The sequence below is a fragment of the Lipophrys pholis genome, assembly GCF_963383615.2.
Source record: "Lipophrys pholis genome assembly, chromosome: 1".
Classification (NCBI taxonomy): domain Eukaryota; kingdom Metazoa; phylum Chordata; class Actinopteri; order Blenniiformes; family Blenniidae; genus Lipophrys; species Lipophrys pholis.
This window is the reverse complement of record NC_137635.1, coordinates 21,257,300-21,329,388: the sequence shown is the minus strand read 5'-3', so window position 1 is coordinate 21,329,388 and position 72,089 is coordinate 21,257,300. Positions and strand designations below refer to the sequence as shown.

General features: G+C 42.8%; 1 protein-coding gene across 1 annotated transcript; it reads left to right on the top strand.

Annotated features, from left to right (window-relative positions):
- The first annotated feature begins 24,688 nt into the window (after window positions 1-24,688).
- Window positions 24,689-68,108, top strand: capn15 (calpain 15). Its single transcript, XM_080459061.1, has 12 exons — window positions 24,689-24,827; window positions 44,810-46,454; window positions 53,067-53,275; window positions 55,209-55,392; window positions 57,733-57,956; window positions 58,433-58,558; window positions 59,688-59,840; window positions 62,752-62,913; window positions 63,008-63,243; window positions 63,922-64,091; window positions 65,934-66,112; window positions 67,838-68,108. The coding sequence occupies exons 2-12, from the start codon at window positions 44,832-44,834 to the stop codon at window positions 68,013-68,015; spliced, it is 3,444 nt and encodes a 1,147-aa protein (XP_080315187.1). The 5' UTR covers window positions 24,689-24,827; window positions 44,810-44,831; the 3' UTR covers window positions 68,016-68,108.
- Window positions 68,109-72,089: the final 3,981 nt, after the last annotated feature.

Genomic DNA, 72,089 nt, shown 5'->3' with positions numbered 1-72,089 from the left:
GTCCTCAAGGTTCAATCTTGAGAGAGGCACCCGACAGGGGTGTCCACTCTCACCATCTCTCTTTGCAATCTTTATCGAACCACTAGCAGCAGCCATCAGACAGAACAATAACATAAAAGGAATACGAACAGCAAATGTAACACATAAAATATGTCTCTATGCAGATGATGTGCTAATTTTCCTGCAAAACGCACAGACCTCTCTTCCAGAAACAATAGGGTTAATAGATAGATTCTCCTCAATCTCAGAATATTCTATAAATTGGAACAAATCAGTCGTCTTGCCTATCAACTCTACATTTCAGCACACACCGAACACCCCACTAAAACCAGGGAACATCAAATATCTCGGCATTAACGTCTCAGGCAAACTCTCAGACTTGGTACACTTAAACTACACCCCCCTTATTAAAGCAATAGAGGAGGACCTCATTCGATGGAGGACACTCCCAATTTCACTTATGGGGAGAGTAGCAACAATCAAAATGATGGTTTTGCCTAAAATGAACTACATCTTCTCAATGATCCCAGCAAAACCACCAAAAACCTGGTTTAACACTCTTGATTCTCATGTCTCAAAATTCTTATGGAAAAATAAACCTTCACGTATAAGTTTAAAAACACTACAGAACACCAAGGACCAAGGTGGCTTAGAACTCCCAAATTTTTATAATTACTATCTGGCCAATAAACTACTTTATGTTGTAAAATGGATCGATCAGAAACCCTTAGATATAGGCTGGCTAGACGTTGAAAAAACATTCTGTGAAGATCTCCAAGTCAGAGATCTTCCCTTCTTCAGTCCTGTCATTAAAAAGCACAGCTGCTTTAAAAGCATCAATATAAACACATCGCTGACAGCTTGGTGGGAATTCCTTAAAATAAATGGATCTTCACTCATTCTCTGCAAACTCACACCCATCTGGAACAATCCCGACATCCTGCAAAGAAAGAAACCAATAAACTTCCCAAGATGGCAAAATAAAGGAATAAGACACTTAGAACAACTTATCTCCAATAACTCTTTTATTCCATTTAATGAGCTAATAGAAACATATGGTATCAGTCAAAGCAACTATCTGGAATATCTTCAGCTTAAGTCAATAATACAAACTAAGTTCAAACTAGAACAGATTAACCTGAACTTACCTCAGACAGTGACAAATCTCCTGAAGATCTCAGCTCCTAAACCTCTTTCTAAAATTATCTCAATCCTGTCAGGTTCAAATATCTCAATATCCCTTCCCACCTTCAAATGGGAAGAAGATCTCAACATCAACAGAGACCCAACGTTTTGGTCAGAAATCTGTACAAATACATTCAAAATGAGCAAAAACCCCAATATACAGCTCATACAATACAAGGTCCTTCATAGAGTTCATTACACAGGACAAAGGATGTTCAAGATGGGGCTCACTCCCACTAACATATGTTCAAACTGCACAGGTGATCTCCCCGATACCTATTTACACGCACTTTGGGTGTGTACGCCAGTCCAAACGTTCTGGCAAAAGATTTGTGAAGACTTATCGTTATGCCTGGGCTACCCAATTCCGGTCTCACCTTCACTTTGCTTGTTAGGAGATCTCACAGAAATTAAAAGAGAAAAAAATGAGTCCTGCATGCTCCTGGTTTCCCTAAGCGTCGCAAAAAAGGCGATCCTCATGAACTGGAAATCCAAAAGTAATCTGAATATAAAGTTATTTAAAAACTTACTTCTAGACCACATCACATTGGAGAGAATGTCTGCTTGTAGGAAAAATCATTTGACACAATTTGAGTCCACATGGTCCCCAATAATTAAATACACCATGTAGCCCTGTGGGGGGGTGGTGGCTCCACCCCGGGGCTCTGGGGACCGTCGGTGGTTGGGGCGTCGTGGCTTTGGTGGTTGGTGGCTCTGTGGGCTCGGGGGGGTCCTAGCGTCTATGCTGGGGGGCTGCGGCCTGGCCTGGGGAGTCCTGGGCGGGGGTGTGGGGGGGGCTCTGCCCTGGGCCGGGGTTGGGCCCGCTGGGGTGGGGTGGGGGGGCTGGGCGTCGGGCCCCGGCTTGGCTGTCGGCTGGGGGGGGTTGGGGGCGGGTCGTCCGGGCCCTGGGGGTGCGGGGCCTCCCCCTTTCCGGCGGGGGTGCCCGCTGCGGCGCTGGGGGTGGGGTCTGCCTCATTCCTGGATTGGGGGGAGCGGGGGACGGGGGGGCTCCGGGTTCTGGATGGACGGTTGACTGAGAGTGACCTCCAGGGCCTGATGGGTGTGTGTGTGTGTGTGTGTGTGTGTGTGTGTGTGTGTGTGTGTGTGTGTGTGTGTTGGGGGGTGGGGCTGTGTGGGCGAATGAGGGGGGGTGCCCTGACCACTGGCCTCCGGCTGGGCTCGCACTGGGCCCTGCGGGTCTCAGACTCTGCTGTCTGGCCGTTGGGTGGGGTGGGGGCTCCCTGCCCGGGTCCCCTTACGGCGCCTTGTTGGGGGGGGTGTGGCTCCCCGGGTCCTAGGCCGGCCGCTCGGGGGTGGGGTGGGGCAGCGCGGGGGGTCCAGCTGGGCCAAGGTCCTAGCGACGGGGGGACCCCCTCCCTCAGAACCCTCCCTGCCTTACCTCACCTTATATTACTCCACAATAGGGAACAGTGGGGCGGTGCCTAGGTGGGGGGTCCGGGCTACTTAACTGCGGTCTGGGTCCTCCCCCGACTTTGCACCACCCACAATTTTAACCACACTTAGTCACGCAGGGTCTTGAGGGGGTAAGCCGCTTTCGGGGTTCTGCCGCTTGTCAGCGGTAGAACGCCCGGGCCCCGCTACCCCCCAATTTTAAACCGCACCATAGACACACACATTGCATCCACCTCTTCAAAACACAAAGACACACCCTTACATACATCCAACACACATATAGGGCAGGGGAAGGGCGGGAGACGTGGCTCCCCCCAGCACCTCCCGCTGGGGTCCCACCCCGGCCCGGGGTGAGTGCGGCTGGGATGCGGGGGGCGCGCTCCCTCGGGCATGGCGCTCGTGGGGGGGCTGGGGCGCGGTGCTCCTTCTCCATTTGCTGTTGGATTAGTGGAGGTTGGGACACCGCGGTGGCCGGGTGGGGGCCCGGCCGGCGGCCTGGGGGGGCGAGAGTCATCACTCCCCCACCGTCCCGAGTGTGTGTGTGTGTGTGTGTGTGTGTGTGTGTGTGTGCCCGTCTGCGTCTGCGTCTGCGTCTGCGTCAGGGGTGGGTGTCTGTGGGGGGTGGGTCAGGGGTTGGGTATTTCAATTAAAACCGGGGGGGAGGATCATGGGGCGGGTGGGATATGAGGCTCCTGGGGGTGTAGAGTTGACTGTCCTCCGACCGGGGCCTGCGCCGGCCTTCGCTTTCCTGGGTCTGGGGGCGGGGCTGGTCCGGGGCGCGGCGGCTGGGGCCGTCTCTGCCTTGCCGGGTTGGAGGGGGGGTGGTGGGTGGGCCTGTTCCCGGGGGTGCGGCGGGACTCGCCGCCGGGGTTGGGGGGGCTCTCGACCCGCTCGGCCCGGGGGCCCTGCTCCGGCCTTTTCTCGGCTTGGCGGCTTGGGTCGGGGCCTGGGGCCCTGTGCCCTTTATCCTTCTCTTGTGGGCCCCTCTTTCCTGGGGGGGATTCCTCTCTGCATTCTCCGTCGGGTGCTTTTTGGGCGGGGACGTGGCTCTCTGGGGTGGTTCGCTGGGGTCTCCCCGGGCCTGGGGGGCTTCCGTCTGCCGGGGTGGCGGTGTCCGGGCCCGATGGCCTCGGACCCCGGGGTTTTGCCACGGGTCCCCCCACAGCAGTTCCGGTCCCACCCAGTGGACAAACCACACACACACACACACACACACACACACACACACACTTCCACTCCTCACGAAAGGTGCTTCTGAAGTTGCTTGTTCTCTGTCATCATTTGCTCAAACTTTAAAAATCATGTTCCTCTTTTGTTGTCACCTCTTTGTTAATTCATGTTCCTGCTTCACGTTACTGTCTAGATAGAGCTGCTCAGGCTGGTTAATCTAAGAAATCATTTTACTGTCTAGCTAGAGCAGCTCAGGCTGGTTTAATCCAAAAACAGTTGGAAAATATTTGGATCAGTGTGATAACTGCAAATAATATATGTAGCACAACAAGGATATTGTATGTTATCCCCCTACCCCCTCCCCTCTCCTCCCTCCTCCCTCAACCTTTTTCTCTCTTTTCTCTTCTCTCTCTCTTTGAGCGTTCCCCCCCGGTCGTGTACGGCAGCCATGCCATCTTCTGACGGAGAAGGCAACAGGAGGAGACTCCAGGTCTCTCCCTGTTGCAAGACCAAAATCTGTTCTGACTCCGAAGGCTCTCAATCACATCATATTGTTGGCCCAAGCTGCCGAACAGGACAAGGGCAAAAAAAAAAGAAAAAATAAAATAAAATAATAATAATAATAATAATAATAATAATAATAATAATAATAATAATAATAATAATAATAATAATAATAATAATAATAATAATTAATTGTAATACCGTAAAACTCCAAATAATTTGACTTGATGCGTTGAAATAAACCAAATGAGAAATGATTTGTAAAGCAAATGGAGCTTTTTGTGCAGTGGTTATTAAATAGTGAATGTATTTCTAGAATCCCCTTCAGAAGATCAGTTTAACTGATCACACATGGACGGTAAAGGTGTCTGCTCACAAATAGGGCTTTTCCACCAAAAAGAACCAGGAGCTAGTTCGGGGCCGGTGCCAGAGCCAGTTCTTAAATGAGCACCACCAAAGAACCGGTTCTTTTTCCACCGTTACCGGAGCCAAGTGAGAGCCACGTCATTGCGTCACTCCAAAACGTGATACGTCACTGATTTCAACAATTTCGCGCTGACAGCGCTCATCCAGGTACAAGGAGATGGACTGGATTCATCGGTTTAGTCCGGGTCACTCCATCTAGTTTGACCTGAACCTCAGATGCACCAAAGAGAAAGAAAACATTACGTCTCTTCGTATCTCTATTGGTGTTTTCTCGCGTCCGTCTTATTTTAGTCCAAAGCTCCGAAGTGGACATAGGCTCTCGAGAGCCGCGGTTCAGCGAACGCGAATTAAATAATCCCATTCCCTCGTATTATTAACTTCAGGGAATGACTTATTATATCATTCCCACGCGTATTTTTTATTTTTTTCTCTATAACCACTCTGGGGCTCCGTGTTCGCTGTAGTTTTCAGAAATCCGGTTCAGCTTTGCTTCCGCCTTTTAGGTAGCTATAACTCCAGAGATAACTCTGCCCCCAGCCAATAACGCGTCGGGTCCCAGTCTTGCTCCTCTTTGGCCCAGCAACGAAGTGGGGCCAGCGGAGCACCAGTTTAGTCCCTGTTTGGCCGGGGCTTTGGTGGTGGAAAGACAAAGAACTGGTGCTAAGTCTGGCCCTGGCTCCGAACTAGCACCTGGTTCTTTCCGGTGGAAAAGTCCCCAGAGAGCTGCAGACAGAACCTGGGGGTTCCAGTGGGCTTTTTCCCAAGCATCATATTATTCTATTTCAGAATAAAAGTACAGTTTAAAACTATTAATCTTGGTGTAACAGATTTTATTCCTGAACCTCTCAGCGTCATTGAAATGAATTATTGAAAAATGAAGTTTTGCTGCTCAACCACAAGTGGACCAGTTACATACAATAAAGACCTAAATGCAGAATTTCTTTTCTATGAATCCCAACAGTTTTTACTTTTTTTAATCTTCTGATCTAAAAGATATTGTGTCTGATCACATCCAGCCCTCAGCCCAAAATGACTGTTGGGCTTGAGACAAAAGCTTTGTAATGGAAGGTTTCATCCTCCGACAATGAAGGTTGTATTACTGACATTTCTCACAGATGTCCTACTGGAAGGAAATCCTGGTCAAAATGAAAGGCCACAATAAGTCCCTCTACTTGTGTGTCATGGTTCTCAGAAGATGAAAGCTTTGAACTGGACTTGTTCTCAATGACAAGTCTTCCATCCCGTCCAGCCAAACTGGCCCAGATGCAAACTTTTCATTTCAACAGGAGAACTTGGTATATGTAGAAACGGCTGAAGAGACCTGCTGGTATTCTCCTGAGGATCAGAAGTCACGGAGCCAAACCTTCTGCATGCTGCTCCCAGCGGGGTCAACATTCTAACAGATACAAACACACCATCATGCTCCTTTAGTGGATTTAAACAGGTGTGTAACAATGTGATAATGGACAATAATCTCATGTTTTGTGGCCTTTTGGAATGTACTCAAGCCCATTATGGAATACCAATGTGCCAAGAAACTAAGTTAATATTTTAATATTTACAATGTCAGTCCAAAACCACATTTCCTAAAAATGACCTTCTTTTGCAAGTTTTGTTCACTTTGGTTATTAAAAATATGATGAATGGTCACAATTATTACATTGATTGTTGCAAGCTGCACTTTATTGAAGCCTTTATCAATCTGATAATGATTTCTGTACCTTTGTTCTACATTCTATTGCTTAATATCAGACAGTCTGTGCTTGGAAAAACATATTTATCAGCCAACTCTAAATGTGGTCTTATATTTGATGTCTTGCAGTATTTTAATAGGACGGATCAGAGATCAAACTGTTAAATTAAATGTTTGTAATTAAAGATGTTAGAGTCCCTTTCTCCACAAATACTGCCATTCCCCACAAATACACTTGCACACAATCCTCGCGCGGATCAAAGGCGTCTTTGTAAATATTCTCAATTTATTTCATTCAATCTGACATTTTGCTCTCCAGCCATCATGGTGTAATCCCAAAACCTACCACGAGATGGCGATGAAGTAAGACTGGTCTGGTGCCTGGTGATCGATGCAATATCTGCACAATGTCTCACTTAAAACACACACACACACACACACACACACACACACACACACACACACACACACACACACACACACACACACACACACACACACACACACACACACACACACACACACACACACAGATCATTCTCCTGACTTCAGCTTCCCACTGAGCAAAAAGTGGTCCAAAACACCTGTAAAAGACATCGTCTCTATACATCCAGAAGACATCCTCAGACGAGCCAGAATGAAGGTTTTTTAGACGTCTTTCTTGGACGTTATATTAACATCTTGTCTGGACGTCATATGGACGTCAATGAAAATACGTTTCAAAGGAAAATGGACAGGTCATCAGTCTTACACAGGACACACACAGACAGTCAATTTAGCATTACCAATTAGATGCATTTATTTGGAATGTGGGAGGAAACAGATAGTTTAACTCCACAAACACTTCCAGCTGGGTTTCAACCCATGACCTTTTCTTTGTGGGGCAGTAGCACTGACCACTGCACCAATGAGACACACAACTCGTCACTATCAAAGTGACGAGATTCTCTTTGGAGGATGAAAAAGTTCAATACCTTGTGACCAAAACAATAAATGGTCATAACTCAGACATTGTTCATTAAATGTCGCATGCTGTCTCCTCTTGCCCATCATGATCTACTTCCCTCAATATTTTAATGACAAATCAATAATTATGGGGCTGTTGGACTTAACAGACAGGTCACAAACTGATTCTGGCTGTCTCAGATGTCCATCAATTTTATGTGACATTTGTCAACTAGTTCTGGTTGTCAAATAGAGGTCCAGACTTACGGCCTGGACGGACGGACATGTCTTGGACGTCTATGGATGTTACTTGCTCAGTGGGTTCATACTTTGACTCACCAAACGTTTCTTCCTGGTATTTCTTGTCGTACAATAAAACAACCACGTTTCCTGCAGGACAAATCACATTGTGTCTCCTGCCCTGCAGCTCTCATGTCTCTCGCTCGCTCCACTTCCACCTGTTACATTTCTTAAAAGGAAACACGCTCCCCTCTCTCTCTCTTCCTGTCGTTTTCCTTCAAGGGAAGGGAAGTTTAATTCAGAGCCAAAGTTTTATCTACAAGATGGACCAGTCACTAAAACCTTGGAGAAATTTGGGCTATTGGGGCGTCGACACATACGCCTTTAAAAGAGAAATGATTTTTTGGGCTCTTGAATGTTATTCTAACCTATTTAATTCCTCACATCAGTGGTTGCAGCAGCAGGAAAAATGTAACTCCAGTGGCTGCAACTACACATCAATTTCTTAATTCAGACATTTATATAGTCACCAACTAAATTGGCAGAGTTGTAGAATCACACAAGTTATTTGAAGCAGTTAACTTCAACATATTATAATGTCCATCCACACTGAAGAGCCCTGCTTCACACGATATGTAAACTTGCCAAAGGAGCGCTTTGGGTGTGAACACATGAATAACAGTGAAATTCTGAGAATATGAAAGTGTTGGAGTGTCATTATTAAGATAAGATAAGATAAGATATCCTTTATTTATCTCACATGTGGAGAAATTTGCAGTGGTACAACAGGCAGGATTTATTGCACATAATAAATAAGTTTTTATAGATTATTATTGTTATTGCACCACTTCTTGTCCAGCTGGAGTGGAGTGATATTGTCCGGTTGTGGTGTGCAGTGGTCTACTGGGAGCAGGCTTGGTTGAAGAGTCTGACTGCAGCAGGGAGGAAGGACCGGCGGTATCTCTCCTTCAGACACCGCGGGTGGAGAAGCCTGTCACTGAAGGAGCTGCCCAGTGATGTGACGGTACCATGTAGGGGGTGGGAGACGGTCTCCATCAGGGATGAAAGCTTCTTCAACATCCTCCTGTCTCCCACCACCTCCACAGGGTCCAGGGGGCAGCCCAGGACAGAGCTGGCCTTCCTCACCAGTTGGTTCAGTTGGTTCCTGTCTGCAGCCGTAGTGCTGCTGCTCCAGCAGACCACTCCATAGAAGATGGCTGATGCCACCACTGAGTCATAAAAGGTATGTATAAATTCATTAATAATCAACAAGAAACTTTCATTAATTGCGATGTCACACTTCCAACATAAACTTTTCCTCCTGCACTTGTTGCTCCTTGATCTATTTTTTTTTTATTGATGAAATGTTTATTGATGGGGAGGATTTCATATGAGTCGTTTTGGCTTCTTTTCTCATCCACACAGTTAAGTTTTATATCTTGCAATACTGGGCAATATTTCTGTTTTGTACAAATAAAAGGAAAAAAACAAAAAAACAAAACTTAGCACATAACTTGAGAAAATTTGTGCCTGGCAAATTATTTCTTTGTTGTACAAATTATGCTTGGTAATGAATCCTATGCCACTGAGGATCCTTTTAAATTGTGTCATATAAGGGACATGCATTTGTGGGACGAGTAGCAGAAAAAAATGGTTAAATATTCTTTACCAATGCCAAACTTTTTTCATTGCTTTGACTCTTTTTTTGAATTTGTGGCATCCACAGAGCAGAGTTAAAAAAACCAAATAAGAAATCGAGAGGCGAACATCATGAGGAGGAGGTGTCATACATTGTTAAATTGCTAGTGTGTCTTCTCTCCTCAAACTTCCCTCTTCCAATCTACCAAACAACAGTCAACAGCAAATAAAAGGTGTCTTGTATTGACATGGGGGATTTAGAAACATTCTTCTTACAAACCAATTAAATCAGAAATGAAAAAGGTTTTCGAAGTGTTTGAGATTCATTACCGAAAAGAAGGCATAATGTACCAAACACAATTTTTCTTACTTTAGAAAATAGTTATTTTTTCTTAGATATGCTTCAAAAAAACAAAAGCACCGTTCGTAAAAGTGTATCGTTACAAATGGTGTGAGTGTGGTTTCTATACCTGAAGAAGAAATAAGCTCAGGCTCTATCTATCTTAAACTTTTTAATGACGGCTTCACCAAAAGACAAAGAACATTCTCTGGGATGATTTATCTCTCCTTTTAGGAAAAATGCCCAGAGAGAAAGGAGGCAAACATAATTTAAAATGTAAGAGCTTCTGAAGGTTACTCACTGAAGCTTCTCATCTCTCGAGCAGGACTTTAAGGCACATCTTTCTACCATGGGGTCTCCTTTGTAGTCATGTATTTCTGCTCTATTATTCAATATTAAAAAGGTGTACTTATCCTGCTGCTAAAGTGGGGGTTTGACAATTCACAGCAACCACAACAGTACCAGAATAATATCTAATATATGTTTTTATGAAACTAAAAATAACAGTAAATTTGATATGATAAGTGTGCACTAAAACAAGCAGAGCAACTTATTGCTCCTTGAAGCATTTGGGCTGTCCTTCTCCAGTAATGGGTTATTCTGAATAAACATTGAAAAAACAATAATAATAATAATAATAATCATCTGCAGTGTCTCAACTGTGTTTATGAGTGAAGGATGTCTGAGCTGCGCATTTAGCTGCAGAACCAGCGCTCTATATGTGCTCTGAGGTGTTCAAGGACACTGGGAAATAAAAGCTTTCCGGTGGTGATTTATTCTGTCAACAGCAGAGGAATTAAGTTAAATTTGAAGTTGTTATCCTGAAAAGCTTGCTGTCATTCTGGGGAACTCCCCTTTTTTTTTTTTTTTTTGGAATGTCCAGGTTTTTGAGCGCAAGCTTGGAGAAAATATGGGATATTGCCATTTTGAATTGCTGAAATTTGACACATAAGAAAGCAAAAATTTAAGATGAATAGAATCTACTTTATAGAAAAGCAAAACATGTTTATCTTGCCTTTTTTTTAGGCAATATTTGATTGGGGAAAAAAAATGTATCATTCCATATGTTTCTCTAAAGCGGTTCGTAATAATGTGTTACATTGAGGTCTACACAATATCAATCCAGCTATATGTATCTGTTTTCTACTATTTCTATTCTTATGCTCATTGAGACGCAACAGGTTTAAGTCACTGTGAAGTTGCTTCCTTTGAACAAACACTGGATTTCATACAGGTCGGATCCTCTATCCACCAATAATCAAATTGATTCATGTTACAAATTTTGTTACATTTATTCAACTTCTGTCCTGTTTTATCTGGACCTGAACCCATTCGACTGCGTTTATTGAAAAAGTCCCCATAATGTGACTGCGCGCTCAGATGTACATACATTTACCCACATGCACACATCATATCCTTTTTTGGTTCACGCTGACCATCGTTTCCGTTCTGGGTTGTGTGTGACGTAGTGCTGACCGCCCACCATGATTCATTATGTAACAGTTTGTTAAGATCCGAACTTTGCGGGGTGCCATTCATCATTGTCGTCATTGTCCTGGGAAGTGATTAGACGGCTGCTGTTGTATCTATAGTCACGCATGTGTGTTTAAGTGGAGGGTTCAGCTGGAGATGAGGGCTCCTCTTGGGATAGCCATAACACAATCGCACAGTCAGAATTACTTGTGTAAGAGCTGTGCTGCAGCACGCCGGTGCTTGTTACACGCCTGCACGCAACAAAAGACGTGAGAACAAGAAAGGCATGACAGAAAAAGAGAAATGCCAATAACAGAGATCAAGGTTCCATCTGTGAGACTGCGCGTATGCGAGTGTTGGCGCAAGCGTTTGACAGCGTGTCGAGATCGTGTCTATCTGAAGACACAGACGTGAGACCTTCCAGCTATGTTGTTCGCACGGCCTCGGAGATTCAGCCGCTGTCACTCACTCAGGAAAGGGACGGTGCGCAAACACATTCCCTAAGAGGCAGTGATAATCTGGCTTCCCGCCCTAAATGCATGCAACACACTTCCAGTCGGCATGAAGACACGGTGAGGAGCTGCAAGAAACACGCACCTCGAGGACCCAGTCCTTTCGCAACATAAAATGCAACTTATGCACAAAGAAAAGCACAGTCGATTAAATGTTGTGACAAACACGGGCTGCAAAAATGCAGCGTCCTCAATCAGAGGTCAAGCTTACATTGTTTTAAGGGTTACATTTTTCCCCGACCAGGATATCTTGTTGATGGTGCAAATAGTTTAAAAATTGGAATGGCCCCTTTTGATTGAATGCAAATAAAAACTTCTGAACTTAAATATGTTTTTTTTTTTTTTTTTTTCAACACTACAACACTTGTCAACAACAAGTTGACATTTTCAAAGAAAAGCAAGAGTGATTCAGCATTATGTGGTTTTTTTTGTTGCTTGTTTGTTTTTAAGAAAGCCCACTGGAATGAAAAGCAGTGAAATGTCTTAAAAACATGACCTGCATTTCTGGCTCATATTTTCTCTTTGAAAAATGCAACATATGACTCGAATGCATCTGAATGAATGAATCTGAATCCCTACCCGCTGAAGTCTTTAATCTGCAGCCTAATATTGGCGAAAGTCCGTCATGTCTCATGGCGCATGACTTCTACGGGCTTCAATGTGCGTATTTTCACATAGTTGGATTCTAATGTATATTCTCTATCGCTACATTTGAGTTAATGTTTTCTCTGTAATTTTTGCACACTAATAAATCATCTCATGGGATGACTTATTCCAACCTGTTGTGCACAGATTGGAATAAGCCCCCTCTGAGGGGCCAACTTTGACCCTCAAATATGTTTCCTGTGTTCCTTCCCTGGTTCAGAGAAATGAGTCCCATGTGACACGTCTCTATTATTAATAGATAATACTGGATAACGGCACCAAGTCCATTAATAGACTGAAAATGGCCCATTCAAAAAGCTCAGACTTAAAATACTCTGATTCCTTATCAGATTGCTGGCAACTTCACTCTCAATGGGAGTAATTTATTCCATGTGAAAAGGAGGCGGTTATGAGCTATTAAACAATTCAAAACAAACCGATGCACCATCTGCAACGTAATTATTTGCTTTCCAAGACACAAGCTACATTTACACTTTAAATTAGATGAAGCTTCTAAAACAGACAGAAGGCCAGATTTCTACACAGTCGATGGGCATTTTCAAACAGTTGAATATTGAAAAACTATTTTCTATGACACTTTATAAAATACAAAACACACTGTTCATCTGTTTGAAAGGTCTTTATATAAAGTGGTAATATGAGTGGTTTAATATGTGTTGTGCTTAAAGCCTTAGGGGGTCTAATCTATCATCTCTCTCTCTCTCGTGTGTGCATGTTGTTGTGGTTAAGATGTGTAAAAATTACACACATGATTAGGCACACATGATAATGTAATCAAGCTGAGAAAAGAAGTAGGACTACATAAGTATATGGATTCTACCTTCTTTCTAACAAAATGTGTCTACTATCTCTCTATATATGTGTACATGTACTATTGCTTATCATATTACTGTATTTGCTGTGTTTTCATTTGTTATATTATCATTAGTAGTATTATTATTATCAAAATAAACCTAAGTCAAAAGACATAATCCAACAAAAGTCTGACAACTATAACTTAATATTTGATTTGGCCAAAAAGCAGGATTTCCAACATGTTTCCAGCCTGAATTGAAAGCCTGAGCATGAATGTTTGAGAGGATTCCCACCGGGTTCACTGTTACAGCACCTGCTTTAAGTGTCAGTGCCGGACAGGTTGTCCATGGGAGATGAAACATAATCCAACACTCAGGCAGATTTCCCTTCAGGAAAGTGATCGCATAGACATAAGTCTTCAGCTTTTTGTTAGAAGGTATATCCCCCATCAGTAAATGAGCCTCTTGGGAGTTGCATGGAATAAAAGATTCAGACGTTCAGAAGTCTTTTTAAAAGGAAATATATATAGCAGCAGTCAGGTAACACATATTATTACCTAAAAAGTATCAGTGTGAAAACTGATGCTGCTGAAATAGTCAAACTCATGAAACATTCATATAATTTGTGAACTGAACGCTTCCTCTTAGATTTACATGGTTGTGCTGCCCTCTATTGGCAGAGGACCTCAATCCACTTCACCACAAAATATTACAAGCCTTAATTATTATTCTTGGTCCTATCTTATCCAGACTGAGTCAACAGAAGAGTAATTGGAATGCACTGAGTGTCAAACAATTACTGATGCTGTGCGTTTTGAGCTTTATCTAAAAATGACAAACACTATTACAACTGTGAGGATTATTCTAAATAATTGTCTATGTGCATGGGTGACTGCAAGTGTGTGTATGTGTGTCCATTGTGTGCGATGGATATGTGACCTTGCTCTACAATAGCAGGGAGAAGAAACGAATTGCCTCCACGAGGTTGAGATTCATCACATTTTGAGGAGACAACAAGCTGCACGGTCAAATTCTGGTTGGAATACAATTAAGGTTAGGGCAAGGGTGTGTGTGTGTGTGTGTGAAAGAATTTACATGAGGAGTGATAACACCTAGACAAGATAAGACTGTAAACCTTCAAGCGCCTTATTAACCTGGAGGTTTTGTGTTGTAAATAGTCTGTATTTTAGTCAGCAGGCTCTTCCTGCTACCCTCGATTTGACATCTCAAATCCCTCTGGAATGTTTTGACCATAGACATGCCCTTTTCAAACTAAAATATGCTACCGACCCAGATTAAGTCATCATTTAATGAAGTCTTGTTGTATAAACAGCTGAAAAGCCTCCCCCAGTTTCAGTGCCACGTGCAGCTGAAGCGTGGTCAACAACAGTTCCAGGAAGCCCCCAAAATAGAGGCAGGATATGCATTGAGTAAACAAAATACAACACATTAACCTACCATGAAAAACCAAATGTCAAAGAAGTGATTCTGTGATTTATGGCAAAAAAAAAGAGCAAGGCTGCCTCTGTTGCTTTGGACTTTTCTGTACAGGTTGCTTGTGCAGATTCCATTCCATCTCTTCAAACATCTGAAGCAGAGACTCATTTCAGTTTGGGGGGGGGGGGGGGGGGGGGGGGTCACACAAAGTATATATGGCCCAGACAAGTGTTTGGGCTGAAGATACCATTGAACTCCTCCAAGGATTCTCCCCCGAAGGAGAATCACCCGGGACACATCAAGTCATTGCGCTCTCCCTCTGCGCACCGCCGCACGCCCCTAGTGGTCGTCACAGTCACCGCATTGCCCCGCCGACGTCCACCTCCACCTGGTGGACGTTCGAGGTCATTACACCTCCACCCTCATCTCTCCACACACACACACACACACACACACACACACACACACACACACACACACACACACACACACACACACACACACACACACACACACACACACACACACACTCTTTGTACATAGTGTTTGCTGTTTAATAGATTAGATCTCCATGTTAGATGTCGTTTGCTATTTGAATGTGTTGATTTATGAGATGATTTCCGAATTATTTATTTATTATGTTAGCTGAATTGAACGCTTCTTGGTGATTATTGTGTATTTATTGTTGACAATTCACTGGTTTGTAACAGTCTGTGCTCAGATCTCACACCTTCCAATTTATTTAAGATTGTTATATTTTATGCAGAAATATTAACTAACTTAAATAAACTTTTTACAAACGAGACTGATATTTTGGTATTAGCTATTTCCAGTTTATCTGGTGGTGCCCCGATTCATTATTAATACATAAATAACAAATTTATTCAAATTAATATTATTTTCATTAATAAATTATTTTTGATAATTGATTCATTTTTTTTTGTTTTTAAAGTAATTATTCAATTACTTTAGGAGTTGTTAATGAGTAAATGACCGTTTACTTCCATTAATAATTTAAATTTTTCATAAATTACTTCCAGTGATTTATTACTTTTAGTAATCTATAACTTACAGTAATTATATGCTAATAACCAACCATAAATCCCAACACAAGTAACAATTGGAGCATTATAACGCTTAATATACACATTTTTGGACATCTGCAAATCTCTTTTTTTTTGTTTAAGTGCAATGAAAAGAACCTTAAGTTGAACAATTTATAGAAAAATAAGTGCGACATCAACATGAAGTAATTTTAACTGAACTGAAGCAAAACGCAGTGACAAACTCAAAAATGTCTTTTCCAATTGGTGAATATTCCAGCCATCAGTGTTCATGTTTATCCAATTTCATCCTTGTAGTATTGCTTTGGTGCTGCAGCTGTCCACAACTTACTGATAAAAATGGAATCCCGAGGGAATAAATCGGAAAAAGCAGCTACTTCAATTGAAAAAGTAAAGTGGATGTTTTCTTTAAATTTTAATTGTTTTTGTTTTTTTTACAATTTGTAATGTCATCCTGTGGCCCAGAATGGACTCTCTGGTGAGACCGTTTTGACTCGCAGGCCTTAAGTTGGAAACAACGAATTAGGAGGAGCTCAAGAAGCTATAACTGCAAATAAACATCTTTATCATTTTTTACTGATGAGGAAACCGAGACTCACTACTAGAATATTTGATTGTGCCATATGTTATTCTGCCACTTACGACTTGAGATTTTGCCTGAAAAAAACCAAACCTGTCAATTGTGACATTTGTGTCAAACTTTTTTCTGCATAAAATGGCAGAAGGAATCAATTTCTCTCACTGGAGAAGTTAGAACATCACTTTTAGAAAAGTTAAAATGCAGATTAATTATATCCCAAACAACTTCTAAATCATTCAACATAATTCCTGCAGAGATGTGACATATTATCTTCTACACACACACACACGCACGCACGCACGCACGCACACACACACACACACACACACACACCATCAGCTTAATTCAAACAACAAATAACACTGACCTACATTTCTCACTTATAGAGACACATCTTCAATCTAATTAATGTTATTCATGTTAATGTGGGGTAATTATGCAGAGTGGTAGCACCTGGACAAACTGTGTATTGGTGGTAACACCTCTATTGCTCCGAGCCCGCATGTTAATTAAGAAGAACATCTGGCGGGAAGGAAAACACAGTGTCGAGTCGGACTGACGGGGAGATCTCCCCTGATCCGGAGTGCTGGATGCTTTGGAACAGGAGCTTGACTCAAATTTAGGATGTGCGTTTTCTCCCCCATGCCAAGATCTGCTCCAGTCCTCGCTTTCGCTGAGCTGATCCTGGTGAAGCGCAGACAGCAGATGTTGACGGCAAGTGAACATCATGGTGCTGTCACAAAATACCAACCTCATATGTTTCTATGTCTAGTGTGACGGTCCCCTGGTTCAAAACTTGGGTTTGGAGCAATAGTGTGTAGAATTTGCGTGAGAGGAGTGCCTATGTTTTCCCCAGGTATACTCTACTTTCACTTCCACAGTTCACAAGGTATGAATTTGTGATCCTGAAATTCCTGAAATTGGTCATTGACGCAATAACAAGTGTGTATAAGCATCTGTCTCACTGTTTGCCCCAGGGTGTACCTTATATTTACATATATGGATCCTCAAGTTATAGAAGACATTCAAACCTGCCAAATACTTGATTTTCTTTGTTGTGTGTCTGAAAATTTCGAGTGAAAATTAATTTTTAGGATGATGAGGCTGCAACATGCCATTAATTTACAATATTGCCGGAAGATCTGCTTTGCCTAATATAAAATCTACCAAAACAAAACCAAAGCGTCCAGAAAAATACTTGTAAACCTACAATACACACACAAAGGAATGGAGACATCATGTAATTATAAAAGACCTTGGACTCCTTGAACTCAACTCAATCTTTGTCCGATAAACCATCAGATACAGTTTTTGTAACTTTGTCCCTGAATAGAGTAGTTTGGGCATCAAGCTGGGAACCAGACAATACCAGTTGCTCGCAGCTACAAAAAAGTCCAGCAGTGCAGCAACAGCAGGTACAAGTAAACAACTGCACACATGGGAAAAGTCTTATCACAGCTCTAGTAACAGTATGTTTGTTCAGTGCTTCTATCTCTGTACTTTCAGTCTTCGCAGTCACTTCATTTTAGTGATCATATGATTGGTGGCGCAGAAGAAATCTTTTCTATTTGGAGCGTCTGTTTGTGCTTCTCAGGAGATAAAAGGTTATTAAACAGGTATTTAAGACAAAATGATTAAAAAAAATAAAACATTTTCATGACAGGAAGCAGCAATTCAACACATTTCTTCTGAGTCACTCGTCTTTTCATGTACAGTATCTGTGTTATATCTGCCTTCTTTTCACTCACCAGTCATCCACCTCGTCATGCATACTCATCTGAGCTGGAACTTGGAGCGGTGGCCAGCCGCTGCCTGCCTGTCCCATCAAACATGCATAAGAAACAGATGTATCTTTGATGTAGGCTTGTTCGTGTTGCTCCGTGTGCATGAGCGTGTGTGTGTGTGTGTGTGTGTGTGTGTGTGTGTGTGTGTGTGTGTGTGTGTGTGTGTGTGTGTGTGTGTGTGTGTGTGTGTGTGTGTGTGTGTGTGTGTGTGTGTGTGTGTGTGTGTGTGTGTGTGTGTGTGTTCTCTGCAGGCCCTGCAGGTACAAGCCCAGCTGGAGAAGCGGCTGCATGCCTCGACACACAAGGCGAGCAGGAGGGCTGCCATAGATACTCCAAATGACAAATAATCAATGAGGCAATATGTTGCCACACATTATCTTTTCCTGCACAATTCACATGTCTGGAAGCAAATTTGTGTCTGTGATGTATCACTTCAGCTTCCAATCACACCGCACTGCGCACTTTATTTTCAAGAGTAATTTATTACAGTTGACGTTTCCCAGTCGTCTAAATGTGAGGACATGGATCACTGTGAACATTCCAGCGTTATAACACCTGATTTATGGGCGCAAACATACAATATGAAGCTGCAATGAACATGCTTTTTAAAAAGAGCTATGATTGAATGTGTTTTGAATTTCATGATTCCAATTGACAGCTACTTTCTAAAACAGGTGTCAAAAATAAGGCCTGTGGGCCAAACTGGTGTGTGGGGGTGGGGGTGGGTGTGTGTGTGTGTGTGTGTGTGGGGGGGGGGGGGGGTTGGTATCTCAAGAGTAGCAGACGAACTGAGACCCAAACTGAGAAATCAATCATGCTGCGAGGAAAGCTACAAACTGGCATTAGCCTCAAATCCATGCTGTCAGGCTGAGGTTGTAAAAATATGTATAGTTCAACAGCTATAGGAGAGGTTTTTGGGACATTTCACTGTATTTTGTGCCAGAGGGTATCAATAAAATTGTCTTTATGTTGAGATTTTCAGTCATTTTTGGCAGTTCCAATTTTATTTTGTGAATATATATATACATTTTCATAACCTATATATTTGAATTCAAAGGTTATTATGGCAGTATTTAACCGCCTCGGTCCACCCAAGATGAAATTGGGCTGCATGTGACCCCTGAACTAAAATGTGTTTGACACCCCTGATCTAAAACAATCACTGCGCATTATCAAGCATTGCACGAAAAGACACACTGTCTGCCACTCTGTCACCTACTTTGTCCTTTATTCGTTTATTCTAAGCACCTAATTTTCTAACACATCCCCTTTGTCTTTTATATCAATTGATTTTTTTTTTTGTGCTGCTATTAGATTCATTTTGGTTTAATGTAGTTTAATATGAAATACTATAAATGTCTTGATTTGATGTGAATTATAAATGTGAGAGGAGCTTTCACAGAAACTTTAGTGAAAGTAGGTGATGATCAGATTTAAAATAAATGCAAAGTACTGTATATGGAAAGTCAACGGCTTTGAATGCTCTCATACAACTGAATAAAACAATAAGAAGGTATCAAGATGGACATTTCTAGTAAAACCGAGCCTGGACACTTGGGTAAATAGTGCCGATGTCTTAAAACTACTCAGTCCTCACACCTGCTCAACCGGTTTCAATTGTAGTTAAATTGTAACTCTCTAGTTGTAGCATAGCTTGATCTCTTATCTTTTTGACCATCCCAGGTATTTAAAGGTCTAGTTAAATTGTTATTGGAGAGTTTAATGCTTTTTGTTCTTCAGTCTGATTCAGATGATCCTGTCTGACATAAAACAACAGCAGATCCCAGAATAAAAGGTCTCAGTTCATCAATAATTTTGTAGGTTTTTTATATCAATATTTAAAGAACGAGAGGTTCAAAATACTATTTTGAGTATCAGCAACAACAATCGGTGATTCAATATTTTGCTGACACTGCAATTAATAGTGTGGCACTGTTCCACAAGCCTGTCATCTTTTTTAGCACCTGGAGTTGTGAATACGTCCCTTGCACCAGCCTGTAAACAAGTATAACAATGAGTCATCAGAGGGAAGAGCTTATCCTGCTCTTTGCAGGCTTCATTCATGCCAGCAGCTCCCAATTTGCTCTGTCTCCATGTGTCCACTATATGTGCTAACAAACACCCACAGCAGCGCCACAAAACTAGTGAGAAAGCGGCCTTGTCCTGTCCTCACATACGTCCCTGACCCTGTCATGTGACCCTGATCCCATTTTCCAACCAAGTCAACGCACATGCACAGAGACAGTGACACACTTTTTTTGTCTGTGTACCTCATGGAACTGTCAACCCCCCCACCCACACACACATCTTTTTCCTTTTCCAATAAGACAATTGTGTTGCTCACTCTCTATTGTGGAAGTCGGTCATTTCCACATGTGCATTTGGCCATAAAACAGCAAAGAGCCGACTAAAAGCATCCCTTTCCTGAGTAGCAGGGTCACAATTTAGCTCACATAAACACAGGACACACCTTATGGTCCATTCATCCAGCTGGGAACTTTGAGTATTACTTGATGGTAACGTCCCGTTTCCCAGTTGAGTGGGTTCACATGACAGCAACAAATAGCCAACACGTTTGCCTCATAAAGATCCACACAGAAATGACAATGAGTGTCATCAACACCCGTATCTGACAACACGTGGACGAAATAATAATGTAAAAGCACCAAAATAATTACCATTGCTTCTGCACATGTGAAAATACTGCAGATTCTGGCAGTTAGCAAACTGACACTTTTCATTTCACTTTAATTGTAACACAGTTTGTTTTGCTGTTTTTTGAATAATTTGTATCTTTACAAAATGCAATTTATCATGTAGAGGCACAGATGGTGCATTGAGTGATGTCATATTAAAGTTTGCAAGCCCTAAAAAACGTTCTCAAATAGATTTATTTTTCTTAACAGAGGGAAGTTGGACTTTTCTACTTTACAATTACCTGCAAACACAAACGGTATCATCACCCATGTACAATGACGTGAGTAATTATGCATGCTAAGTCAGTATTATCAAGAAACAACTCAAAGAGATTGATTATTGTTTCTGTAGCTACCTATGTGTGTCTTTCTAATGAAGTATTGATATTTTCACTTTATGTGTACGAAGGATGGTATTTTTTTGTTAAATTATGAGGAAATGCTAAATTTCCCAGTTAAATTAGGTTGGGGACTCTTTTTCCCACTCTGAGGTAGGATATGTCACTTTTCCCAGGTCCCCGTGTACTCCTCATTAGCCTTAACAGTTTCCAAGTCTAATAAAGTGCAGCTATTTTCACTTGAATTGTAGTAAGGTCGGTAAATAATTGAGGATTGCCAAACTTCCAAGTTTAATAGGACATTGCACATTTCCCAGTTCCTCGTGAACAGTTTGAGTGTCTTCACTTACCAGCATGTGTAGTTATTTTAACGTTAACTGTGACCAGATTGGTTTGCCACCTTGTAAATAATTAAGACATAAGGTGAGGTTGAGTTTGTTCACCTTCATTTCCCGGAACACTGTGGAACTTCCCCAGTTTCAGCATAATCAGATATAATTTTCCCACTTTGAAGTTGGACTTTCCCCACTTCCCAGTTACTCCTGAACGCACCATTTCAGTGCTGTAAAACCTTCAAGGGTTACTCAAACATGTAGAAAGGTAAAGGAGGGTTCCAGACGCTGCTCATGTGGTTTGTTAAGAGACTTTTGGGTGAACTTTGCAGTGACGTTTTCTTTTTTGCCTCTTGGAGCAGAGCTGAGGACTGACGCTGGTGTCTTTTGTGTCTCTCAGCGTGCCTCGCGCTGGGTTCCCTGAGCATTGTCATGACAACCGTGTGTACACACCGACACTGGCCTTTGAAAACAATACACCCACCAAAAGTTAACTGGCTGGCAAGTTCCCGAGAAGGTCGAGAGTGAAACACGCGCCGATACAATCACTGAAACTCAAATTACTCGCAAGGAACAAGTGCATAGATCATTTTTGTTTTTAATGGTGTAGCCTACAGAAGCAGATCGCATCCATACCTCATCCACGAGCAAAGTATTTCCCCTCCTTCAAGCGTATTCCGAGTTTGCGCTGCTGAAACTTTCGACGCTGTGAATGTGAAGGGAAAAGTTTGAAAAGCGCGTGTATATATGCACATATCCTGTCGGCTGCGGGAGCCCGATCGGTGCAGAGAAACAGCGTCCAGTGGGAGCTTTTCCTCCGCCCAGACTCTCTCGACCCACCACTGCTTCTATCAGAGGATGTTTGCTCCGCCTCGCTCAGCCCAGAAGATACATCACTGTGATCCAAAGAGGTTTCAAGTTCCTATCGGCTGACACCCTGTCTTTTCACCCTCTCTGTGATTTTCTGGCACGCTGTAATTCCCATGTCAGCACCCAAACACTGGATGTAAAACCCTCTAATTGTAACCTACCTTTAGTTTATTTTCCACAGCCTCGTTGAAGGCAATTGTGATGATTAATTTAGGACACGGCAATTATCTTAATGAGACTGTTATGAGTCTTATACTTGGACATGCAATTTTCATTACAGAACTGAGCTGACATTGGACTAATACTTTGAACTTCCCTAGTTCAAACAACCCGGGTGACATCGGCATTAACGGGGGTAATCCAGACCCACTGAATGTTTCACATGCTTCCCTTTATTCTAAGGAAATTTACATTTCACTGGAGCTGGAAAGAAACAACATACAAAAACAGCTTAATGGCCAAGACAATTATGGGTGGTATACAATAATTATTTGTACAATTGACAAAAGGTCAAATAAAAGAATTCTCAGTCACAAGGTTTGGGAATTAATCTCACACTCTTTATGGCTTGAAAAATAAGATTTACTGTAAGTTCCCTGAAAGTATGTTGCACATGAGATCAATCTGCACAGAGATTTTTATTGAGTGAGGCTGCAGAGTGTGGTATTATAATGAAGGGTTGACTCAGGGGTGGGCTTGGGCTTCTCTGTGAAGTTTGCATGTTTTCCCTTTGCTCCAGTTTCATGCCACAGTCCCCAAAGACATTAAGCTGAGTGTGAGAGTCCGGGTGATTATCCATTTCTCCCCCTGTGTTGGACTGCGGCTGTATTGTGGTGTCAGGTTTACTCAGCATGTTCAGGAATCATTTGATAAAACTCGCAAAACAGTCATAGATAAGCAAGGTCTTACGAAGTTGAATCTCAGGAACAAAACCTCAGACATTTTTGTCACTCTGAAGACTACAATGGAGACAGAGGTCTAATACCAACAGCAGATTACAGTGAAAACTGAACAAATAAATAAACCCTAAGATGTAAGTAAGCAAAAGTAAATAGTGCACATTGGAATAATGTAGTGGTAGTAGTCAACTGTAACTGAATTCCTCAACTTGGAGTTGGATAAAGCGGTATAAAAAAAGGGATGGTGGGACAGAGGCAGATGGATGTACCTTGCATGGCAACCGTCAACAGACTTTAGTGTTTGAATTTGTGTTTTGAGACAACTAAAACATTAAACATGGACGTGCTAGGCAGGTGCACTATATAAACAATTATATGATTCCTTTTGTAATGAGATTGTATTAAGCAAATTGAAAAACCTAATACATGAATATGCCTGTAAAATTCAGAAACACCTAATTAAGTAATAACATATTAACATTTAACAATAAAGTCTACCTTACAATTGACAAATTTTCTCCCGTATATTTGATTTCCCCTGTTCATGTGATGTCTGTGAACAAAATGTCAAGAAACGTGCCGTCTCCTGCTAATACTAATGAGAATTCTGTTTCCAGCTGCAGTCTCTAATACCAGTGTGGCCGGCATAAGCTTGTCAATATTGAATAAATAACATCCAGTCTTAAAATATTCAAATAAAGCTCCAATATTTAATGACTCTAGCAGATGGTATGAGCATTTGACAATAACGATCTTTCATTAGATTCAGGCCACACGGCTCTTTTACCACTAGATGGTAGTAGAGTTTTATTTACTGGTCTGTTTAGAAAACGAAACCTTATCTAAGATTTTCTCAAGTGAATTGTCCGATGTAGACTCTGGAAATACAATAAATTAAAATAAAATAAAGTTGTACCAGGTGATTCTATGTGTGGAAAAGAATCGTATGTCTAATTATAGAGACAAAAATGAACCAATATTTAACATGAAACAAATCGTAATGTGAGACAGAGAATAAAAACAATAGTTTATATACATTAAGTCATTCTTAACAATGCTTCACTGTTTTTAAAATATTAGTTGCTTTCTTTTTTGCTATGTTATGCAAAAGTAATAATGGAATTGATTGATTATTTTGAGTTGAGGGAAACAGATTTCTAAGCAAGCAATAAAGCATGGAGGAAGAAATATCTCAAATCGGTCGATAGTTTAAATACGCTGTCATTAACGTTTGCCAGAGGTTTAGTTAAAATATTTTTGCTGATCTTTGTCAAATGCGTGGTTATTTTTCTGTTTGTTAAATGTTTTCTTTCAATATTTTGTTATTGCTTGATAAATGTTTACTTTAAATATTTGACGGATAATGTATGTTAAATGTGGTGACGTCAAACATACCCGGATATCCTTGTTGAAGGGTCCGCGCGGAATCTGGGAAGTGCAGTCTTCTGTTCTAAGATTCTCCAATGGACTTTACGCAGGTGACGTGCAGTCACAAACAGACGTGAGCCAGTCGCTACGCTTCCATCGTACGCTCGCTCTGTGTTTGCTCCTTGGAGATTCCCCTTCCTTCCTGGGCTTTTTGAGGTAAACCTTCGCGGACGTACCGATACCGTTAATACCTGGCGGAGTGAGAACAAACGATTCATCACCGGCTTCAAAACAAGTGTCTGAAACATGCGACGGCCGCGGACTGCGCCGAGCTGAAGCCTTGGAGACATTAGGATAACCAAAAGTGAAACCCGGGGAGAACTTATCGTTTCCATGGCTGTGAAAAGTTAACCCGAAGCCGACCGAAAAACAGGAATATCTCCTCTCCCTCCGAATTGAGGTATGAATAACGAGTTCACGAGCGCACTTTACTGAGTATCCGGCGGCCGGGCAGGCCGGTGATGTTGAGCGAATGATTGAATGAATGGCTTTGTTTACAAGGCTCCCGGTGTCCTCGTCTCAATGGGATTGTTCGGGGAACTCGTCTGTCCACACTGTAGCTAATGTTCGTGTTGGTGACACGGCTCGCGGGCTTACCGATTGTCCACAAATAGATTGATTATGTGATCTGTGATTTTACATAAGGTTCATTTTCACCCCGCTTCTTTAATGTCAAGACCGGGATAACACAGTTACAACAGGCTGGGGCTTCTCTATTCTTGTCTGTTTATGGGAGCTTGTTGGGGTCAGAGGTCAGGCAGAGCGTTCAGACAATTAACACCAACATCAACTGGGTAAATGATAGGCAACCTCATTTAGTCTGGTTAAATGTTTGATTACATCTCAAAATATAATTCATCCTATGTCTTTATTGGGCTTGTTTCATAGTGATCTTGTAGAAAGCCGTCCAACAGGCATTGTTTTGCTTTGAGTGTGTCCACTGGGAGGGAAGAAATCAGAGAGCATGAGACAGTCAGGACATTTGGGGTGGTGTCGAGATGACAACTTACAATGTACCGTGAAATCAGCTCACATCCCCTCCGTTCCCCCCTCTTCCTCCCAGTTTGTCCCCTGAGAACAGAAATGAAATCCAATCTCTCCCTCTGGCACTGACTGTGTCAGCTGCCGTGTCTCTGGGTGCTGACTTGCAGAGGGACAGGTGGGTCCTGGACAGGTGCACCCTGAACAAAAGGGTGCAGTATCAGGAGAGTGCTTTCTTTTAGCCCTTTTTATTCGCTGTTAGCTGTACACTAGATAAGCTTTTTCTGTCCCCTGGCTAGAATCGGTGCAAGCTATTGCAAAACAATTACGTCTGCCTTTATAATGATAAAGTAATAGTGAGTAATGCCAAATGTTTCATTACACAACTGTTGTCACAGAGATTCAAGGGAAATTTGTAAGTTTTTGCAACTGTTTGGGATTACGTGAGGCTACAAGCGTTTAACAACCATGTCGTAGGCTTTTCTGTTCCTTGGACTTGTTCGTCAAAGATTACCGGAATTACTAGTTTTGATCTTAACCCTTTGTTGGTAACTTCCTTATTGACATTCCTTCCAAACTAACAATAACAGATTCATAGCAATCCTGTCACGAAATAGTTGTGCTGTACACTGGGATAGGATTCTTTTATGTGGGCTTTTGACAAATCATCAGAAGTAGGACAACTGATATCACTTCTGTTTTGAACTTCTCAAAATCACACTATCACTGTTGTGTTTTGCCCCGGTGCTTTGGTTAAGTATATGTGGCTTGTTTTAAAAGTATGTAAAAATGTTTAATACTATCACACAATATTTTTTCAGATGCACTGTAATACTAAAAGTAATTGTATGTGTAGGGTGTCATACTAGGGTTATGACATCCAGCTACCTTTCATTACAATCCAGCCAGAAATGCATCACATGGCATTTGATTTTCCCTGCTGTAAATGATCATGTGTGCTTTGGTCAGAATTGTACACTTTAAAACAGACTTTATGGTACATCTGTGGTATAGAATAACATTTTTCCAAATGGCATTACATTTTATTGAAGTGCGAAACATATAAAGACTCAACAGTAAATATTTTTTTTTAACAACCTGATGGTTTGAGTTTACAGTAAGTGCTCTATGGGTTAACACATTCAAAGGAAGCACACATGAATCTGTGTGTGGAGATCACAGGGCAGCATCTGGTTAAGTACAGGTTTAGGTAGATGACAGGTCACTGGAATTTTAAAGATGACTAATAATCAACCTGCAGCCTGCAGTGCTTCAAATGGATGTATACAAAAACCTGTGGTTTTAGGCTGTTCAAGGTCTGGTTTCATCTATGTATAATAGGCGTGTATATTGTTAGTGAGCACAGAATTCTGAGCTGGAAGAGAAGATTGGGAATGAGGTCAGTAAAGTTACATGAAGTGGAAGAAAGGACAGGGAAAGTTTGAAGGCTTATCTCGGTAATGTGCAGAGACAGTTGAGCAATGATGAGTGTTGCAGTCACCACTGTCTTCCACTTAACCCTTCACTTGCCTCCTCTTATTATAATTACCAATGGAAACCGTGTTTAGATCCTATTTCTGAGACGTGGAATAGAAAACACAAACAAATTGAGCTTTTAAATGTATGGTACGTGTGTTTTGTTTGCATATAATATAGTATACTGGAATTAGAACAGGCGATTGTATACAGAGTGTTTCTAATTTCAATCGCAGGTTTATTTTCTTTTACCCTGTTGACATTAATGAGTGAGACCTCATCAAGCCGGGACTCTATTGGGGTTTATTTAAATCTCTTGAACGCAGCCTTCCAGCTCTCCTCTGCTCGCCAGCCGAGTGCGCATGCGCCCTGCTGACACTCCAGTAATCCGCTGGAGGAGATTGCATCCTCGTCCGCCGCGCGCAGGCTCTCGGTGTGGGAGAATTAAAAGATGGGAAAGAAAAAAACATCTACGCCCGGAGAATCGCGCCAGATAACGAGGCTGTAATAGACCCGGGCGCGCAGGCAGCGTGCGATGGAGGAGGTTTAAGACATCCGGGACGACAGCGGGACCGGGGCGATGGTGTCTCCTCATGTGAAAACAAGGCTGCGCGTCTGCACGCCAAAACGCTGGGAATATGAGATGCACGCAGGCACGACCGGAGCCGGCGGAAGATGGTGAAATGTGCGGCTGACTGATTCACCTCCTCGGCTATTTCCTGCACGGCTCTCCCCCTGGCCTCGGCGTGGACACGGATCAATATTCCTCAAACAAGTCCACGCTTTGCGGTGCTGTTAATTAAAATATAAAAAAGGAAGTCGGAAAGCCCACATGCTCGCTGTTCTCAGTGATTTATGATCATCTCAATCTGGACTCATGTGATCCAGGATCGGCTCAATACCGGAGAGATACCCGAGCAGAACCAGGAAACGTGGGACTTTTTTTTTTTTTTTTGCCTAGCTGGTTTGCAAAGTATCGATACTTGTCGAGATGCATGGGAATGCAGCGTCCCCATGTTGATCAGCGCCGCTGTAATGAGACGCGTTTCCTTCAGCTGCTCCGCCTGCACAGACTTGCTCTGACAGGCTGGCAAGTCCACAGGAATCCCAGCGCAAGTTGAGGAACTCGGTGCTGGGATCAAGACCCAGATGAAGCTGTCCCTCCCAAACAAGCCTCTCCAAACAGAACATTCCTGTTGGATATTTCTCATAAGCTGAAACCTTTTTTTTTTTTTTTTTTTTAACCCCCTAAGTTTAAAGAAACGGCAAAACAAACACCTCTCTGTTCCCAGGTCTTTAAATCTTGAGTTGCTCTTTTTTTTTTTTTTTTTTTTATGTGGGAATCTGTAATTGGCTGAACAACAGAGATGACCTAATGTGTGAATTAGGCTCCAGGGCAAGAAGTTTCACCCAGTGGGACCAATGCAGCTGGGCTGTTTTACTGGTAAACCTCCGCAGCAGCTGTTAAATCGCCTGGATGTCTGAAAGAGGAGACTTGGATATTAGCATAGTTGCATTTTTGCCAACACCCCTCCCTTGAAATCCTCCTGCGCTCATGTTGTAAATAACTCAGTGGACATATTTTCTGTGACTTTTATTCTGGAACAAAAACCCCCCCCAAAAAACCAGTGCCACTATCAATCTGTCTCCAAGGACCATGGGGATTTAGTGACGTCCAGGACGGGTGTTTTTTGAACCTTCTCTTCTCCAAAGCTGGAACCGTTTGGTGGCTGCAATGCTAAAAGACAGTGGTCGGCTTCCCGTACTTGACGTTTCTGTTTTGCTGAGCATGTGCGAAAGAAAGAGGAACCAGGCATGAGACCGCATCGGCTGGGGAGATGTGTCAGAGGGAACTTGCACGAAATCATGAGTGACGCTTCCGGAGACGTGGTGCAGAGTGTTACCAGCTTGAAATTGACAAGGGACAGTATTACAAACGTTTGTTCTGGGAAAATTATATTTTTCCCCTCTCGGCGACCAACTGCTCCACTGGAATCGGCGCTCCATGCCTAAAATTACTGTTTGAATTGAGAACTTCCTGCACACACTCTGTATCCGACCCTCGTCTGCATACTTGGCCACCTGCAAGTCACACTCGTCATTTCAGCGCCATTATCTGTGATTTTCTGTTGCTCTGTGTTTAGTGTTTTTCCTGTTCGCCTTCAGACAATTTCTACTTCAAACTTAAGTCCTTGAAGGTTACAGTGAAGAAGAACTCATGATAAGGCTTCTTGCCGCAGTCCAAACAGCCTCATTGCACTAAAAACAGGATGTCTCGTTGTGACTGACTGTGTGCAACAGTGGATTCCTTGTCATCGTTTGTGCTCGAGGGAAGCGCAACAAGAGAAACTGATCTCCTCGTCGGAGCGAATTCGGAGACTGATTTTGCGATCTGCGTGGTGATGGGGAGCTCAGCCTCATCCCTCACTGCTGAGACCGAGTCGGACCATGGTTTTCGCAGCACCCCCTACCCATCTTCACCCCCTGTGGGCTGGCTTAGGAACAGCCACAGCAGTCCAGTGTGGGGCACCACCTTTATCACACGGCAGCAGCAGCACCCTCTGCCTCACCGCGAGCGCAGGTAAGAGCCAGCGCCGTCTGACCCGCTGGGTGCCAACACATCTAACGGCTGAGTGAACTCGGGGCCAGGCCTGGCCCGGCTCGGGAGGCTTGTGTTACGCATGAGTGCTGTCATTTAGTGGCGCGAGTGTAAGCACACGAGCAAGGCATCGTTTTTGCCTCGTGCTGACACCGTTTCTCCACATTGTTTGTTTCAGAAATTCGCTCCCTCTCCTGCCACAATCTTTTTTGAAACGCTGACTGGGGATTCAGTAACCTCGCAGCTACAGATCAACTCCACTGTTTCATCAAAGCTTATCTAATCAAAGCCTGCATTTTGATGTTTTTCTATGATGCACCCAAAATCTGGCTAAGCCGGATTTGTAAATCAAAATCCCACCTCCTCATAGCTCAACTCTCCCGTGTGTGTGTGCTACAATTTGGACAGCGGTGAGTGGATTGCCTGGACGGATAGACCGTTCTGACCTCTGTGAGCCCAATAAAAACCAGCCCAAGGGTAATTAGAATGTAGGTTTTGCTGTCTCCCTTAGGATTCGGCTTTTGTGAAATCTTCATAACACATCTGAGTACCCAATAATGGTGGTTACATGTGCATACACTCATTAGCCAATTCAGTAGGTGCATTCGCACAATTAATTAAATTGGCAAATACAAAGACGCATTTTAAACTCTTAATTATTCATTCGACGATATGCTCATTTTGGAGGGTGTACTTTTTAAGCAAGACTGACTTTTGGCCGCTCCTGCTGTGTATTGTCTACCAATAGATTTTACATGAGAATTGAATTAGAAAAAGTCTTATTATTAGGAGAATAATAGTCTCACTCACCACAACCAACGTTGGTACTTTTCTTTTGTGTAGTCTAAAATATACACCACATTTATTGTCTTAGATCACATGAGATTGTTAGTGGGGAGTGAGGAGATCTGTAAGTGTTATACACATAATCCAGTCAGCAGTAACCTCCTTTTCACCCCCAAAATAATTCTCACTGTGGTGAGAAGCTTCTTGATGCCTTCATTATGTACACATCCCAGTCCGGAACATTGTTTAGAGTTTTCCCAACACAACATCTTTTATAACGGCTTTTCGAACCACAAACTTTTATATTGAACTGGTCGTAGACTATTCATGGAAGAGCAGTGCTATCCATATTGACTGTGTTTCTCATTATTGACAGTGTGAAAAAACACATATTCAGTTCTGCAGGAAAGACGGCGCCACAATAATCCAGTGTTCCATTTGTTGCCGTCTGAATCGCTGTCGACATAGTGAAAGGCTGTAGTTTGTAAGAAGCTTTGAATGTGCAGCCCATCCAGCAGTTTTGACTGACTTTCTTCCAAAAGATGATCTTCTCAGCCACCCTCACTGAAACTTACTTAGAAGCGTTTCCAGTTTTCCGACAGGTTTTTTTTTTTTTTTTTTTTGAGGGGGGGTCACGTCTCCAGGAACGAAAACAGGCAGTTGATATCGACCGCCTGTCTTGTATTGAAGTTGTTGCTGAGTCACTCAGGGCATCATGGTCTGGTTGTTAGTTATTGATTTTCAGAGAGCCCGATCACATTTCCCCACAATGGATGTCATTATTTATTCAACATCAGTCTCCAGTTGGGCTTTCATCTTTTCTTGAATCCCGCCCGCCGCTCTCAATGCCTTCCTCGCAGTTACTCCACAGTTAACAGTCAAAGCTGTCATGGCTTCCACTGCTTCTTCCTCTAAGACTTTTCTATAGACAGGATGGGCTTTAGCTTATCTCTGAGCACAGTTCCATCGACCAGAGCTTAATTTATGAATGAAACTCAAGCATACCTTTTAGTGTGAGCGCAGTTTTACATCATACAGTCAACTCAAGTGTGATAAGCAATGTCTCCCAGTGTGTTTGTTCATCTCTTTGCCTCTGTATAATCAAACTACACCCTCGGTCAGCTGAGCACACGAATCCAAATGTATGAGACTCTGTGTTTCTGTCGACTGCTGCAAGGCAAAGATGCACACACTCTTACATTCTGTGACAATAGATGTTTCAGAAAGGCTGCACAACACCACTTGGAATATGCCCTCTCATCTACCCCCACTCACCATCTCTTCCCCATTGAAGTCACACTTATAGCATCTTACACACACACACAGACACACACACACACACACACCATTGTATGATACTAACAATGTTAGGCGAGCTTTGCAGATCTGTGACAGAGCATGAAATATACAAACAACAGCATACGGCTCACTATCTTGTCGTCTTATGAAACATTTTCTTTCATTTGCTTTTTGTTTCCCTTACCGTTGTCTTTTTTTGTTTTTTTTTACCTCGGAGAGTGCGTGAACTACCTTGTCCTTGGGTAATTTCAATTTGTTTTCAGCTTGCAGCGACCCATTGACTTTGAGAACTGTTTGTGTTCACTGAATCTGTTCCTTGCCTATGAAAGTTCACTCATCATAACAATCCTCTCCTTAGACAAAACCCTGCAGTAGAAGAGTAGCTATTTGTCCGGGAAAAAAAGACTAAATTGAGATAGTGTTACCATTATTAAGCAAAGTAGCTGATAACAGAATAAGATAATTTTGTTGAATTAAAATGAAAAACCTTGAGAGACTGAAAGAAATAATAGATTCTTTTATACAAAAATCCGTTCCTTAATATAAGTAAGCATGCTTGAATTAAGCAAATCAGCCATCATCTTGATGTATGTCTATCAGTATGTATATCTTACAGCTACGTGTAAGTGGATTTTTCTTGCAACAATACTTGGATTTAATCTTTTTCCTCAACATGAGCAAAGAATGCTTCCAATGACGGTTATGTTATCAAACCTATTTAGTAGACTTTTGTCCCGGAATACCTAGAAGACAACAACCATACCCACCTCCCTCGTAGCAAGGGTCCTGTCAGTAATCAACGGACTAATATTGACAGAGGAATTGAGGATTGAACCAGCAGCCTTACGAGTGAAAGACGACTTGCTCCAGTAGGAAATGTTGGTGGGTTTGATGGAGACGATGTCCTTGTTTTCTGGGGAAAACACTGAACCCCAAGTGGCACACAACATACACGGACGCTGTCGCCATTGTTGTGTGATGGCTTGAGTTATGGCCGATTGTGACTAGTCATGTAAAGTGCATTTAGACTGTTGGAGGTGTAAAAATATACAATTTAAACAAAGTCCATTCCCCACTTCTCGTTGAATGGATAACTTGAAGAACCAAAACAATAAAGAGTCTTTGTTGCAACCCTGACCTCCAGAGACAACTTTGTAAAAGCAGCTTTGTTCATGTCAGTCATGATCAAAAGTGTAAAGGGTCCTAGTTAGTACTGTTTTCATGCATTAACCCTTACAGAAGCAGTAGTGAAATCTTGTTATAACACCTTATGAGGATAATTAGGCCGCAAAAACCTTGAAACTAACATTGAATCTGTCTTATCACGAATGATGTCTTGTTTGAACAAAAACAAGCATGATTTCAGATATTATAGCTCATGAGCTGCAGTTTCAAACCTTTACAATCTCAGTATTCTCTCAGTTTCTATTCACAGCAGCTCATTGCAGTTTCATAACAATAATACGTAACTTTGTTTTCTTCTTTTCACAAACAAATGTGTTCTGCCGCACTTGGCCTTGAGCATGTGTCTGCTCTCTCAGGAGTCGATCCCAGTGTCTCCACTGGCCCAGCATGATGGATGGTGGCGTTTATCGCAGCTCCATTCCACTGGCGCTTCTCCTTTTAATTGGATTAAAACGGGTCCACTTGGGCTCAACAAGCATGGTCACTGGCTGCGTTTATGTCTGAATTACTCCCTCGCTGTTGCCTGTCTGATGAAGACAGGGCCGCGTCAGGACAGTCCACAAGCCTTCCGAATAGATTTGGCTTGCAGGCTTTGTCTCGCAGCGTGGCTTTCTTTGGAGAATAGTGCAATGATGCAGCAAAAAAAACAAACAAAAACAAAATAGTCTGTTGGCACTGCAACTGACATGATTCCAGAATTCCCCCCTCTTGTTGCTATGGAAATCTGTAGCATATGTTCAGTAACCTACTTCCATTGGGCCATAGATAAAACCACACATGGTAACCTGGCAGTCTCATACACAGAAGGAAAGCCGTGTTGGCAGATTACACTACTGGAGAAATACCATCTCAGCTCGTTAATGCTTAGCGATGTCGGATAGATGCTCGGCGAAGAGTGGTTTTTACTGGTCTACCGTCAAGGGTTTATATTAAGCTGTGTCCCAATTCAGAGGCTGCATCCTTTGGAGGGTGTACCCGACAATCGCATGGCCTTTGAAGGCTGCAAAAACCGGGAAAGATGTTCCAAAAACGAGACGCTTCAGTCTACAGAGGATTTTTGCCTTTTCTGTTTCATCATGAAGTCCAGGTTGTCAACTTGGCCTGACAGGTTGCAAGAAATATTGATTGTTCAATTTAGATTTTACATCATTATTATTAGCTGGTCGATGAAGATTAAGAACCTCGCTTATCACTAGAATGCACAATTATTTGCTCTGGATTTCAACTGAAACAATGTGCTTTTTGCACACAAGTATATTGTGAAATCTGTGGGAAATAAAGCAAGAATTATTTATCTGCATTTCAGGGTTGTTGCTTTTAAATGACACAGCTTTTTACAAAGATCTGGATCCTTTGTGATCAAAACAACCCATTTTATCCTAATTCCTATACAGGAGCTATACAGGTGACTTAAGACTGTCCGATTTTTTTGATGTGGCTATGACTGTAGATTTTTCTGCACAATGTCACTTTTCACTGAAACAGAAGGAGCAACTGCTACACCGTACTTGTACTCGTGTACAAAAGGAATACCAGTGTTAGGCAAGGCAAATTTATTTATAGAGCACCTTTCAGACAACAAGCCAATTGACATCATCATTCCTCAAATACCTTTTAAAATATATATGATCAAAACTAAAGAATGATCATTTGTCTCCTAAGTATTTCATTGGAGCACCGCTGGAGTTGCTTTGATAATAATTATGTATGAACCTACTTTTCATGTTGGTCGTTGGGAGCAGCTTTAAAGAGTGAGCAAGTGGTCAATACATTTCTGTCAGAACACTCCCTTCTTGCGCCAGTGCTTGAGTAGACGACAGTTTGAAAACAGCACACTGGCAAGTTGGAGGCATGTCATCTTGCTAATAAACAAGCGTAGTTTGACAGAATGTTCAAGGAAAAAAATTAAAACAAGATAGCATGAAGGCAGTGTCAGAAAATAAATCACTCCATTGGAGCAATGCGCAACCAGATTCAACTCAGACATTTGTATATCCATTTCCACTAAACAAGTGTTGTTTGATTGGTTTCGCTCTGTTCAGGCCACGGCTCTGGAGCCACATGTGTCAAACCTCTGGGATAGGTACCCCCCGCACAGACACACACACACAAAAAAAATAGACGCATAACACGTCAGTATTCAGAGGATCTTTTGAAATGCGACTGCCAAGTCGCACTGCTGCGACACCATTGGTGAGCCTTTTCAGGATGCAGCCGCTGAATTAGGACACACAGCAGCTTTGGCATTATGGTAACAACAAGGAAAACTCCACACTGTGCTGTCTGTCGGAGACGTTCCTCTTTGGCTGAAGGCAGTGCTGCGTCAGCAGAGCTGCTGCCCTCGAGGTTCTGGTGCCCGCTCGAACTTCAGATTAGCACAGTGCTGCGCCCCGGCCGTCTCTTCCCTTTCCTCCTCTCTGCTTCTGGAGCTTCCTGCCAGCTTCCAGCTTGCTCTGACTTCGCTCTGCACTACTGATGTCTGCCGAAACCCAGTCAGACAGTTTCCTCTCTTTAAAGATTCAAATGTCTGAGGCTGTCTCCACCACTGACAGACTGTCCCGTCAAAAATGAGCAGAGGTTGTAAAATATTCACAGAGGGCACAGCTCGAGGTCAGAAGCTGTTGATATTGTTTCTGTTCAGTATTTGCATTTTCAGAAGATCTGGTCTTTTATCTGCTAGCAATGATTCGTAGATCATAACTTTATAATGATAACTATGGCTTATGAGGCCGTGCTCAAATGTCATCCTGTAAAAAGAAAACAGGATTGAATTTTATGTAAGCAGTTGATCTTGTGCACAATATCACTCAGTGTAATTGTTGTGAACATTTACACAACATAATCCATGTTTTTACGCAATCAAAATGTCCTGTTTTCTTAACAGTGAAATATTTATTCTTTTTTTTTTTTTTTTTTTTTTTTTTTTTAAGCTGCTCAAAGTGTACAAGCCCAGTCGTGCTCATTGGAGGGATCTCTCAGCCTAAGGGTGTGCTTTCAAGTTAACTACTGTATGAGAAGAGTTTCGCAACACCAGCAACTCTTTTAATTTGCCGCTGTTTTATTACAAACTTCCCAATTATCTTCTCCCTTGTGACAAAAGTTCCACTGTTACAAACCCTGGTATCACGTCACCAAAGCTCTGGTGTCTGAGGAGAAGCACCTTATCTCTCGCTAAATGCTGGGCCCTTGATACTCGACTCAGATAAAAAAGCAATCAGCTGCATGGCTCCTTGTTTGTTGTAACGAGGAAATTCTGAACCTCTTCCAGTTGAATAAATGACTCATATTCATTCCGGTACATATTACCTGGCAGGTAGAAATAAGCTCCTACGGTTAGTAGTCGAGCTTCATACCCTGACTCATTGGCTTGGTACGGGCACATTTTTATTAAATGCAAATGCAGTTCAGGTCTTGCAAGCACGAAAAGAAAAAAAAAATATCATAATTGAAGTAAAAAACAAATGCATTTGTCTGTAATACTGTCACAGACAGATAGCATTTATCACTGACGGGGTAAAATAAGTTCTCAGCTGGGCTTCTCGGGCGTGTAAAAGTGCTGATCTAATCCCCTTCACTGGAGATTTGTGTGTTCACATACAGCAGAACACTTCAAAAATGATCACCCTTTTTACAGTCTAAGGCCACATTAACTGCTGATACGTCTACTTTATTAACGAAGAGCTTCCTGCTGTTAAACAAGTATGACTATTCGATTGGCATCATATTCCTGTCTGCAGTCGTAGTTGTAAGAAACAAAGGAGACTTGGTCAAAGCAGTGCATAGGAATCTACGAAATGCCGCAGGCCTTTTAAGTTCAGTGGTGAAACTGGCAACAGGACTAAAAAGGAGGAGTTGAGTTATATTAATATGCAAATTAAGTATTTGGGGGTTTTTTTGCTATTGAAAATACATCAATGAAAAAGGTATACCTGATGTGGTGCTTGTGTGTGTCGACTGCAGAAGGCCGTGAGTATTGTGTCTTTTGGCAGCCTTGGGGGGCTGCAGCTGATCCAAGACACACACACACACACACACACACACACACACACACACACACACACACACACACAGGGAGAACATGCTAACGCCACCCAGAAGGGTCTTCAAGCCCAAACCAAGACTCAAACCGGCGACATTCTCACAATGAGGTGAGAGTGCCAACAACTGCACCACTGTGCAGGTCTTCCAAGTATTCTCATTAAAACTAAATTCCTGGAATACCGTGAAGGAATCTCTTGAGAAGAATATACATGTTTACTCTGACTGTGTAAGCTGCTCAGATTTTGTCGACATGACCTCACATTTGTCCAATTTTTGACAGTTATGATATTTTATTGTATTATTTAACTTTAATTGAAGTGATATCACTCAAGTGAACTCTAATCAACTCTGTTGACATTTCAATAAAGTACTAAATCCTGAATTTATACTACATTAAAGCCATAACCTTTTACTATAACCTTTTACTATTGGGTTTCTTTCTATCCAGTCTATTGTGGAGAAGTCCATACAGGAGCTACAATTATAATTCTCCCTGTCAGAGAGATGAGTAAGGCTTACTGACAGGCTTGACCCAGCATGGTATAGATTGATACATTATTAACAAGGAACGCGCACACACACTCTCAACTCGGGCAACTTTATGTAAGCACATCCAGAAAGTGAGCTGTTTAGGAAAGCTTAAAGAAGATGTTTTTACTTGTACAAATCCGCACCTTTTTGTTGTTACTTAGCCTGCAGCTCTTTCATATGTGGCTTTCAGTAGCATGAACCACACACTCCCAATCGTAATGAGTACAGTTGGAGTTTCGGTTCACTCCCAGGTCTGTTTTCATACTAGAAAGATGACTCAGTGTGCTGCTCTCAGATATGCGGAACATGTTTGATTATTGTTACTAGTTGGTGGGCTAACGGGCGACAAAAATATAGAGTAAACAGTTTGTTGGGATCAAGGGTCCGCGTGTAGTTACTCGTGTTTATCCTGCAGACTTTGAGGGACCTTGTGTTTTGCAACTTTCCTAAAGCACAGCTAGTCGCAAGATAAACTGTCAGGGAGATTCTGTGTGACACTCGCTGTACGCTGACTGACGGGCCATCTGTCATATAAAAACTCTGAAGCGCTGACGAACCCTTTTTCATATTTTCGCTCTTTTGAATGTCACAATTCATTCATTAGACAGTGAGATGGATGCTTGAATTGCTAATGGCAAAATTTCAAGTTTGACATTTTGTCATGATTTGATATTTCACCTTGGAATTGAGGCCAGATATGTTTGCTCAGTAGTGAACATCTGATGCAATATTATATGATCAAGCATGAAGTGTTGATCTCAATTCGATTCATTTTGTTTAATATAGTAGTTCCTTAGATAATCATAACATCAAGTTAGTTAATGTTGAAAAACGTGATATAAAAATTATGTAGAGATTATACGAAGATATTATCAAATATTTCACAAGGTCATACATTACTCATTTAATAATGAAGATTATAAAATACCTCAAACATTCTTCCTATCAGAATTTTTTTACTTGTTCACCAATCTTTTTTATCCATTTTACTGTGAAATCAGGCTAGGATGCAAGAGCTGGAGTCCATTCCAGCCGATACAGGGCAGGGCTCATTTAACTCATCAGAACTGTAGGTCAAACCTTAAACTCATGTCCAACAAAAGTATCTAAATCAAAATATATTAATTTATCAACAACCACTCGCGCATTAATAGCGTTCACCTTTGTGTGAATGTTCACCATTGGTTCAAGCAGAACAATTCTGCCCCTACTGACCATGAAAGGTAGCACACGTTCCCTTCAGGCTCCAGGCTCCATGCCAACCTTGGAAAGGGAGTGCTAATGGCTCGCGCACAACGGCCAAATGTCTCACAGTGAGGTAGGGAGAAACTGGCGCCATGGAGCTCAGTGGATCCCTCACTACAGTTTAGTATAAGCAGTTTATGTTGAATGAATTGAAGTGGGCAGCTATAGTTGGCCCACACACTTTCATCAGTGCTATTAAAGTAAGTTTTTAAACCCTGACTGACCCATCATATGTCCAGTTTTGTACTTTCTGTACCTCTCAAATATGCCTGTTGTTTTTCCCGTTTTCTCCAAAGCCCAGAGGCCTCCTTGTAGACATTTAAGTTGTGGAGGTAAATTAACTGTTATCCTCTGATATTTTTGTTTTTTTTCCACTGTTGTTTTTAGACCTTACTCTTTTAGGTGGAGTCTGCTAAAACTGTATGATTGTGTTATACCTTGTGCCCTGTTAAGAAATAGACCAGGGGTAATTGTTGCTCTTCCTGTTGAATGAGAATCTTCGACCAAAAGCTGGTAGTTTAAAAAGCAGCAGATTCTATTGAGCACCTGAAGGCAAAAAGACAGGGTTTCAGGGGTGAGGTGTCTCTTGTACTCTCTCTCGCCCTGTCTCCCTTCACTGGAAGTTACTGGCTATCCGCCCAGGTCTGCGACACTGAGGAACTGAGGAGCTGAAGTGGGCACTTTTAGAGCAGCTCCACTGAACACAAGGCCAAGGACAAAAGGTGTGTGCATGTGTCGAGGTGTGTGTATGTAGGATGTTGTGCACACCCCTGTATGTGTGTGTGTGTGTGTGGTACATGCACACAGAAAACACTCTTTTTATGCTGGGTCGAGAAATCACATAGTATAGTGGCTCATCCTTTGGTGCAGATGTGTACCGTTTATACAAAAGTGTGTGTATGTGTGCAGCCATGAAGCAATTTTCTGTGCCCTCTTAATTTAGAGAGGCAATTGTGACTTTAGTCATTCATCGTGCGTTGCTGACATGTGATAGGTGTATTGCCTGTATAGCTCATAATAAGATAATTACGCTGGATGATAAAAGATTTCTTGAGGCTGTTTGCTTTATTAAAATGCTCCTACTTCTGCTGCAGACAGGAACATACTAAATGTGTAAAGCCTGTGCTCCAGTGAGAACCAGATCAAGTGGTTTGGCAACGTCTCCATGTGGCTGACACCATGACTTTGCACTTGTACTGGAGATAAAAAAAAAAAAACAACAACTGCCTGACAGTTATAAAAAATGGCCACCGGGTAGAACCTGTCATCAAACAGGAGGTGTTGAACCTTGTTGTTCTAGTTGTCATTGCTGTTTGCGACCTCTCAGATAAGCAGGCCTTTGGAGAGCTAAAACATTATGCGAACATGTCAAAGGTAGCATGAGGCCGCTACTTGATTATTTAGCATTTAGCTGAACTGCTGAGCATAGAGGAAGAGTGTTGTAGTCCCAGGTCCTAATAAAGAAAGAAATCTATTTAAATCACTTGAATACTGAGAGAAACAAAATGCCTGTATTTGCCAAATTTTGTGTCATTGAGCTCACATTCAGGTTTAAATGTTTAGAAAAGTCCCCATCTAAAGTAAGGAATAAATTATGAGGAAAAGTCAATAGTATGAGAGTATGCAAATAAGGGAAGTGGGTTTAGAACCATTCACTAACTTCTATTGTCTTTGATGGAAGTTCTTGTTATGTTTAATGTTTGGCAGAATTACGTAAATACATCAAGTTGAGTGAACTAAATAGGCTTGACTTTGTACCATGCATCGTGAAAACAAAGGAAAGAGCATGTCCCAGTGACAATATATGTTCATATGTATTACACATTTTCTGCCTATAATGATATTGAACAGTTAGTAACCTTTTCTTCTACAGTTTCAGGATGTTCACCTAAAAATCAAGTTCATATATTTTTAATTGATTAACTTAATCAGACAAAGTCTGACCTTTTTAAGAGTATCGACTTGGTATTTTTATCTTGCACAAAACAAAGATATTGATGATAAACTCTCACTATGCTTGCGATTGAATGAAAGATTTGACACTGTTGGATATGGTAGAATGTTGTAATGGATCTAAGAAAAGTGTAACGTGGTGCAAAGCATCCGGTTTGCAACATTTATGTATGTTTATAGAAACCGTTTTCTTTCTTGTTCCTCTGATTGGAAGGCTGAGTTTCCTCCTCACTCTGTGGGGCCCTGTTTATGCTAGAGTGCTGACTTCAGCTCAAGAGAATGAATGCAGTGCTAATGGCTCCTGACATAAAGCACTGGGACTTCTGCTTCTATACTTTTGTTGCCCCAGGGCAGAGGACACACACAGACTGCACAAGTGTAGGTAGACAATAAAACAAGCAGATATAGCACTGTAGCCGAGGATAAATATAGTCACATGGGCACACAACCCAGCAGCAAGGACCCACACACTCGACAACAACAAAAGAGGCACACTCGTGCACCTCCCTGCTGTCATTTTCCTCTTTAGAGATGACGAGAGGAAAGGACAGCATGCTGGTGGCGAGAGGTTGCCTGTAAGAGGCTCCCCTGGGTTCTGAGGATTCGCCTGATTTGAAAGGATTTAATGGAGTTGAACTAAGGGCAGTTAGCTGGCCAGGATGCATGGTGCCGCAGAGGGGAAGGGCAGGACCTGGACTCTCAAACCAACAGCCGCTGTATACTTCAACGGCTAGAAATTGTCACATGGACCGTGAGATTGTTTTTCCTGCATGCTCTAATGTGAAAACAACAAAGGATTATCAGAATATGTTTTTCTGAGAAAATAGTCTGTTTCCTGTGGGAGTATATACATTTTACAAAAACCTTCCACGTGAAAGGCTTTGTCAAAGCAGTCTGAGATGTCAGTACAGTCCTCCAACCAAGAAATAAAAGAACAATTATTGAGACCAAATCTGTGAGCTCCAGTCACTTCATAGGAAACATGCCTGCTTCTGAGATCATTGCAAGACACACTGCAGCTTCCTCGCTCTTACCACCTTGCTCTGCACCACACTAAAGTTCCCACATTGCCTTCTCTATGTTGGTGTTCACACATGAGCGGCCTGACTGACAGTGACATTTATGGGCTTGTCCGTACAGGAACCATGTCAGTCCCTCTGGGCTGTGCCTCTCCAAACCCCCGCTGTGCGGTAGGAAGTGCCCAACTGTGCGGCTTTCCACTCGAAAAGCCCTAATATAACCACCATCGATAAGTACGATCGACTGAACTGCAGGCACACACAATGATTTGTACATACAAGTCAATCCACAGTAACAGGCTGCTTTAGGTCTTTATGTGCAGGGAGGGGGAAATCATCAGAGAAGCTTAAAAAGATGGATGCCATTTTTCTCTGTTGTGTTTACACTGTTCCCTCAGAGTCCTGTTAAAGGTGTTGATATTCACAGGGTTTAAATCACCTTAAAACCAAGGGCTCAAATGGTTTACCATTAAAATTTGCCAAAGTTGCGAGTTTTGCCAGCATGAATGCACCCGTCCGTTCGTAATTCGTAATTTGGAAATTAATTTGGGCGTGGGAGGGACATGACCCTAAGTTGCTCCCACCTACCCTGCATTAGTATTCACTGAGAAGCAAGGGCCGCTAATATGAAGTGGAAGAGATCCCGTGTATTTTTGTCCAATCTGATAAGTGTCAGTCTGGAGGACTCTCCTCTCCTCTCCTCTCCTCTCCTCTCCTCTCCTCTCTGTGTGCTGTCTCCCTGGCTCTAATCAGGTGGCCACTGTGTATGGATTTACTGCCCTCAATGCCCCCAGGAGGGAGATTTGATTTTTCCCCCTTTACTGGCTAATCTTTGCCTCTCACACTCAATTTAGGGTTTGAGCCCGAGCAGAGCTGGGCAAGACCCTATTGGAATACAAAAGATTATTATTATTATTATTATTATTATTATTATTATTATTATTATTATTATTATTATTATTGTACTTTAAATTTACACATGTCGGAAGTGGCGAACCATTTAACATTTTATGGTCTTTGCCCATGTGTCCCATAGCGTAGCACCCTCTACATTGTTTTCACATTTGTAACATCTACTACGAGCACACGCTTAACATGTTTCACCCATTTGGTGGACATATGCAGCAGGTCAAGCCTCACAAAAATGTCAGTGACATCCATACTTTAAACTCAACAGGAAGTCCAATATTTTGCGTTATGAGTGAAACACGTGATGGCCTAGAGGCCAGTATATATATTTACACACAACAGGACTTCCTGATGGAAACGTATCAAATCGCAAAGGGCGTGGCCATGGCCCTCCCATGAATATCTTATGATTCGCCATGAAACAGGAAGTGATGTATAACTCTGCTCTACATGCTGCGATCTGCCTGAAACCTCACGTGTCATCACAGTGCTGCCCTGAACACATCCGTATACTAATGTCCATTCACAGTCATAGCACCATTCATCGCTAAGAGGAAGTTTAGGAATTACATTTTCACATACCATGGCCCCAAGTTATGTGATATCATCCTTGAGATTGGTAGGGATATGAAGCACATCAGGACTACGGATGGGTGCTGAATTTGGTACTTTTATAGGTACCAACCAAATTCCGTTGGTACTACCAAGTACCGATTCACGTAAAATCAAACTGTACCATTTTTCGGTACCTAAACGCATTCCTCGTGACTGTGAGGGAGAGGAAGAATTGGCAATTTTCAGAGCCGGACATGAACACAGCATTGCACGCACACAAGCATAATGACGTCAGTATCTGCAGTAGTGAAGAGAGCAAGCGTGGCTGATAGAAAGTGCTCAAAAGTACGGCTCCACGTTTCAAAATGCAATGCAGATTACCTTCGCTGCGATATATTTGACGCAAAGTGCAAGGCCAGCGGTGGGAATATTTCTGATCTGAGGATACACCTGGTTAAACACAAGATTTTTCTCAAGGCTGAAGAGATTGCTCATTTGTTTTAAATGCATTTGCCCTCAATGGACCCTCATCACACAATGTTTGAGAAAGAAATAGGAGTGCGTGGAGCTGGGTTTTAATTTGTGCATTTTTAAGAAAAAACACTATATAGATGTGAAAGGTTTTCATTGTGAACAAATTTGTGAAACAGCTGCTACAATACTAGCAGTTGGATGTTCTTTTGATATATTTGTAAGAGTTTACATATTGAGAAATGAACATGTTAAATTGAAAATGTTTGAGATTTTATAATTAAACAAATTGACATTTATTACCACATAGACACACACAAAAGTACCCAAAATTAGTACCGTTGAGTACCGGTATCGATTCACATGCACCGGGTATCGGTACCGTATCGGTTCAAATGTGAAACGTACCCATCCCTAATCAGCACCCACATAAATGTCATGTCTGTGAAATTCTCATGTTGAACTCCTCCTGCATATTAAGTCAAAGAATCTTAAAATTTGGCCATTGTATACAACAGCCCAGATGAAAAGGATATCAAAATTCTTCCGCAAAATCAAAGGCCGTGGCCTTGATGTGTAATTCTGCTGTATATGTTTCAGGCCCCGTTTACATGACAACGAATTCGAGTGTATCCGCAAAACTTTCTTCACTTTTGGGGGGTCCGTTTACAGGACACCAGTTTGTGGATGCACTGTATCAGCAAAGTTTTTAATCCGGCTCCCAAGGTGGAAAGATTCTTTCACGGCGCAAATGGAGGCTACAGAGCCTGTTACTGCGCATGCTCATCTCTCCCCCGCCCTCCTGCTCATCCAGTTGTAAACAAACATGGCGGCAGCGTAGTGGTACGACCCGCGGTCCATATTCTAGTTTTATCGTCCAGATCAGTAGTTTAATAGTTGAGACTCACCCTGATAGCATCCGATGTGTCATCAGTCAATGCGGATGTCGGATGCTCTCCATTTTCTTCTTTGATTTTAATTTTCTTTTCTAATTCCGACTGTCTCTCGTCCGCCTCCAGTCTCGGTCACGTTTTTGCTGTCCTCTCTTCCTGCAGATAATCAGTTTCCTGGACGCATGCATTCTTTCTATGGTTCTTTCATAATTTCCTATTTTCACTTTGAATGATCCTGTCTTGCTTCTCTCTGTTTTTTCTCTGCTTCACAGACATTTAATTAAAACATGACTCCATATGTTAGTGGCTGAAATAGCTTCAGTGATTCTTTAGTGGTATTAGTGGTAATAGGCATCTATTTTCATCAAGCATTTACAGCTAAACAGCAAGAGCTTTTAGAAACTGACTTTGTTCTGACTCATTGTTTACTGTTTTCCAGCCATTCTCACTCCCCTGGCTCCATGGCAGCAGCAGTGCAAGGCAGTGAGTGGTCATGTGGACGTTGCACCTTCCTAAATGCCGGTGCGGCACCCCGCTGTTCCATCTGTGAAGCACCTCGACAGAAACCGGATCTGAACCAGATCTTGCGACTGAGCAGCACTGAGGAGCATCGCTGGTCCTGTCCCCGCTGTACACTCAACAACCCCCAGGGATCAGGAGCCTGTTCAGTCTGTGGCTTCGGCCCATCCCCTGCCACTCACACACCCCCGACCACCACCATCGCTGCTACTGCCAATGGCCTCGCTCCTCCTTCCACAGAAACCCCAATGCCTACCCTCATCCCGACGGTTCTACTTGAGCCCCACGGACCGCATCCCACGAAAGAGGAAGTTTTACGGCGTTCTGAGAGTAACGGAGAAGTGTGTGGTTTGGACGTGCTGCATTCTGGCTGGGCTTGTCCTCGCTGCACGCTTCACAACACCCCTGTGGCACTCTCATGCTCAGCCTGCGGTGGGCCCAGAAAACTGTCCTTGCCTAAAATCCCCCCTGAGGCCCTGGTTGTGCCTGAGGTCCGTACACCCGTTTTAGGTTTTCCCATTCATACAAGTGGGTCGATCCCACTGCTCATTGACCTAACAGATGACTCTCCTCCAGCCCCTCCCTGTGACCCACAGGAACCTCCTCACGTCCCATCACAGTCCCTCTCCTCCCCCTTCACATCTTTCTCCTCTCTCCAGAACAATCCTGTGCCCCGCAGCAGGAGAGAGGTGCCACCCCCTGGGCGCCCACCAAACCAAGGCACTAACACTCCTAGTCCCACTTCGCCATCAACAGCCAGTGTGCCCCCACAGCCCGGCCCACAGCGGCCAGCCAAACCTAAACATGCCCAACCCCAGGAACCTTCATACAACAGCAAGCGCCTCAGTATCTTGGAGGAAGAAGATCCCCACCCACTGACCCCTCACCTTTCTGTTGCTTCCTCAGCAGCGCCTACCTGGAAGTGCCCTAGCTGCTCATTGCCCAACCAAGGAGGCTCATCAAAGTGTGAGACCTGCCGGTCGTCGCGTGTCGGCGCAGACCTCATTGATCTGGTTGGCTGTGAGACGGTACGATTTACTCCAGCCAGCCCCTCCAGCCCGGACTTCAGCACCTGGGCCTGCTCCAAGTGCACCCTGCGCAACCCCACGGGCGCACCCAAGTGCTCAGCCTGCGGTTCTTCCAAACTGCATGGCTTTCAAGAGCAGCCAGTGCCCTTGCCCCGTCTTTGTACACACTGTGGCCTCCCAGTGGGGCTAGGCCCTGCATCTTGCTCCTGTACACCATCCTCCTCCTCATCTTCCTCAGGTCATAAAACACGGAAGCAGGCCCGGGGCTATCCTCCACCATCTTCTTCTTCTGGAGCTTCATCTTCATCCAGCCTTCAGGAGAAGGTGGGACAGTGGAGCTGCCCTGCATGTACGCTGCTCAATGACATCAAGGCCAAGAACTGTGCAGCATGCCACACACCACAGCAGTACCTCACCCTTCGCAAGGTGGCTAAGCCTCTGAAGAGGAGGGAGAGCATGCATGTAGAGGCACGTCGACGGAACGATGAGGGCGAGGCCAAGGAGCTTTGGGAGAACATTGTCAGCTTCTGCAGAGAGGTAAGTGCTGCACTCATCATATCTGGAAACTTGCAAAGAAGTAGCCACATTTTTAGCTGGTTGTTAGATTATAAGCAACTTTGAGCATGGATTAAGTAAAAGAAGCAAGTTTTCCAACACCGACATGTGACAATAATCATCAGCTACTGTATTTCCATCTTATCCCATGCTTGATGGGTTTTTCCTGAGAAGCCCGCTAATTTTCATGTGCGATGCGTCACAGGGTACACATTCACTTTCAGAGCACAGTTCCCTCATTGTAATTCCTCTTTTTGTTATGGCTCTGGCATTGTTCCCGCTCCCTCAATCTCTCTAATTTCAGAGAAATGCTAATAGGTTTTGTTATTGCCTCTGTTTGCACTTGCTTCGTTAGCTGAGTTTTAAACGACCAGCGGGTAAATGTTGGCCACCTAAATGAGCATACACAGTCTCATTTTCATATCCAGACACCCAGCCCTCTGTAACAGTGCAATCGCTTCAGAAATTCAGTTTCAGGACTTGATCCCTTGCACAAGGAGGCCATAATGAGTTCAGGTTTATTGTTTGTCCTGATTAAACTCTGATTGTTATGTAGAGCTTTTTTTTCCTGAATTTGCACAGCTGGATTGGGTCAGATTCCGTTTTCTGTCCTCGGTTGACACTAAGCATTACTTCTGTATAGGAAGATATCAAACTACTTAATAGAATACATTTCACTGTGTAATAATGGAGCCGCTTGTGAGAGATTAAAACATTTTTCATCAGGCTGGATGTAATCTCTCTTTAAAGCAAACCAGATTGCTTTAATTCTGCCAAGTTATTAAAAGATCTGAAGACAGCAAACACTCTTCTTTTGTATCAATTTAATTGCTAAATGTGCATGTTTGAGTTCACTTTCAGAAATGTCACTTTGCAAAAATATTTTTGGACAGTTTTGTTTCTTAATGGAGAGAATTGGAATCATGTCTCTGTAATTACTCGGGTTTGTTGTCACAACTCCAGCATCTCTGGGTTTTAGGTCAACCAGTTTGCAACAACTGATCATTGTTATGGCGATTTCGTTTCTTGCACTCCTTGCACGTCCCACAGTGCGCCTGGATTATCTTATCGTGGATATGTTACTCAGGACTGTCTGAAGGGTACATTTTCTACCATTTGTTAAGACTGCTTAAGTAAATGAGACTAATCTGACTGGACGAGTTAAACCTCGGTCAAATGTGGGCATTTCTGAATTCAGACTCCATTTTCTGAGTTTGCCTGGGTGTCAGGTGCGTGCCCGTGTACTGGCACCTATCTCACCGTGTTTACAATAGCATGAAGTGAGGTTTGGAATACATTATTAATGGCTTCTTTGAAAGTGGCAGGGCTCACTGCTGGGAGCGTGGGAGGGAAGTTGGCTTGTCGGAAGGAAAGATATAGGAGATCCCTCATCCCCACCTTCACCTCCTCTCTTCCATATTTCAGGCAGTCATTTGAGCTGCTTAAAAAAAAAAAGAAGAAGAAATCATCTCTTTTCTGCTCAAATATTTTAGGTCTTCCTCTCTAACTCTGCTTTTCAAAGTACTTTCCCCTCTTCGGCTTCTTTTTATCCTGACTCCTTCCATCACATCTATCCCCACATGTTCATCCTCTTTTTTTGTAATTTATTTATTTTTTATTCCTCTTTGCTAATACCTCAAAATATACATTCCCCATGCCTCCCACTGCTGCCCCTCCACCCCCGCCACACCCTCTCCACATGATTGCACTCAATTCTCCAGTGTGGCAGTCAACGTGTGCATGTATGTGTGTACGTAAGTGCTGGGGTGAACACAGGGCTGGCCTATTTTTAGTGAAATAGGTGTAGAAGAGAGGAGCAGAAATTATCTGCTTTTCTATAGCAAATGTAATCGCCAACAGCATCAACTGCTGCAACTGGCTTGTAGGGGCCAAAGAGATGAAGGGGGGGTAAATTGGTAAGCAAGAGGTGCTTGGCTCTCTAATCCATCTTTGTCGAGGTAGTAACACTTGGCAAGCACAGAAACGCCAGTGGGGAACATTTAATAATGATAAAAGCTTTCGGTTTACCCTGTAACAAGAGATGTGGGCAGTGCAACCACAACAGTACAGTTCAGTACTGCCTGGCTTTCTTTCTTCACTTGTTAGAAAAAGCAGTTAGTGCTGCTGATGAAATGTATATCAATGTTATCGTGGAGTTAGTCCAGATTGCAGGATTAATGTATCTCAGAACTAAATATTCTCTTTCCACCTGAGTGCCGTTTATTTCTCTCTCCTCTTCACTTTCCGACTCTCCTTGATTGGTTTTGAGAGCGAGCGGTGTGCGCTTGATGCCAATGCCCCAGAGCGTGTCCGCTTACTCGCTGTGCCAAACAAGTAAATGCTACTAACAGCCATCAGTCCGACTTGTGAACTGTTAAACACAGCGGGGTTTGAACCGGTTCCTCTATTCTTTCTCCCTGTTAGCCTCAGAGGGAGCAACAGAAACATGCTACACTGCGACAGGTTGACTCTGATTCTTGTTTTTCCTCTTTGTGTTGTGTTTCATGCTGCCTGTTGCTCGGTGTCTTTTTCCCACAGACACTTGGATTTTGTGTGGGGGTTTTGATTTGCGCATTGGATTGGGAGCTCTGACCCCCCGCGGTGACAGGTTTTCACCGCCTGTGACAGTATTGTACGTGCCAGGCGGTACTTGGAGGCTTTTGTTTTGGGTTTGACGAGTGTAGTGCTCCAAATTTTGGCTCTATAGTCTTTTGTCACTAATTTTTAAGAGACCAGTAGGTTGTCTGGAATATGTAGCTATCTCGCTACAAGCTTACCACTCCCAACAAAAAAACACAACAAAAAACAACAAAAGAAAAAGACCTTGTGTTGCTGCCAGTTCTGAGTAGCCTGAGAGATGGCGGGATGGCGGGAAGGCAGCAGGTTTTCTGAGCTCAGCAGTGCACTGGCTGATTGCAGGCTTCTGTTTGCATGTTGGACTGTGCCCACAGATCCAGTCAGAGACACAAAAACCCTGTAGAATCTCCAACAACAGATCTTGAACATGGTCATTGTTATGTCTGGGGATGGTTTTCACAGTTAAAATTCCATGGTGTGCATTTTCGTGCTAAAGTTATTTCATATTTAAAACAGGGAATCACTGTTAATTATTGGTTCAACTCATTTAATGTTTGCTCATCATTGATTTCATGGGGGGGTGGGTCTGTTCATGCATTTATGCTAATTTAGCTTTCAGATTCTGACCTTTATGATCTTCTGCAGACTCAGGTTATCACCTCACACTCATGTTGCGCTTACACAACCGTAGAAACGCACCGCCGTCATCAGAACATCCTGTACACTCCAGATGTACGGCACACAGGCTAAATGCACTGCTATATTGTGTGGGCAGACTGCAGCAGACCAATTTGCTGATCATCATGTCTTTCAGCTGGCTTAGACTAACACTCTTTGATATGCTCATGATATAATATATGAGCGTAACTGGATACAAAAACCGCAGTGTGTTCTTGAAGTGAACGGATGAGTTCCAGACATGTCGTCGCAGCACCAAGCGTAACATCAGACATTTATTCATTAGCTGAAGTGCCATAATATCCTGCAGATAAGAGAGTGTGAAAATATACTTCGTCCCACTAAAGAGTGGGACAATTCTGGAGATAAATTCATTCTTAAAATACTGAATACCATGAATCTCTGGCAAGAGTATAGACGTATTTTAGAAAATGTGTGAAGAGTAGCATCGTTGCCCATCTCAGGCTGAATTAGGACAAAAATGAATACGTTCAACAATAAAATGCTTGAAGTACACTCAGTGGACGCTTCGCCTGCTGCTCTTGATCCAATGCAACAGCTCTGCCGTAAATTCTGCCCTGACTCTTCAACTTTAGTTGAGACTGTCAGGGCGCTATTCATTCAAGCATACTTTTGAGATTGGAGGTTTCAGCGACTCAACAGCAGTGTAATAAAGGGAAGTGTAGCTTATGTTTTGGCCTCCTTGGTAGTATAAAGGAGAACTACAACAGTTGTGTTTGTTTCAATGCAAACTGAAAAACTTCATGCGAGTAGAGTTCATCCCAGAGCAGTTATAGCGAATCGCATCAAGTACATATTGATCATCGTCACGGTATATACATATCTGTAATGCAATAAATGTGTTTCCAGACACTCTGCGTTCTTGCTTTTGTCAATCAGATTGAGTCGTACTCCACAAGATTGGGTTGACAACTGATCATATTTCACTTCAACATTTCCGCATACCTGAAGGAAAAAAACATGCGTCTGTTTAAAATTAGGCCCAAAAAGAGAAAGAACTCTGTTATTTGTAAGTACATATCTTAAAACAAAAAAGACATTAATAACACATTCCTAAGCGTTTGTTTCTTTATTTTAAGTCATATTGCAATACTCAAATGTTGTATGCTGAGCTCATTGTGCTTTCCTACAATTGTACTAAATGATGTAGCTCGGGAGTGTAGGCTATTTTAGAAGATGTGTTTAGCCTTCTTCTGATAACACCCCATATAACCATTGTTAATAGGACCAGCAATGTCTATTTGGCTGGTTCCTTAATTACAGGGCTCTCTCCACAGCAAATCATTGTGCTTTGCACTGTATTATAGTTGGCTATATTTCACATCAGAAGCTCGTACTGCTGCAACTGAGTTTAGAACCCAGGTCTCCGACACTCAAGGTCAACACCTGTCCCCGAGGGTAGACATTTTTATTACATTTCAAACGTAATGTTAATCCAATTATAATAATAGTTAGGTCACTGTGACCATTTCAATAATAGGTTGGATTTGTATTTCTCATTTATTCAATTTTTACTATGAAAGTCATTTTGTCACAAGTTTGTGTAAATTACAATACTTAAAATTGAATAACCATTCATTAGAATAAACATTCATTACATCCAGTTTTCTACATCTTCAAATTATGTTCATTGTCCATGTCGGTTATCATGGGCAAATGCAGTGATATGATCTGTTTGATTTAATGAGAATTATGATAAATGTAGGCTGGACCATTATAATAACTGCTCATATATGATTGCTATTTGTCATCATATCTATAGTATTAATTTTAACACAGCTTAACACCAGTTGAAGGCACAATTCTAGATAACAGTAGAGAGGAAGAAACCTGCGGAGTAGACCGAGAGGTGGCAGGTATCGGCTTGACCAGTTGGGGGTTAAATATTTTCTTAAATGGCGGAGAACTACGAGCAACTAAGGTAGTGCAGGCCAGAAAATCCAGCAACCACTACTGCATACAGTTTTAATACATGTTAATTCAAATTTAGCAATTATTTATTCATTCGTCCTGCCTCATCAGAGGCTGTACATTTCCCCTAGCAAAAAGCCAGAGTTCAACTCCAGCTGGGGCAGTTTGTGCATAAGGAGGCTGACTCTCTAACCCCTGATCAATGATCATAGTCCTCATTTCTCTCTTGTACTCTGCGAGTTGCAATCATTAGAATTTCAGACTGTCGGTGTAACTGTACCAAAGCTTTGCTCTCTTCCTCTGTGGTAAATTCATATCGACCTCTATGCCCTCCCGATAAAAGCCGGCAGCAGGGGTCACACCTAAGCCAGTGAACTCCAGAATCAGTAATCCTTGTGGAGACCCCAGATGAGCAAGGTGGTGAGGAAGCATTGAAGAGATTCTGTCCGGTTACCCATGCTAAATCAAGACCACAGAATTGAATTGTTGGATGGAAACTAATCAATTCGCTTCACTATAGAGATACCAGTGGGGTTCCCGCAATACATCCTGCCTGCTTCACAACCGGCTCTACCCACAGCAAAGACAACACTGGATAGGGTTTGGCATGCATGGCTATGTGCCCTCTCAGGGTTGTACAGGAGAGTTTTACATGGGCAGATAGTGTGTCGGATTGGGTGTCTTGATCTGTGAATGCATCCTCATAGTGGAGGTTCCATGTACAGTAGACATGCAGCCACATTTTAGAGTGTTGCATTTTAGCAGGTGTCTCTTCTAGGATTCTTCACGAAGGGGGCGTGTCGGTGAAAGTTGGGAGCTTTAAGCGTTACATTTGCATACTCAATAGGTAGAGCAAGTCATCTTACCAAGGTTTACTGTTCGATCTCCTATCTGGGGCTTACCATGTAGAAAAGTGTCTTATGGTGAGAGACTGAACCCCAAGAAGCTCCAAAGAGTGCGCAAGCATGGCAGCCATTGCTGTTGAGTGTCAATAAATGAGCCACTTGACCGTGACGGCTCAAAGTTAGTTTTTATGAAGGAAATGTTCCTGCTACATGAGCAAGCATGCATGACAGTTATTTTTTTCCCCTCTCTATGCCAAGATTCTGGGCTCATGTGTTGGGCTGTAGTGTCCTGTATTGATCAGAAGATCTTGTAAAAACTGCTGGAGAGTTCATCCTCAAAGCTGAAAGGCTTCTTCAGTCTTAAATTAGCCATTTGAAAACTTTTTTTTTTTTTAAGCGCCCTCGGCAACTCCTTTGGGCATCATTAAGTCAGAAGCGTGTGTTTGAATACATTTTGAATCAAAATTTGGGGTGTCGATGTTTGAACAAGTCCTTTAGGCTCCGTATCGCTTCTCCTCTCCAACCTCCTCTGTGTGTCTCTTTCTCTCCCGACCTTGTTTAGAATTCCGTGAACTTTGTGGATGACAGCTTCCCCCCTGGACCTCGCTCTGTGGGCTTCCCCGAGGGCGACAGCGTCCAGCAGCGAATCAAAAAGTGGCTGCGACCCCACGAGATCAACTGCAGCAACTTCAAAGACCGGGGCGTCAAGTGGTCCGTCTTCCGCACACCGCGACCATCCGACATCCTGCAAGGTCTCCTCGGAAACTGCTGGTGAGCTTCCACAATAAAACAAGATGAACCACAGGACACAAATAAGACGAGATAACACAGAGACAATGAAAGAGACAAAAGGAAGACTTTAAAAAGGGCTGAAAAAGCTAGGAAAGTTATACTGGTTGATGCATCGGCTCAGAACAACATAAAAAAAAAGTAGTCAAAGATTGCGAAAGTAAAATAAAACTTTTCATTCTGCTCAGTGTCTGTGAAAGGTCAGAGGAATTTAAAGCAGATAACACTTCAGTCTGTGTTCTTTTTGTATTAGTTTGCCATAGATGAACACTGCAGCCTGAAGCTAGTAGACAGAGATAGATACAGAGGCAGAGGGGCAGTGAAACATTAAGTGAAGAGCGTGAAAGCAAGAAGCTGAAAAATTAGCCTACAGAAAAAAAGAAAGGAGCCAAGCTACGACTTCAAGAAAGAGCACAGAGGAGTCGGACAGATGCACAGATACACCTGACGGGAGGATTATTCACAGGAATGTGCATCCGGACACATGTTTAATCTCCTTGTCCTTGTTCTTGGTATCTTTTGGGTTGCATTGGTGTGTGTGTGTGTGTGTGTGCGTGTGTGCGTGCGTGCGTGCGTGCGTGCTGCCAATCAGCATCTCCAACTGCGCCCACAACAGAGAGCAGCCGCTCACAAAGTCGTCCCGCACAACTTTTCACTTCATCACCAGCGTGCAAAGCTTATCAAAAATAACCCTCCCAGGAGCCATAACCCTCTCATTCGCAACAGGATGTAACCCAAATTCTTTCTTATTGGCTTCATCTCTCTCTCGCTCTCTCTCTCTCTCTCTCTCTCTCTCTCTCTCTCTCTCTCTCTCTCTCTCTCTCTCTCTCTCTCTCTCACATCTGTCCCAATAAACCAGCAAACATGGCAGCTTCTGCCCGCCAGCCAATGACAGCAGAAGAAAATTATGCCAGTCACCTTTGTCCTTGAGTACGGCTGCAACGCCAGCCTACACCGGAGTCACATTATGACCCGGCTAATTGGATTTTCATTGGGTTCTTCTTGCAGATTGGTATTTCTCCAGCGAGTGAATGAGCTGATCAGCTTCACTCAAACAGATGGAATTTACAGCTCCAATTCAAACCCATTTCCAACCCCACGCAAGGCTTGCATTAACACACAATGACGAGTGCACGATTAAAGATATTCCTTTTATCTGTGGAAATTGTGACAGTGGCTAAAGTAGCTTCTCATTTTGGTCATTTTTAGCAATTTCGTTAATAAGCAAATCAAATGGCTGCACCAGAGGTGAATCAGCAGCACACAGAGACGATTATTTTTATCTCGTTGTCGCAAAACCTCCACTTTCTGTAGTCATTCCATTAGTGTTGTATGATCTTCTACTTAGTTTCAGATGAATTAATGTTCACTTTAAAATATAGCCCTTTTAAGTTGGCTCCTGGTGTCCCCAGCTGGATTTCTCTTGTGTAAAGAAATTAGCATTTTTAGATGTATCCGGATTTTTGATTAACTAATTTCTCTTGCAAGCTAATTAGTAAAGCGAGTCAGTTTGTCTCTGCTGCAGGGTGAATGGGGAGGTAACCAAAAGGCATAGAAGCTTGACTCATCAAATGTCATTGATTTTTCAATGAGGGAAAATTATATTTAAAAACAAATCTTTCACAACTGCTTGTGGTATTTCATGAAAAAATATTATTTTTTCTTTCATTCCACAATTACAGCTTAATAACCTTAATGTCTGCCAGTCTTTCCTTTTTCATTCCTCTTTGGTTGCATCCGTTAGGCCCGACTGTCTGCCACTATCAGCTCATCGTTTTCTGTGTTTCCTTCTCCATTTGTCTCGCTGCTCGCGTTACATTTTCTTTGTTTCAACCACATCCTCTCACTCTCGCTCATCCGTCCATCGTGAGACGACGTTTCATTTTCCAGCTCATTGAGTTTGATGTCTCTGCAGGTTCCTGAGTGCGCTGGCAGTGTTGGCAGAGCGTCCAGAGCTGGTGGAGCGGGTGATGATCACCAGGACCATTTGCCAGGAGGGCGCCTATCAGGTTCGGTTATGTAAAGATGGGACATGGACGACGGTGCTTGTGGACGACATGCTGCCCTGCGACGACTACGGCTACCTCCTCTTTTCTCAGGTCAGAGGAAAGCATGTATGGGCGTCCACGGGTTTGCCTTATCGCAGAGGTAACTGGATTTACTTTTAAATTTGAAGACGTTCAACCTGCCAGTTGAAAGCATTCATCAGCTTGATCGGATTCAAATGAGGCACCCATTCGGGAAATCCAGTCGCCTTTGTGATACTTTGAGTGAGACTTCAGATGGAAATGGAGTTTTCTGCCACATTTTGACACAGCACAACTTTTCACTCTTTCACATGCATTTTCCTTTTCATACTGGAAAATCTTCCAAAGCCTGAAAATCTAATTATACCCCTAGGATCTGGGAGAGTTTGACTGCACTTTCACCACTGCAGCAGTCTCAAAGCACTTCACACTATTTTTCCACATTCACCAATTCACACTTACACACCATTGACAACGGTTGCCATACACAGTGCTCGACCGCCATTGGGAGAATTTGGGTTTGAGTTTCTTGCCCTGCACTTCTACACATGGACGGTGTGAGATTAGGGACCGAACCACTAACTTTTGGACTGGAAGATGACCCCGTTCCAGCAGAACCACAAGAGCAAAGTGTCTTTGCAGGATACTTGGTTCAGAGGATCTCCAAAACTGCAGCTCTCAGGCAGGTTTTCATAATGCTGTGGCTTGTCAGTGTGAATTCTGGGACGTCACAGGAAATGTTTGAGTTACACTAACAACAGATAGGCATGGAATATGTTATAACTACTGCACAGATCTTTCTGTAGCTTATCAAACTAATCAGAATTACACATAATATTTCAAGTGTTTGCTACTGGGTTTGACTGAAGGTAAACGCAGATATTTTAACAAAGGTTACTGCAATGTGAATCCTCATGCAGAGTTTCTCGTTGATACCGGTAAATTTCACTGTTAGTACAGATAATTGCGCTTCAGTTTGAATGGACCTGAATTTGTTTTTAGTTTATTTGGGGTTCAGCGCTACTGATGATTCATAAATTACAGCTCTACGGCTGGATTGCTAACATCTGTGGAGCTGCAGAGATCTCATAACAGCAGCTCTGAATCTGAGCCGCTGAATAGTTTTCTTCTGTCAATCTTCAGTTTTCTGATGTCAATCGGCGGCAGAGCTAAAAATAAGGATATTATTATTATTATTATTAGGGGCCTCAACTGATATGAGTGTGGCTTTGGTCTTTCTGTATGAGGTTTGCATGTTCTCTTTGTGCATGTGGAGGTTTTCTTCAGGTACTCCAGTTTCCTCGCACATGTCTCAAAACATTGAGTCTGTTCTTTAAATCTGTGGAGGCCAATAATAAATGGGCTTGCAGACCTTCTGTACACACTTAAATTTGAATAAAAATTTATCAGTTTTACTACAAAAATTTTATTATAATTAGCCTCCAGAATGACACTTTTGGAGACGTGTCAAATGAGGGGATTTTATTTATCTGATTTCTTTGTTGTTGTTGAAAAAGCCAATGATCTAGTCATTAATTTTTGCTATACATCCACAGCCTATTGAAACAGTGAAGGAACTGCATGGCGGGGGGTCACACACTGTTAGCCTCAGAGCACTTTACAACTTGGATTTTATTCACAGATTCACACACCATTTGTGATATAGCTGCTGTGCAAGGTGTTGCAGATTGGGTTCTCAAGGATGCATGAACTCAAGGAGAGGAGGACCACTGTTCAAACCGGTGACTCTGTGGTTAGAGGATGACCAGAGCCACTGACATCCCTTAAAATGCTCAATTCAAAAATAACATTATGACTGTCTTCTTTCATTATTCATGGAAAGAATTGATTAAAATGTTACGTTTAACTTTGTGAACCCTGCAGAAATGTTAAGCAGTAACTTATTAATGAGTTCAAGTGGGTTCATTATGTACCGTTTTATCACAAACACGCCTTAAAGATCCCCATGGACGATGTCTAATTAATCAGCAGTCAACAGTTGTGGAGCAAATGAGGTGTAAATTATGCAACAAAATAAGATGGGAAAAAAAGCAGGCAAATGTACTGTAATGTGCTGGAGAGACACATTTTATATCCCGTGGAGAGTCTGTTTGACCAACAACCTTGTCCTCTCCAGGAAGACTACGGAAAAAGCTCAGCGTGCTGACTGAGCTTGTTGGGGATGCAGGAACAGTAACGCACTTGTAACTCTAAGATAAGACAGAAGAAATGAGATATGCCACCTTTGTTATCAGGCTATCCAGTTCAGAAACCTTAAAACACACGTGCGCCTTGCATATCAGACTGAGCACAGCACACCTTAAAACACACTCTATAACAAAGGTGATATCCTGTTACAGATGGAGCGGTGAGTCATGGCTGAATATTTCCTCCTCTTTCCCGTCATCCCAGGCCCAGAGGAAGCAGCTATGGGTGGCGCTGATTGAGAAGGCCCTGGCCAAACTCCATGGGTCCTACTTTGCCCTGCAGGCAGGGCGTGCCATCGAGGGCCTGGCCACGCTGACGGGGGCTCCCTGCGACTCCCTCATGCTGCAAGTCAGCTCCACCAATCCCAGAGAGGAGCCCATCGACACAGACCTCATCTGGGCCAAGATGCTGAGCTCCAAAGAGGCCGGGTGAGAGGAGGGGGCTAATACATGGTTCTACATGAAGTTGGTGAAATAATAAAATTTTCTCATTAATCAAAACCCAAATTGTGAAATGGCTGCAAAGCTCCTAAGATGCTGAATGCTTATCAGTGGCTCATGTTGGTAATAAAAGCGGTTCGGTAATTGCCCCTTTGATATGTGAGCTTTCAAAGCAACATGAGACTGAAAGGCCAAATCGTCTGTGGCCAAATTGAAGGTCCATCTGCTGGAATCATTGTTTAAAGACTGATTTAATACATCAAAAGAGGGGAACAGCCTGGAAGATCAAGACATCACAGACCGTACTTAACAGAGACGCAGTACATCAGTACAGAAAAGTACAAATGAATGCAATCAATTAACCACAACTAGAAATTTGTCCTGTGGAAAATACTGGAAAAGCCTCTCTGGTTGAAGGATATTGTTCGTGATTGCCTCTGCTGTGTTCAATTCTTGCCTGTTAGGTTTCTGATGGGTGCGTCTTGTGGAGGAGGCAACATGAAAGTAGATGATGTTGTTTATGAGTCTCTGGGCCTGAGGCCTCGCCATGCCTATTCAATCCTGGATGTCCGCGATGTACAGGGTTACAGGTGAGTCCTGAATAACTCTATTAGTGTTCGTTTAATGTCCTCCTTGATCCTTTTTATTATTCAATTTGTTTTATTCTATCTTTTTAATAGTCAGTATAGTGAACACACAGGTTGAATTATTGTTTTATGTTGGGAACCTGATGTGTCACACTTCTAAATTCTACATTTTATTTACATCCACGAGTCAATATAGAAGGTGTAGAATTCTCAAATGGAAGCAGATACATCTGTAATAAACAAGAAAACTTGTACTGGTTGAATATCAAATTGACATATAGAAATTTGTATGATTACAAATTTTGAATGTAACTGAGAGGTAACATTTTAAGGTCATAACAAAGAAACTGGACATGCCTGTAAGGTTCTTTGACAGCCATGGTTTTTCCAAGTTAAAATTATTAATACTCACAATTAATAACTGTTTTTTTGAGTCATCGGATTAATTTTCATCTTCCAACAAAGTACAGAAGCAAAAGAGAAAATGACGCTTTAGTTTCAGAATAAAATTGAGATTATACTACAGAGACGATTGACATATTTCCTTAGAGAGCTGTCGATGAAGTCCGTAACTGTGATCATTATAGATTTGCAACTAAACTGCAACAGCAAAGTATTGAAATCTGCTCCGAAACTTCATCCAAATCCGATGGCGTGTCGCGGTTTAAATCATGGATTCTTTGCCGTACCTGTAAGAGAAGGCTGAGAGTAGCCACACAAAAAAAAAGAAAAATCCCAGATGTAATTTGTTTAAGTGCGACCCTCCTGTGCTGCCATAAAGCATTCAGAGAGGAAGATTGGGCTGAAGTGCCTGATCTAAAATGAGCAGGGGTCCTTCTGCTCTGAGCTTGAGAAGATTTAGCAGTTTGAAAACTGTGATCTACCTGTACCTTTTTTTTCCCCCCCCGAAAAGTAGCGACTCCAAAATGCTTTTCCATTATGCCTCCCAAGTTTTCCACTCTATCGGGGAGGCAGTAAAATGAAATGGGATGTTAAAATGGGGTGCAATCATTCATAACGGGAGCAGTACCAGTCTGCAGAGATGACTGCAGCGTTGACTAAAAGCTGCTGTCATTTTTAACCGGTCCCTATCTCCCCCCCGCCCCCCTCACCCCCCACCCCTGCGCTCCAGGTTGCTGCGGCTGCGTAATCCGTGGGGTCGCTTCTCGTGGAACGGCAGCTGGTCGGACGAGTGGGCGGACTGGCCGCAGCACCTCCGCCACGAGCTGATGGCTCATGGCAGCAGTGAAGGAGTCTTCTGGATGGAGTACACAGACTTTATAAAGTAATTCACTGATTTACTCCATTTCAAGGGTGATTTAGCAGGAGGCTGTTTAAAAAAATAATAATAAAAATTGTGGTAATTGTGCATCTGTCTAGAAGCATATTTGATTTGTTCACAGCAAACTTTGTGTTCATTTTGTGTGACGACAGATGCACCAATAAGAATATTTTAAAGCCATAACCCAGATTGTTTGTACATGAGGTTATCGAGATGTCATTACCAGTAACTCTATCTGCCCCCTAGTGGAGGCCAGACAGTATAGCATGCCTGCAGTCAAACTTCAACCAGGCTAATTTGTCAGTGACTTTCAAAATGCCCATAGATTTGAATGCGAGTGAGTGTGGTTGCTCTGTGATACACTGGGGGTCTGGCCTGGGGTGTGCCTTGCTTTCACTGATAGTCAGGTGGGTTTGGTTGCAGCCATCAGTGGCTATCAAGTTGGATAAAGCGGTGTAGAAGATGGATGGATGGAACTCATTTGTGCCAAATCTTGGCCTTGGATTGCCGTAGATAGAGGAAACTGGCGGAGCGAGCAAAAAAGCCACATACACACAGGGAAAACGCGCAAACTCGACATTACTAACCACCAACCAATACTGTGCTGCCCCCAATCATACAAATTAAAAACAATCACTACCGGGCTTCTGTCAAAACCATTGTAGCATTTTGGGTTGAAATGCATTTGGATATTTATGAGTGGAGGCTCATGTTTTCACACTCAGAACCCCTGGTGTCCATGAACATCCTTTATCTCTGCCACAATGGAAACATGAAATCTGCAAGCTGATGAGCGGCCTAATCACGTTACGCCTGTTTGGATTTCTCTGACCATCTGGTATTGACACCACATTGAGTGGCCGTGTTTTTCTTGTTTTAACAACACTGTGTTTGCTGACAAGCGCATCATACACTGGTTTCCACGCCGTGCTGTCATTGAGTGTATGTGTGTGTGTGTGTGTTAAGTGTGTGCGTGTGTTTTCTTGTATAGTGGTTGCTGTGGTTGCCAGGGATCTGGCAGGCAGAGGCTTAGTCTTGTCATGCCTCATAGTGTGTTTTGTCATATTAAATTAATTCTTTCAGTCATACTCAGCATCAAGTTCTGGCCAGAATGTCTCTTGCTTCTCTCTTGTTAAAACATATTCTATGAAAATTGGATTTTTTTTTTTTAACTCATAATTTTGATGCTGATATTGTTTTGATAGCGCTTCCTTTTTCAGTAATTCAGAGTTTAGGACTACAGATCAAAAGAAGACAAAACATTTGAGAACCAAACATTTAATGCTTTGTCTTGTGTTTCATAAAATAGTTGTTGACAATTTTATTTTTTTTTTTTACACTTTTCTTATGTTTTAAAGAACAAAGATCAAATTATTTGAGAAAACACACCGCACATGCAGTTGCAGCCCTGCTAGTTGTATTTATTTTATCCAGAATCTCTTTTAATTAACTTGTTACCTTGTGGAGGTCAGTCTCTTAACGTGACTGTAAAATTTAATCTCCGGCAATAAATCAGATCATTGTAATAATCAGATCTGAGCCTTTTACATGCTCATAAAAATCTTATAATTGGAGAACTTCGGTTTTCATGTTACAGTAAATGATCACACTTATTTCAGTGTCATATATCTGTAGTGATGTAAAATTCTAACAATTTTCCAAATATGTGATCTTGTCTTGTGGAACATGACGACACAATCAGTTGAAACATTACTTCTGTTGAGGGTTTCAAAGTTTGTTGAACCAATTTCTCATATTCTGATACAGATAAGGGCCTTCCTCAAATAAACCATATGACGATATGCAGGAATCGAATAATGATCAGATTTCTATTGTGCATGTAAACATGCTTACTGTGCACGCTTTCTTGCATTTTTTTCTGAAGCATCCATGATGCTGCACAAAGAAGACAGAACACTAAACAGAATATCAGCCTTAAAATCAATTAGGAGCAGCAAATCTAATCTGGTGTTTGAATGTGATCTTTTAACTCCCAGAAGGAGAAATTAATATTTTGGAACTAAAGTGAGAGCCCCGTTTCCTGTAAATACCTTCATTTGACTGAAGGGTGAATTCACGCACTAAACTACGCCATGTACAGTAACTGCGTCCGTCTCTTCGTCATGTCCCTCCTCGCTAACAAAGGAAGAGTGGTAATCAGTCCAGTATGGCTCTTCTCCTCAACAACTCGGACCTGAAAAATGTGCCGAGCCCAGACGAGCATCCCATCTGTCTTCTGGCAGTTTATTGCTGTCACTGACAGACAAATAATCTTTCAGCTTTGTGCTATATGACAAATCTACAGTGTGTGCCTCCCTCAACTCGTTTCACTCTGAGAAAAGACAGTGGGCAGTTCATTGGATGGATAACAAGGCCCCCGGATCAACTGATGAAGTGGGCAAATTCTTATTATGTATGATGCTTCAGAAACAAGACACGAGGGCAGGAGAGCAAGAATTATATCAGCGGATATGATTTAGCCCGGTGATCAAAATCAAGTGTAAAACTTGGGCCTTATTTCCACTCTCTCTTTTCCTCGATTGTCAAGAGGACAAAAGGAAGATGTAAGACAGTTGTCAGAGTGAGGTTAGGAAGTGATGAAACAACCAAAAGCAGACTGAAAGTGAGGAGAGAGTGTCTGTCGGGGGCTCTGCCTTTGAAGAAAGAGGTCTGATATGTTAGCAAGGTAAACTGTTTGTGTTCAGCAGCACCCTGAGAGGTTCTGCTACTGTTAGAGTGTTGCTTGGGATGCATACGAATTAAATTGGGGGGGGTGTCAGCTGGCCACGTCGGAAGCGTCTCAGAAGAACAGGATTAAATGCAGGCTCCGAAACATGCCAATAATGAATTTCACAGTCACAAATCAAGTTATCAGTGCTGCCTGCAGCCTAAACGTTCCTCTTTGCTCCGACAGGTACTTTGACTCTGTGGATATCTGTAAGATCCACTCAGACTGGCAGGAGGTGAGACTACAAGGGTGCTTCCCCAGCAAAGCCAATGGGCCGGTCACGGTCACAGCCCTCACAGTGCTGGAGAGGACGGCGCTGGAGTTTGCTCTCTTCCAAGAAGGAAGCAGGTAAACCGGGCCGTCATCAACCCTCCTGCACTCAATCCTCCCCTCCTCTTCTACACCGTGTTGATTTTCCTCCGTGATGGCCTCTCGCCACCAGACGCTCAGACACAGCCGACAGCCACCTGCTGGACCTCTGCATCATGGTGTTCCGCGCCTCCTTCGGCAGCGGAAACAAGCTCACTCTGGGCCGGCTGCTCGCTCACAGCAAGCGGGCGGTGAAGAAGTTTGTTGGCTGTGACGTCATGCTGGAGCCGGGGGAGTACGCCGTCGTCTGCTGCGCCTTCAACCACTGGCAGATGAATGTCAGCAGTTCAGGAGAGCCGCCGACACCCAGTAGGTGGACAGATGCAGTCGGCACAAACACTGCTTTTATTCATTGCTCATGGACATCCTAACTTTGCACCAGTACTAGAACATAAGCACGTATTCTGAATAAGTTCTTATAGTAGCTTTGCAGACTAAGGGTTTACTTACTTCTAGAATGTTATGCCTGATGGATATTTGTGGTTACTTAATCAAAAAGTTATTTTTATCTGTTCAAGGATTTTCAGGCAAAACAATTTCATAAAAATGGTCATCAGATCTTCAGAGAGGAAGTTAACTAGATAGTCGCTCCCTGATCTGGCTTGTAATTCCACTTTGTACCACCAGATGGTGCATTGAGTCACCCCACCCTCTTCTTGCCTTCATAACAACAGAAGACAAAAGCAGATTCTGACAATGAAATTATACAATTGCTAAAGCTGGAAATGACAGAGCAAACTGCTGAAACTCTGAGGGAAGAATGGCTCACTGCTGCCACCCAGGGCACAAACGTGGCATTACTTAAAGCATTCATGCTGTGCCTGTAACATTTAAAGTCAGGTACTGTTTGAGAAAGTCTAATATTCATCACACATTTGCAGTTTTGTTTTTGTGTGTGTAGTTATGTTAAAAAAAGTGAAGAAAAAAAACACATGACTGTTGTCCATGTATATATATTTTTCTGAATCAGTCTTTTGTCCCTTTCAGTCTCCAGCCCCACCAGCGCTGCAGCCCGGCGGCTGAGCCAAGACTTCCCTGGCTACATCCTGGCCATTTACAGCTCTCGACAGGTGATGGTGGAGCAGGTGGAAGCGACCGCCACTACGCTGGCGGATGCCATCATTCTGCTCACGGAGAACAAAGGCGAAAGACACGAGGTGCGACACACTCCAAAACCCCGAGAGCGAGTGGAGTTTTGTGGGGAAATTACCAGCAGTACGATAAGATACCTTTATTGTGTCTGAATACCCTAATGACCTTCAGTAGTTCTTCCTCGCTTCTTCCTTCTGTTTTGTTTGTGTTTTTGCAAATAAAAGAGTTCATCATTCAGGGGATCAGCTCAACTAACACAGGATGTTTTACTATTAAATTCTAAGCAACGTTTGCTTACGTTATGTTTCTGTGGGGGTCTCCCTCAGTGTGAACAGAACCAACCAGAGGTGCGTTCACGCAGATGGATGAAGCTTTCCTCTCTTAACTCAGCAGATATGAAGTGCAGAGTACTGTTTAGTTACAGACATGAGTGATTCATAAGACATGCTCAGTCTCCTTGTTCCTCTCATCATCAGGAAACTATGTTGTTCTTGTGTTGTTTTTTTTCTCTTTGAGTTTTAAATGACCTCAGTCTTTAAATGTGCGTCTCTATGGAAGGAACATCGTGTGCGTTTAAATTCTTGGCACAACAGCGACAACTTCTATATTTACTTCTAAAATATTCCAATCACAGAGGACGGGATCAATCAGGTACTAATGGCAGATGGTTTTATGCAGTTTGGGCAAATCTACTCTCATAAAAGCGACGCGCCAGCCTGGATCTGAAAGGGAATCGAAGATGGTTTATTCAAATCTCTGCCCCAAAACACATCTATGATTTATTAGGGAACTAAGTGCAACCGCTTTTTAACAATTTGTCGTACTTTGCAGTAGAAGTAGAGTTTATTGCTCCAAAAAAGAAAAAAAGTCACATTGTTACACTAACTTTGGAAAGAATCGAGCATGAAATGGAAAGAAAAAGGATATATCGCTCCGTAACGGTTCTTTCAGTGTAGATTGAAACACGTGAAAAAAAAAAAAAAAGAAAAGAAAAAACTGCATGAGTTTCTGTATAAATACTGGACGGCACATGCTGACGAAGCTGGGAAGTCTTTTTAACTCTGTAATCCACTTTGAGATAACCTTAAGATATCGTCAGCAGAATCCTGAACCCTGTTTTACCTTTACTTATGTGCACTTTATCTCCCGCATGCGCACACACACACACACACACGCATACACATACATATACATACATATACGCAGCATCTCAAAACTACGAAAAGCATATTATTCTGGCTCACCTGAGCAACTCTTCCCTGAGAGTGCTGTCACATTGCCTTGTATTTTGGCGGATGACAGAGCTTTTTAAACGATCGAGATCATCTTTGTTTAAATCATTCAGCACTCCGGCTCTCCAGGAATCCGCCGCTCGCAATAGGTGGGCTCAGCACCCGGGGGCTCTCATGGCAGCCACAGCACAAGCAGAAGTGTTTTAACAATATGGTTTGACAAAGACTTTTGGATAATAATAAATAATTTCAGCAGCTTTGGGTGGTAACAACCAAGCGCTTTGTTCTGTGAGCAGATACTGTACATGTGTCGCTGTTGTATTTTGTACACATTGGTTGTTGTTTGTGGGCAAATGATTGTAAAACTACAGCAGTGCAGAGAGTCTCATGCACTGCATCAGTGAGTAATTGTAGTCTAACAAAGAGTCGTTGCTCTTAATGGAGAATAATGCTTTTAAAGACGCAGTATCATTTGAACAATGCCAATCCGGTGCAGTAGGAGGCAGTATTGAGTCACTGAAGTACCATATTCATTTTAGCTCTTTTGAATTTGTCCTTGGATTATGTAGGTCTGCGTACGTTTTTTTTTATTTTTTGTTGTTGTTGTTGTTGTTGTTGTTGTTGTTGTTGTTGTTTTTGACAAGGTGTGTTCTGTGTTTCCACGTGTGCTCTCAGGGCCGTGAGGGCATGACGTGCTACTACCTGACCCACGGCTGGGCGGGGCTCATCGTGGTGGTGGAGAACCGCCACCCTAAGTACTACCTCCACGTCTCCTGCGACTGCACTGACAGCTTCAATGTGGTGTCCACGCGCGGCAGCCTCAAGACCATCGACAGCGTACCGCCTTTACACAGGTACACGCTTCACTCTCCCTTTTGCCGCCATTGTCTTTTATTTTCTAAACCAGCTTCATTATTTACTGCAGCAGGAACCAGAAACGGTACCAAAAGAGGAAAGTAAACGCTCTGGGAGCGTTCGCTGCAGGTGCAGCGGATATACACGCTTACATAAACGCACTGTTCCCACAGGATCACTGCTCTATATTTCTTAATAATCTACCTCGGGCTGGTCTGAGCACATTTAATAGCTGCTTTTGTTTTCTGTGGGTCCCTGTTGTGCGCTTCACACTGTTGTAGACAGACGCACACTGGCAGAGTGAAGCATGGCACAGCAGTTCACGCATCATTAAGTTTTTGTGAATTTAGTTTCTTTGAACACATTACCGCTCGCATTAATGTAAATTTAGGACCTTATCACCCCTAAAGTTATGGCCCATATAATAGGAAACTGTTAAAAGTCACCATGCATGAGGACTATGTCTTTTTATTGTAATTTTCTCCATCTAACGAGGCCATTAAGGCTCCGCGTTCGATAATAACATTCACCACTGCAAAATCACAATCTTATTCCTCATATTCTGTTCACCTGCTATTAGACAATCAGTTCATAGGTGAAAGCGTTTAGCAGCTATGTAATCACATTCAGGAGAAATTTGTGCGCTGTTTGTATTCACAAAGCGTGAATATCACACTCGAAGCTTTGATTAGGACTTGATCAGCTTCTCTTCCTCCATTAACAACATGTTAGACATACATCCAAACACATTGTACAGTAATGACACTACTAATGTTACACAGATTTATTTCTAGGCTGTCTTAAACCATATTGTTTTATTTTGTGATCATTTTTCACCTTATTAAAAGTATTGAATGGAAATGTGTGAAAGCGCTTTTGCCTAATAAGTAGCACAGACCCACGGTGAGGGAAAAAAAATTGAAACTCGTCTTAGAAAATGTATTCATAAGAAAATGTTATGCAAAAACCCGTAATCTTTAATTTAATCCTCCACCAAGATTACAGCGGCAATGACAGAATTAACTGCAGGTTCTTATTTTGCTGTATTAAAATGCGCCAAGTTGAATAAATCTCTCAAAAAGAACAGGCTGTGGCCAAACTGTCACGTGTGAGCTTCAGCCTTTAACTAAAGAAGGTCATCTGAAGGTAGTTTACCGCTACTATGTCTTTAAGAGAGGCATCACTTGATAAGGCATTGACTTAAGTGACCATGGAAACCAGCCTGTCGGGATTAGGAAAAATACAAACTAACTGAAACAGAAAACAAGTCCGACTGCAGACAAGGAAACAGCGTCCTGAGCTTTTCTCAGGACGTGGTGGAATTTAAAAAGAGAAATATTTAGTGAATGAAGTTGGACGCTTGTAAAAATGTTCATTTTGAAAGAAAGTACGTTTTCTTTAGGCTGTTGTGCCACTATCCCAAATTAAGTAGAAAACAGGCACTTAAAAAAAAAATCTATGTTGTGTTTATTTGGGCCAAGACAAATAATTACAAGTAGTTTTTGGGTATTCTTGTGAAATGAATGGTAATCAAATAAATGCATTTTTAAACGTCAGCATGAAATTCAGTCTCTTCCTCATTGTAGGCTCCATGCACAAGTGAAGAACCCTGCATTTGTATTCAGAACATTCCGCCTGTGCTTGATGCGTCTTGCCAGCAGCTTTAGAAACAGAAAACTGGAGGCTGCTCACTCTGTCTCCCTGCCCTCTGTCTCCCCCTGCAGGCAGGTGCTGGTGGTGCTTTCTCAGCTGGAGGGAAACGCCGGCTTCTCCATCACCCACCGCCTGGCCCACCGCAAGGCGGCCCAGGCCTCCCTGGGAGACTGGACCCCCACCAAGGCCACCCACAGCCCGCAGCTCACCCCAGACATTGACGGTCTGCACCGGCCCCGGCCGCTATGACCACCGCCCACCTCACCCCGCACACACAGACTTCAAACCAACGAACTGTCAAACCACTGGAAAACCAGGCAAGGCTGAGCGGCAACAACATCGAGGCCTGTGTGTTTGTGAGTCTTTTTTTGGGGGGGGGGGGGGTCCCACACATGAATGTAAAGCAGAAGCGGGCAGCATCGGTTCGCTCCCCTCGCGATGCTTTTTCATCCGGCCCTCACGCGCGCTCTGTCCCCCGCCAAACGGATGTGCCATGTCAGGATGAAATGAGGCAACGTGACCAGGACTTACTCACAAAACTCACCCGGGCACCCGAAAGGATTGAGTTCAAACTACTAGTTTTGGACTTTTTAAATCTTCTTTTTTTTTTTTTTTTTTGGTAGCTGATAGTAAGCGCTGTATGGAAAACAGAAGTCAGCCCTCACTTTCCTGCTTGGAGTCTACCCTGCTTTCAGTGAGCTTTCAATAATTGAAAAAAAAAACCCAGGGTGGAGTGCTGAAACTACTGAGCCATACGCCGGCCCCTCAACCTATGAGCCAATCACACGACCCCCCCCTCCTCAGAGACGGCGAACAAAGCGGGACACTTCCTGGCGGGTTTCTGCCCCGTCCTCAGAACGGTACCGTTTGAGCCAAACTCGACGAATTCTACCCACCGTCATACATGTTTTTATTCATTTTGTAGAACATAACACATGTCAGTCTTACTTGTTTTCGATACAGCCCGTGGTGGGTTTTTTTTGGTCCATATCTGTGTTTTTGAGGTTGTAGAAAAAGCCATCATCCACATAGTGCTGTGTGTCCTCCGTCACCACAGTGCTCTCGGGCACTCTCTCTAGCTCAGGACCAAACTATTTACACGTGCAGTCAGTCGGAGGTAAATCTTAAGCTGCTCCAGCTGGAAGAGCTTCTTTCCTCATTGTCCCTGCTGTTGATGTCGGAAAGTGGTTCCCAACCTGGATCCTGGCGGGTTTCATCCCCCTACACTTTAAAGACCCCCCGCTGTTATCTTTGGTTTTACTGAGGAAGACTCCTGATGGTGGCGAGAATCTACATGTTAGGCTTCACTGTGATGTAGGAGATCGTTGCTCCCGCCGTTGTAAGAGACGCCACATCCGCCCGCCGTGTTATGACTGTGAGTTTTTATCTCCTGAACCCTGAGACATAATACAAATCCCACTGTGGTGCTTAAGATAGAACAACTTTATAATTTAGTCCCCCCCCCTCCCCCCCCTACAGATAATCGCACGCCACACCTCCTTCCTCATGCTCCTTTTAATTCCTCTTGCTCGGTTTGGAGCCTCGGCGCCGGAGGCGAGTCGTTGCATGATCAACTTTATAGCTGACCCTCAGGCGCGCCGGCTTTTCTCGTTTACTTCAGAAGTCGGTTTATGTCTTTACGCATAAATTAACCGTTGGGGAGTGAGTTTTCTCCTCCAGTCCTTGCGTCTCGCCGCGTCTCGCGCTCATCAGTAGCGCTCATCTGTAGCGCCCCGTGATTCGTGTCTGATCTTCCTCGGTACTGACTGCCAGTTAACTTTCTTTTTCCTCGCACAGTTCTGTCAGTTATGTCGATTTTAAACTTTGGTGTACTTAAGGAGGAGCTGGTGGCTGTTTGCACAGTCAGTTTGCCATAGGGGAGCTCTTAAGAGGAGCTGGCGAGTTTACTTTGGGAGGTCCGGGACCACTGTTGTTTGTTCGGGAGCGACCCTCCCCCAAGAATACACCCGACAGAATGTTGGCGACAAACACGGGCGTCCTCTCGAAATAACAAATGACCATTTTGTCGTGACTTGGGAGCACGTAATGAGAGAAGAGACCCCTGAGACATGTTGCGACACAAAAAATTGTTTAGTCTCAAATGCTCCGATGTGATGCCTACAGCTGGGTTTGGTTTTGTTTTTTTTCAATGTGGGTCCTCATTTAGCACCGCCCACTTGTTCTTTTCCCATTTCCTCACTGTCAAAGCCATCGGTCCTGTTTCACTGAGCAACTTTTAGTCCTCACCACGGAAATGTTGATGTTCCATCAGGGAAAAAGTGGGAAGATTAAAGTGGTACGATAGTAACAGGAGGGAGTGGGAGACTTTCCTTTACGAAAATTGATGTCTTACTCTTTGTAGTGAGATTGGGGGAAAAACTTGAAAAGCTGATAAGCAAAAATCCCGAAAGCATGCATCCATTAGACGATTGTCTCGTAGTGGAATTTTTTGTTTTAGATTTAGAGTCATTTCAGATTGAATCTCCTGAAGGAGCCGGGTCACTCCCTGGAGTGTCTCCATGTGTGCACTCCCGGCTCCCTCAGGACGCTTTCTGGACGCTGTGCGGTGTCCTCAACAAAATCTGAAGCTGAAGTGACTGTAAATATGTTTTCCAAAGAAACATACATGACCACTTTGTGCGTTTTGTCTTCTCTCTGTGTGTGTGTGTGTGTGTGTGTGTGTGTGTGTGTGTGTGTGTGTGTGTGTGTGTGTGTGTGTGTGTGTGTGTGTGTGTGTGTGTGTGTGTGTGTGTGTGTGTGTGTGTGTGTGTGTGTGTGTGTGTGCGTGCGTGCGTGCGTGTGTGTGTCACAGTTCGAGAGCTGTGAACTTGGTGTCTAATTTATTTGTACAAGTGATTCGCAGGCCTGTTTTTCTTATGAATGCTGTTGCATACTGAGCTGACGACTGACAGAAAAAGGAATGTGATGACTTGTGGCTTCATTCTGAGCCCAGGCGGATTCACTTGACAGGAAATGAAGCTGCACTGAAACACCTGCAAATTGAAGTGTCACTGCTGGATGACTTTACATTGACATGAGATTTATTTTTCCTTGTAATATTGTGTCTTTCTTCGTCATGTTATTGTCATTTTTTTTTTAATGGCTCGTTTGTGTTCAACAAACCCTCCTCCTCCTCGTCTGTGCTTCAGTGGCGCCCCCTGCTGTTCAACACAGGTGACCCCTCTCAGCTGATGCGATTCCTTTCTCTCCTCTTTTGGTGTCCTGATAACTCCTTGTAAATTGTACAGTCTGCAAACTCTAAAGTCACACAAAAGATGAAAGAATAAAAAGAGCTCAACTGACCCTCTTGAACTTGTAAACAAAATGAAATTATAATAGCAGAAATAAACAAAATAACCCAATACTGGAGAAAAAAAATGACGAATGTGATATACATATATATAAATATATTTTATTGATCTTTTTTGGCGGAGGGGGCAGGGTAAAGGTATATGTGTACAAACATATGTATGTTTAATTTTCAATCTCAGGTTCCAATGGACCAAATAAATTTTTTTAAATTAACAGGCTCCAATGGTCGTTATTACAAACACTGTTTACCTGAGACAAAATGTTTCAACGTTTATACAGCAGCAACAAAAGGCTTTTTATGGTTTTTCAGAAACAAGCACATACATATGTGTCTTAACTCACCATGTCCACTTTTAAGCCTCTTCTGTAGGATTAGGTTTGCACAAGTAAAAAGAATACTGTCCAATGTTACTGGGATGAGAAGATTGTTCCCAGACTGGTGTAGTGGTCAAATGTGTGATACACTGTAAGTAAAGTCCATTTACTGTTTTATGGGTCATTCCTGCTGGCTGTTTCTGCTCTACAGGCTGACAACTCTAAACATTACATGAAGCCTCAATAATTAAACATGTTGCTGCTCTGAATCCGCTTTATAGTCATCTGCTTCATGTTCAGCCACAGATTACATCCGGTGGACATCAAAGTCTCATTATATCTTCTCTGTATATTTTATAGTGCAGAGCTGCTGCAGTGGCTAAGATGCACCTTCCAGATTTGATTTTTATTGCATTTCTATGTTTCTTCTGTGCCTCTTTAAGTATTCCCACAGTCAAACATATCTTTCTTTTTTTTTTTGCCATGTTTTAATTGTGCCTATGGTTGCTTTTAAACTCCAACTTTCTCCCACCATACAAATGCACGGTGTGCATGTTTAACTCACTGGTGTCTCTAAATTGTGATAATATTCAAGGTGTACCCCATCTTCATCCCGATGTTGGCAGGACAATCTCCAGTTCTTATCTGACGTTGGTCTAGATAATATGAGGGTGAAGGCAGGACACACACGGGAGA

What these genes read in the sequence shown, in the direction of transcription:
- capn15 (XM_080459061.1), top strand. Translation starts at nt 44,832, where the DNA reads ATGGCAGCAGCAGTGCAAGGCAGTGAGTGGTCATGTGGACGTTGCACC. An exon ending in GCTACCTCCTCTTTTCTCAG is followed by an intron (nt 55,393 to 57,732) that starts GTCAGAGGAAAG and finishes CCGTCATCCCAG; the next exon opens with GCCCAGAGGAAGCAGCTATG. An exon ending in AGGAGAGCCGCCGACACCCA is followed by an intron (nt 63,244 to 63,921) that starts GTAGGTGGACAG and finishes TGTCCCTTTCAG; the next exon opens with TCTCCAGCCCCACCAGCGCT.